The sequence below is a fragment of the Delphinapterus leucas genome, chromosome 11 (genome assembly GCF_059928025.1).
Source record: "Delphinapterus leucas isolate spDelLeu-1000000601 "Yukka" chromosome 11, BTC_Dleu_Yukka2, whole genome shotgun sequence".
Taxonomy (NCBI): Eukaryota; Metazoa; Chordata; class Mammalia; order Artiodactyla; family Monodontidae; genus Delphinapterus; species Delphinapterus leucas.
The window spans coordinates 3,465,113-3,535,765 of NC_143139.1; the positions used below are offsets into that span (position 1 = coordinate 3,465,113).

At 55.9% G+C, this 70,653-nt stretch overlaps 1 protein-coding gene across 1 annotated transcript; it reads right to left on the reverse strand.

Annotated features, from left to right (window-relative positions):
• Positions 1–1,984: 1,984 nt before the first annotated feature.
• Positions 1,985–34,431, reverse strand: IQSEC3 (IQ motif and Sec7 domain ArfGEF 3). Its single transcript, XM_022577257.3, is given in 11 exon segments — positions 1,985–2,467; positions 2,469–2,557; positions 4,975–5,067; positions 8,464–8,625; positions 8,757–8,856; positions 10,676–10,801; positions 11,906–12,045; positions 16,062–16,228; positions 16,664–16,786; positions 30,994–31,155; positions 33,291–34,431. Coding segments are annotated over 11 exon segments (2,364 nt in total). The 5' UTR covers positions 34,376–34,431; the 3' UTR covers positions 1,985–2,350.
• Positions 34,432–70,653: the final 36,222 nt, after the last annotated feature.

Here is a 70,653-nt window from a genome sequence, read left to right on the forward strand (position 1 = left end):
GATTCTGGAAGGAGAGGGGTTTAATTCCTCATCCCTCCAGCTCACCAGCCTGTAGATACGACACACGATCCCCTTCCGACACCTGGGCCCTTCAGGGAGTGGCTGAGACCCTTCTCTCTGAGGATGCCCTTGGGTACCACGACCCAGGCCCGCTGCTCAGTGCACAGGGGGCGGAAACCGAGGCTGCAGGGGAGGGGATCCTATGGCCAGGTCTAGACCAGGAGGGCCCTGCCCTAAACCATCTCAGAGCCCTAAGCCTGACCCTATTTACTGGCAAAAGGTGCAGTTTCAGGGACGCCCCCTCCTGGGTCCGGGCACTGCCCTGGTGGGCTGCTCGGCTCTCCAGCCCCGTTCCTCTGCCCTTGGGTTTTCACAAGCCCCCACGGCCAAGCTCCGCAGGCTGCAGGCTCTACGCTCCATTCTCAACCTCCAGCCTCAGCAGTGTGTCAAGCCTGAGCTTCCCCCGCCTCCCAATCAATCAGAGGAGCCCCGGAGCCCCTTGGTGCCCTGCCAAGCCCTGGGGTGGGCCGAGAGCAGGGCTGCGTCCACCTCCCTCTCGGGGAGCCCTCTGTGGTCCTCACTGGGACAGAAGCCTTCTGTCCACTGCTGCTGGGGAGGGGTGGGTGCGGCTCCTTTCCCCACCTGCTTGTCTTCTGAGTTATTCCCTGGGAGAAAGTGGCCTGAGACAGCGGGGCAGGCCTTCTGCTCTCCGCCCCCAGACCTTACAGCTGCCCTTCCCCAGGCAAAGGCCTGGCCGCCCCAGTCCAGACCCTCCGAGCCCCGCTGTGGCCACAGCCCTGGCCTCACCCTGCACCTCCTCTTTGCCTCCCCTTCCCCCCTCCCCCTCCACCGTCTGCACCTCCCTCCGGTCAGTAAGTGAAAAGCAGGAAGTGACAGCAAAACATTCCCTCATTCTGACCCCCTTCCCACCTCCCTGCTGATGAAAGAAAGAAGAGAGAGAGGGAGAGAGAGGGAGAGAAGATGGAACATGGGTAGCAGGCCTGACAGCTCAGACAGGCTGGAGAAGCGCCTGCCGGCGGGGTGGCCAGGCAAGGACAGAGCGGGTGGAGGACGCGGGAGCTCAGGGTCCAGCCGAGAGGCCGGCAGTGAGGCCACCTCTGTGCAGGGGAGCAGAGGCTGTCAGAGCCCTGGGACTAGCCGGGGTGGCAGCCTTGCAGATAGCCACGTGGCCCTCTGGGCCCGGGAGGAGGGGATAATGGTCCCCAGATCGCGGCCCTCCCTGGGCAGGCGGTGCTAAGCCACAGGCAGGGCTGGTAGAACAAACCGAAGGGAAGGGCTGGTAACTTCGTGTGTTTATCTGCAAGGCTGGAGAACGGCAGCTGCAGCATGATGGGCAGAGGAGGGGCAGGGGATGGAATACCCACCCTGGGGGCTTGTCAGCTGCTGGGGCAGGAAGCTCCTCCGTGTGAAGGTGCCTCCTCCAGACACAGGTGGGGGGGGGGCGGGGGAGGGAGAGGAGAAGCTGCGGTTTTCTGGGGTGTCCTGGGGCTTCCCCAAGCTTAGGCTGGGGGCAGGGCTCCTCCCTCAGAGCCCGAAGTTGGGGCTCCTCCAGCTTGGAGTGAGGGTCTGTGTGAGCAGTGAGGGTCCCTGGAGGCCTGGCAGAAAGGAGTGAGGGGCTCACCAGGGTCCGAGGGGAGCCAGTGGGGAGGGCTGGGGCCCAGCAGGCCTGCGGGGCAACTGCATGCCCCGTCCCAGGTGGCCGCCGGGGGACGAGGCCCAGCAGGCCTGCGGGGCAACTGCATGCCCGTCCCAGGTGGCCGCCGGGGGCCTGGTGGGCACCCGCTGCCGCTGCTACTTCTCCAGTCCCCTCCCTCCAACGTGGACAGTCTTCAGATGCAGCAGCCGCCCGCCCCGCTCCAGGAGAAGCCCTAAGACAACCCCACCCCCACCCCGCCTCACCTCCTCCTGCACATCCCACCCCGTGGCCAGCTTTCCAGATGGACCAGCTGTCCTGGGCGGAAACTGTACCCTCCCAGCCGCCTCCACTTTGCCCAGAGGCATCCAGGAGGGCAGGGTCTGCCCCGCCGTGCTCACTCAGGCAACAGACCTAAGGGGTGATTCTCGAAGGGGCCAGGCTCCCTGCTACAGAGGCTGGCAAGATGTGGAGGAGGGAACCTTGGTCTCTGATACGGGAGCATCAGGACCACGGCAGTGTGCGGGGCGGTGGATTCGGGGGACTGCGGGAGGGATGCGATGGGGGCATTGGGGGCTTTATCTGCACGCATTAGTGTGGGAGCTCGGCCTGGGGGGCTCGGCGGGGAGGGCGGGCTGGGGAATGGGAGGGGGCACTGTGGCTTGATTAGGTGCTGGAAGAGTGGTATTACCCATGCTAGCAGTAACTTTTAATTGTATCTCTTGAAATTGGTAAAATGGTGAGTCGGGCTGGGGAGGCATTGATTAAAACCTGAGAAGAGAAACAACAGAGACAGTGAGAGGAGGGCAGGGGGCACAGACTCACTCACCTGGGCAACCAGGCCTCCACTCACCTCCGCTGTGCTCTCCACCGCCTTCTCTGCCGGTGCCGCTCCCCTTTTGGCTTTGAATGCAAAGAGCACAGGGCTCACTCTCCACCTGGCCCTGTCCCCCACAAAGCCCTGTCTCCGCCGCCCCGCAGCCCCCAACCAAGCCTCCCTGCAATTCAGTGCGGCGGCCGGAGACTCCAGGACCCCCGCCACTCCGGGGGCAGTGGACTGGGCATCTGAGCCCAGCTCTGCCACGTACTAGCTGTGTGACCTTGGGCAAGATGCTACACCTCTCTGGGCCCTCATGGACTAGAAGGTCTCTGACGTTTTTCCTTGCTGGGTATTGTGGAGTCTCCTTTACCCACAGTCAGAGCGCCCCATACAGACTGTGCAGGTTGGTTGTGAGGAGGCCTTGGTTCTTGGTTCCCAGAGCAAAAGGGGGCTCCTCTGTGTCTGTGGCACAGGCTCCGAGAGGGAGGGGCCACGTTCCTTTCCTGTTCCTGCTCCTTAGCTGAGCGGTGAGGATTCAGCTGCACGAGCCACAGGGCAGGGCCTGGCACAAATAGCTGATAATGGCTCTGACTGCTACCAGGGCTTCCTGATGGGCCTGGCACAGCACCAGGGACCCTGCAGACACCCGGGGACAGCTTGATGATTTTTTCTGGCTCAGTCACCCCTGACTCCCACCCCTACCCCCAGCAGGCACCCCAGAGCCCTCGGCCGGGGCCCCTCTGATTTCTCACACACCCGGGGAGGGTGCTAGTTCCCTTGCTGTGCACATCCCTCTGCTTTCTGTAGCACAAGAGGAAGCTGGGGAGGGAACTGATGGACAAGGCCCCGGAGATACACATCAGGGCCTGGCCAGGGGCTGCAGCTTCCCAAAGAGGCGGGCTGGGCTGCAGAGAGTGGAGTGGGGCAGGGTGTCCGGGAATCAATCACAGCTGAGGTTTGACTCTATTACACAGCTGTGAAAACAAGCGTGTACTGTGACCTTGTAGAAATAAAGGGCCAGGACTTCCTTGGTGGCGCAGTGGTTAAGAATCCGCCTGCCAATGCAGGGGCCACGGGTTCAAGCCCTGGTCCAGGAAGATCCCACATGCCACGGAGCAACTAAGCCCATGTGCCACAACTACTGAAGCCTGCGCACCTAGAGCCCGTGCTCTGCAACAAGAGAAGCCACCGCAATGAGAAGCCCGCGCACCGCAGCAAAGAGTAGCCCCCGCTTGCTGCAGCTAGAGAAAGCCCGCGCACAGCAACAAAGACCCAACACAGCCAAAAATCAATACATAATATAAATTTATAAAGAAAGGAAGGAAGAAGGAAAGAAGGAAGGAAAGAAAGAAGGAAGGAAGGAGGAAAGGAAGAAAAAAGAAAGGAAGGAAGAAAGAAAGAAAAGAAAGAAAGGAAAGAAAGAAATGAAGGGCCAGCTGAAAACCAGGGCAGGTGGAGAATTATGAACACATGGTGGCAGGTCAGACCCATACACCGAGGAGACACCACAGTGAGGGTCTCCATGAGCTAAAAGAGCCCCGAGTCTTGCTTGGAAAACAAATCTCCTCTCCCAGCTGGTGTGACCAGTCCTGTGATGCTGATACAGCATCTCGGTGCCACGGCCGTAACCGGGGGTTTGGAACCAGCATGGAGCCCACTGGAGTGTCTCAGCACAAGCTGACGTCTTGCTGGGACCCTGGCTTTCCAGGGCTTAGCACAAGGCACACAGCAGGCACTCAGTAAGTGTTCATTAAATGTAGGAATAAACGACTGAATTAATTAGTGAACAGTTCTGGATGGTTCGCTGGGGTTTGCTGGGATGGGATTTAATTCTCATGTCACCTCTCCTAATTCTTTTCTGTTTGGGGCAGATGGAGCAGGGGTGGGGGGGTGAGGGGTGGAGACAACTCTTCCTGTCTCCCTGCAGGTTGAGGGGAAGGGGGAAGGTAGGAGGGGGCAGTGGGAGCGGGTCTAGAGAACGTGGCCAAAGGTGATACAAAATCTGAAGCTGGCTTGACTTCTCTGGAGTGAAAATTCAACTTGAAGAAATCATTTGAGAAATTGGGTTTGAGGGTTCATCTGGGTTTCGGGGTGCTGACTCGGGCCTGGGATTAGAGAGTGATGTTGGCTCATTAGGGGAAGGTCTTGATGGGGCAGATCAAGATTTCCAGACCCTTCTGGCCACCTGCCTTCTCACCTGCTCCCAGCCACAGACACGGCACTTTTCCCTCACGTGGCTTCCCTTTCCCACAGCCCTAACCCCCGGTGTGCGGAGGGAACAGGCGGGCACTGGGACCCTGAGCCTGATGCCTCCAGGGGGAACAGTGACCTTTCTAAGTGGACACGTTTCTCTCTCACCTTCCCCCTCAGTCTCGCTGCTAAAGACCCAGCAGATGAGGCCACGGAAACGAGCCTTTCCCTCACCCGAATCCCCAGGACCCCAAGGCCAGGGTCGCTGAGTGGCCTCCACGTGGGCCAGGGCCGCAGGTCTGGAACTCACCTGTGGGCGATCCCTGCTTCGACTGTGGCTCCACCTGGGCTCCCCCGGCCTTGAAGGAGAGAGTCTTCGTTCCTTGCTGCTTCTCCAGCTCCCCTGGGGAATGGAGAGGCTCGTGAATGGAGAGAAACCCCGACCTCTAGCACACAGAGGGGAGAGGAGAAATGAGACAAGGGCAGGAGGAGGACGAGGGGCTCCCAAACATACGGCACCCACTCCACGTCAGCCTCAATGCCGGGGCTGGCAGCACCTGTTCTGGCAGCCAGAGAGGAGGTGCAAGAGGTTGATAAGAGGGAGGCAACAGCCTGGGTCTGCATCCTGGCTCTGATGCTGCCTGGCTGTGTGGCTTCAGGCAGGTTACTTATCCTCTCTGTGCCTCCCTTAAGGGGACTGCAGTGTCCACTTCAGAGTGTCATTAAAAGCATCACAGGAGGGGACTTCCCTGGTGGCACAGTGGTTAAGAATCCGCCTGCCGATGCAGGTGACACGGGTTCGAGCCCTGGTCCAGGAAGATCCCACATGCCGCGGAGCAACTGAGCCCATATGCTGCAACTACTGAAGCCTGCGCTCTAGAGCCCTTGCGCCACAGCTACTGAGCCCGTATGCTGCAACTACTGAAGCCTGCATGCTGAGAGCCTGTACTCCACAATGAGAAGCTCGTGTGCTGCAACGAAGAGTAGCCCCTGCTTGCCTCAACTAGAGAAAGCCCATGCGCAGCAACAAAGACCCAACACAGCCAAAAATAAAAGATAAATAAATAAATTTATTTAAAAAAAAAAAGAGGATCACAGGAGGAAAGACATTAAGGCACTTAGAACAAGGCCTGGATGTTGCAAGGGCTCAGTAAACATCAGCTCCTGTGATGACATCAAAGGCTCACGTGGTGTAGCAGCCTCAGCACCGCTGGTGCCTTCCAGCCAGCTGGCTGAGCTCCCCCGACGAGGAGGTCCCAGTCGCCCGGGGCTCCGGCAGAGGTCTGTCTGGCTACTCGGCTTTAATTCCTCTCTCTAGACTGTAAACCTGTTCCTTCTGTCTTTTCTCGGTGGTGCTGGAGAACGGCCAGTTACCCTCCTTGGAGATTTGACAGCCGTTATTAAATCTCTCCTCCGTTCCTCTTTTCCAGGAGACATCACTCGAGTTCCTTGTATTAAAGCTACTCTCTTGGGTCCCATTTTCTGCCTGTCTAGTCGTCTGTAATCTGGGGGCACCGGCCTGCAAACCCCAAACCAGAACCATTTGTGCCGATTGCCCGAGTCACACCATCAAGCAATACTCAATATTTTTACTGAAGTGAGAGTGGCTCTCTCTCCCCAGAGGGGCCGTCTTGGCTTTGGAGAAGTTAACGCTGTAATTACAAGCAAGGCATCCGAGGAACCTGGGTGCCAGTCTTGTCCTGTCAATGACTGCATGAATTTGGACAACTTCCTTAAGTTCTGTTAGACTCAGTTTCCTTATTTGCAACATGAAGATAATAATTCTCACCTCCTGGAAAGATGTAGCAACAGTTCATACAATAGGCTCGGCATTCAGCCCAGTGTGGGCATGTAGTAGGTGCTCGAGAAACGGGAGCTGTGGCTACTTTTTCCTGTTTTCTACTTCCTTTTTCCCTGCCTCTCTGAGCAGCCCTTCCTCTTTCCTCAGCTTTCTTCCCTTTCTCTCCAGACATGAGCCTGGTCCCTGCTCTCCTGCCCTCAGCACACGGATCTTGGCGACATCTTCTCCTTAGTACTTGGAGGGGCAGGACGTGCTGCTCCCAGGCTGATGGGGAAAGGGACTTCTGGCAGCCATGCTGGTGCCCACCCGTGGGCTCTGTGCTCCGCGGCTGTGCGGACCCATCTAGGACATACTGACAAGAGGGTGTGTCTCTGAGAATGTTCTAGATCAACAGCAAAGGTGGCATTGAAAAGAGTCTGTCTGTTACACCCCTGAACTCACGTCGCCAATGGAGAGCAGAAGGGGAATTTACACCCTCCCTGTACCAGGTGATACTGAGTTAGTTTCACAGTCTGGTCTGGTGAGGTGGGGTTTTTTAAATTTAATTTATTTATTTTTGGCTGCACTGGGTCTTCGTTGCTGCGCGCAGGCTTCCTCTAGTTGCGGCGAACGGGGGCTACTCTTCGTTGCAGTGCACGGGCTTCTCATTGCGGTGGCTTCTCTTGTTGCAGAGCACGGGCTCTAGGCGCGCGGGCTTCAGTAGTTGTGGCTCGCGGGCTTAGTTGCTCCACGGCACGTGGGATCTTCACAGACCAGGGCTCGAACCCGTGTCCCCTGCATTGACAGGCGGATTCTCAACCACTGCGCCACCAGGGAAGTCCCTGGTGAGTTTTTGTTTTAACCTGATTTCGTTGTTTCCTTAGGAAATTATAAACAGAAGCTGCCCTCTCATTTTCAGGGTGGAAAGTACATGAACCTTAGAATCAGACTTCACTGCAACGGCCAGATCCTCCGCTTCTAATATGCACCTTAGACGCATCCCTTAACTGCTCTGAGTCCCATCCGTGAAGTGGGGGCCAACACCTGCCTTGCAGCCTCACCGTGAACACCTCAACAAACCACCTGGCACACAGTAGGTGCTCCAAAGATGCTGATGAAATAGCACCGCCCTGGCGCATCGGCCCGTGCTCAGAAACTCCCACCGCCTTTCCTCCTGCCCAAGGGCTTTATGCCAATTTAGAAATACTTTTCAACTAAGTGGCCATGTAAGGCAGACCTGGAGTCTGTTTTTATTTTGTTTTAGTTTCTGAATCCATGCTTACTTAATTTTCCTTTAAAGCCTCTTTGAAGCCACTGCAGTACTTCACCAGGAAAGCTTGCAGGTGGGCAGAGACCACAGGGCGTCACTGCTCTTTTCTTGGTAAACCACCGGGACAGATGAAGAGGCGCAGAGATTGTCTACAATACCTGAACGGGAGCAATCGGGAACAGAGGCACTCCTTGGAGGCCAGAAAGACAACTCCAAGACGAGGGACAGTCAGAAAGCCAGACTGGACTCTTCAAGGGGATGACGTTATGAAAAAATTAAGTGGGGGGCTATTCTAGGTTAGAAGAGATGAAAACCATGAAACAACCGGGTGTGACGTGTGAATCTGGACTGGGTCAGGGGAGGAGGCTGCCAGGGAGGTTGGGTGGGAAGAAGTGCTCCAGGCCCGGACCTCCTCGGTTTGCAAGCCTGCCTTTAAGGCCGGCTCGCTCGCTGGTCCTGGTCAAACCCAGCAGAGTTCTCCGTTCCGGGGGGCCCACATGCCGCCCCACGGCCTGGCTACATGTGCACACGCATGTGTACACCCTCAGGTACCTCGCCTTAACTGTGAGGCATCCATCAGCCATGATGGTGCCGTGGGGCTGAGGCAGGGAGGGCTCTGGAGGGCAGGAGGGTCCTGGCGCGCCCACACACCCTCCGCAGGGGTGCAGGGAGTGTCTGTCTGCAAGCGACCTTGCTCCCGCTGACCAGAGCCCGGCCGCACGGAGGCTCTGGGGTCACCGCGTCCTTACACTCTATCCGGATCTGCTCCAGCTCCGTCACTTCCGCGATGGACTCCTTCAGGTCCTCCACAAACTTCCGCATCTCGTCCAAGCCCAGGGCGCAGAAGTGCAATACCTGCTTCTTCTCGGAGCCCGAGAGCGGGGTCACCAGTGTGATGCCGTGAGAGTAATCTGGAAACCAGACCCCAGGCCCCACAGGCCGTGAGCAGCCGCAGGTGAGGAGGGGGCCTCTGGAGCACCTGCCCCTCCCCCTCCCCTGCACCCCCCGCCCTCTGCCACATCCATGGGTGACCGAGACTCACACTCGTTCTCAAAGAGGTGGAACTGCATGCCCAGGAGGCCCACGGACTTGCAGAAGGTGTACGTGGAGGAGCTCTTCTTCTTGGGGCAGAGTTTGAGAATCTGTCCAAGACAGGGGAACAGCCGTGCACTGACAGGTGTGCATGTGTATAAACGTGCCTTACACACCTGGATGAGTGAACACCCAGGGCTCTTGTGAACACAAGTAAACACCCAAAAAGAGACATGCACACACATGCCCACTTACGCACTTAGGATACATTCACACACATATACACACGTGTACACACACATACATATGTACAGACACAGTATCAAAATACAGTCTTCACTGCACAAAATGCTCCAGTGGCCATTCCCACAGCACTTAGAGGCCAGTCCACACTTCATGCCCTGGTTTGTAAGCCCCACCTAGTCTGGTCCCTGCCTTACTCTGGCTTTATGTTCAGTCCGTGCTGCGCTTCCTGTAGCTTGAACGGGGCAGGCCCAGTCCTACCACAGGGCCTTTGCACCTGCTATTTCCTTCCACAACTCGCCCTGCAGCTTCTTGCGTGGTTGGGTTACTCTCATTACTTAGATCTTAACTCAAATGCCGCCTCCTTAGAGATTCCTTCCCTGACCAGCCTTTACAACAAACAAAAACAAAATAAGAGGAAAAAAAATCCACCTTAACACCAGCTACTCCAACCTATCGCCCTGCTTTGTTGTCTTCATGGCACCTTCCCCCGGTTTGATATCATCTTGTTTGTCTTCTTAATTATTTTCTACCTCCCTTGTCTCCTGAAACGCAAGCTGAGGTAGCAGTTGCTTGGTGTACAAATGTTTCTTCGGCACCTTCTGAGCTGGGCTCTGGGACACAGGAGAGGACGGGGGAGCCCGGCCTCAGGGTGCCTCCCTCCGGGGAGGAGGACCCTCAGGGTCCATAAATCAATCAATGGATCAGTCCATCATCGCATAGTAAGCCAAAAAGCAACGGGAAGAAACGGATACATAGGGTAACTGCAGAAACTGGTAGGTGTTTTGAAGAAGAAGTAGGGTCAGGACAAGACGGTGGCTGGGCAGGCCACCTGTGAGATGGGGGGAGAGCATCTGCATTGAATGAGGAGAGGCAGGGGGTTGTGCAAGGTCTGGGGAGCTTTTCAAGCAGACGATGGAGCCACAAGATTAAGGCCTGAGACGGACGGAGCCTGGAGTTGGCCTGGGGAGGCAGCTGGTGGGGCAGGGGGCGGGCGGCAGAGGAGAGGCGTGGAGGGAGGTGAGGTCTGGGAGCTGGCGATGCTTACTCCGCGGAGGTGGACCTCAGGCAGGGAGCGTTGGATTTGGGACAATTTTCGAGGTAGTGCCAGTATGACTTGTGGATGGAGAAGGTATGGGGTTTGAGGAAAAGACAGAAGCCAGACCCTGTTCACTCTGCTTCCCAGCACTTAGAACACTGCCTGGGACATAGTTGGTACTCATTAAATATTTGTTGTATGGATACCTGTGTTCAAAGAGCAAAGGCCGAGCACCCCACAAACGTGCGTGTGCGCGCACACACACACACACACACACACACACATGCCCACACATACACCAGCATCCCCCCTGGGCCCAGGGATAGTGTGGGCCCCCCTCAGGCCTCCTGCGCTTCCCAGGCTGTGGGACGGACGTGCAGCCCTGTACCCTCCAGCCCCAGGTTCCCCACAATGAGGGGGATGCAGAGGCTCTGGGATCTAATCCATTCGCACCAGGACCCGGGAACCATGAACCTCTCTGTGCCTCAGCTTCATAACTAACAAAGTAGGAAGGATCATATCTGCCTGGGCTACCTCACACCCACACTGGAAAATCAGCCACTGGGTATGCAGCATCATGGCATCCTGGGGGGCAGGGTGCCCTCGGAGCCCTCGGGGCCTCCGGCCCTCTGGGGGTCCCCACTCACCACCAGCAGGTCGTTGAAGAGGAACACCTCCCTCTGGTGTGCGGCCTGCTTCTGCAGCTTGTTCACATCCGTCACCTCGAAGAGCCGGCTGCAGCAGACCAGGCGGCGATGGGGCTCTGACAGCACCTGGGCCGGGACACAGCGCTCACAGCTGGGGGAGCCGCCGAGGTCGCAGCCCTCCTGCCCCCAGCGCCCACTTTGCAGAAGAGCAGATGCAGGCCCAGGTTGGCCCTGACCCTCCCTCTTTCCTCCCCCGTGCTCTCTCCCCTTCCTCAGCCTCCTTAGGGAGCAGGGCTGGGCCAGAGTGCTTCACAGTGCTGGACGCAGTGAGCAGATAAAAGGCAGGGAAAAGAAATCGAAAAGAGCCTTCGGGCTGTGCGCTCCGTCCCTCCGAGGCCTTCGGGCTATGCCTCTCCTCTGCTGCACACCCAAGCACCAGTGTGCAAGAGGGAGGGGTCCCGGGGACACCGCGAATCTGCTCCAGTGTGTGAAACAGCCCCCTCAGGGGGCATCCGCAAACCTGACAGAGGCTCTGACCTCAGCACAGCAGGCTCCAGCCAGAAAAGGCCGGCCCCGCACGACTGGGCGGAAGCATCCAGCACAGAGCCTCAGACGAGGTCCCCAAACTGCTCCCTGAGCCAAGAATTTGGAGAGGTTAGGGTTAGGGCGATGGAGGCCAGGACCTTTATGTCTACGGTATACAGAGCCCCTGCTGACGTCTACAGAGGATGCTTCCTTAAAAATCATTGCAAACTTGGAAAACGCTGCAAACTGCCACACAGGCTACAACTCAGGGGCCACCCCAAGGATTTGAGAACCCACGTCTAGAGCCTGCTCTAGCCCATTTCCTGCCTCCTATTCAGTAGGACCATCCAGGATGTCCAGCACCCATACCACCCCAAACCTCCCTATCTGGCCATCCAGATGCTTCGACCCTAGAGCACCCAGCAGTCTTTCTCAGTATTTCACTTCAATCTCTCCTGCCGCAGAAGCCGGTCGCAGGGAGCGATGAGGAAATCGGGCAGGTGGAAGGAAGAGGGTGCCCCGCACAGCACACGGAGGCACTGGATACAGTAACTACAAGTGAGTGAAGAAGGGGAACACATTTCTGAAAGATGTGGAGGGGATGCCAGGAAGAAGGAAAGGGAAGGAGATGGAGACAGGGCCTCTGCGGCCCCGGGAGGGGAGATGATGCCCCGCAGTGAGTGCTGCTCTGTGGTGGGCACTTACTGTCTTCATGCCCACGATGGACTTCTCCACCTTGGTGACATACGTGACGTGGTCCTCGTTCGACTTGAGCTCCTTCTGCTGAATCCTTTCGTAGATGCCGACCACCAGCTCCCTGGGGATGTCAGCCCCGTCATCCACACCTAGGGCCATGGAACGGGGAAGGGGAGGGGTGTCAGGGGCCTGGAGCCAGAGAGGGGGCGCCCCCTACCTGACTGCCGCTCCCGAAGAATGGCCTTGATTTTGTCCTGTCCCCGCTCCGAAGCCTTCAGTGGCTGGCTCCCCATACCCGCTAAAGTAGGGATGAACTCCTTCGCCAGGCACCGGAGCTACTACACTAGGGGCCCAGCACATGCCCCCAGCGCCCCCTCCTGCTGTTCCATAGCCAGAGCCTCTGCTCCCCCCTCCCAGGCCTCCTTCCCCATCTCTGAACGCGGCCTCCGCGGTCCTGCCTTTGCTCCCCCGGTTCTCCCGTCTTAACAACCTCCCCCCCAGCCCCGCCAGGAGCATCGCTGAGCATCGCTGTGTCGGTCTTCAGGCCCTCCCCTCCCCTCCGGTAGGGAGCGTGGAGCTCAGCGATTAGTTGTTGAGTGGTGACAAGATTCTCCCCTCGCTGGGAGCACGGGGTGGCGGTGGTGGGTGGGTAGTGAGACATTAAGTGAAGGAGAGGAGGGAAGCCCCCGTGGTGGTGCTGTGAGGAGACCGCCACCCATCTCCCACTTCACAGTGACCTTCAGACTCTGGTAGCAAGAAATACCAGCAGGAAATATACCAACACGAAAACCACTTTCCCCAGAAGGTAGAAACAGAGGCAATAAAAAAAAAAGTCTTCTTTGTACTTTTTCTAAATCTTTCTTTAATGATTATACACTCCTTTTTCTTAAAAGGGAAAAATTAAAAATAAAACATCTTGGGCTTCCCTGGTGGCGCAGTGGTTGAGAGTCCGCCTGCCGATGCAGGGGACGCAGGTTCGTGCCCCGGTCCGGGAAGATCCCACATGCCGCCGAGCGGCTGGGCCCATGAGCCACGGCCGCTGAGCCTGCGCGTCCGGAGCCTGTGCTCCGCAACGGGAGAGGCCACAACAGTGAGGGGCCTGCGTACCGCAAAAAATAAATAAATAAAAATAAAATAAAATAAAACATCTTGGGCAAGTGCTCTCCAAGGAGTTTTCCTAAGTGCCAAGAGGACATTACACCTTCTGTGAGCGGCCCTCTGTATTGACTCTGTTTCTCCCACATCTGAGTTTGGTTCTGAAAGTCGGGCACCCAGGGGCCTGGAAGAAGCCAGGCTGGGGGCAAGAAAGAGCAGGCCAGGGACTGAGCACACGGGGCTCCCAGGTAAAGACGGCAGGTTGCACCCCCTCTGCTCCTTCTGAATGCCCTAGGAAAGGGAATTTTTTTTTTTTTTAAAGGCAGAGACGGGGGAAGAGGCAGTGGCACCAGGGGACCTGGAAGTGGGTGAATGAGTACATGGATCAGCAAACCTGGGAAAGAAGACACAGAAGCCAGCAGAGAGGTTAGGAGGCTCAGAAGCACCAAGCGCTCTGGAGTTGGTGCAGCCCCTGCAGGTGGAGGTGAAGTTGGGCTCGAAACAGGAAAGTCGGTTGAAAATCAGTTTAAAAGGCAATTAGACATCCCCGCCCCTTCCTCCACCCCAGTCTTCTGATGGAGGCTTCATCCTCTGGAAGGGATGAACCAGGAACTCTGGGCTGGGGGATCCCAAGCCCAGCCAAGGGTGGGAGTCTGTGCTGAAAACTGGGGGATGGAGATGATATCTACGTACTAGGAGACCCTCTCAACCCATTTTCCACAAAGATCTCGGAATACTGGCAGACAGACTCATACCCTCTGGGCAACAGACTGGACATTTCTCTTTTGAAGAAGCAACCAGCACAAGAGAAAATATCTAAAGATTCTGCAGTCAGGTCTCCCAGTGAAACAGCTCAACTAAATCTTGCTGTGAGAACGTCCATCAGTCAGCAACCCCATACGTGCTCAGAGTTTTAATCAGCCTTTTAGTGGCTCACTGTTAAATCTGGATGGACAACCAAGTTTCATCAGAAAGAACATCATACCTTCAGAGATGAATAAGAAGACACTGCATCTACAAAACAGGAACAGAATGCTGTAGAAGAGGAACACTTAGCAAAAGAGAGTTACTGAAAATGAAAAATAAGATAGCAGAAACGAAAACTTAGTAGGAGACTTGAAAGATAAAGCCGAGCGCCATCTTCAAGAAAGTCAAACGAGAAGCCAAAGATGGCAGATAGAGAGCTCTAACGATCAGAGGCTCAAACTGGGAGTTCTAACACCTGAATAATAGGAGTTCCAGAGGAGAGTATGGAAAATGGAGAGGGAAAATGATCAGATACAATATTTAAGAGGAGTTCCCACCTGAAGATAAATTCTAATTAGAGATATTGTATATTGGAGTATATGTATGCAGTTTTCCAAAATAATATAAGCGTATGCGAAGATGTCTAGGCACTTGCCAGATGGGGCAGAACTTTTACACTTTACAGAATTTTTAACACTTTACCAGTAGGGACGCAAAGGAGTCTGTACAAATAATTTGATCTGCAATTACTATTTGAGGTTAAATATTTTGTGAATATTAAATTATCAGGTCTATCTGTGAGTTAACCAACAACTGGATACAGCTGAAAGTACCAACTGATTTTCTTTTTGTTTCTTCCAGTTTTACTGCTATACAGTTGATACGCAGTACTGTGTAAGTTTAAGGTATACAGCTCAATGATTTGACTTACGTAGATGATGAAACCGTAAGCAGCTCCTTTGCCCCTCTTCTGTTTGTTCATCCCTGTATTCCTCAGACCTTCCTCATAAAGATGAGATCACTAAGCCACTTTCAACCTAGTCCCTGATTTCTGCTTTACCAAATGTACAAAATGCCTTGCTCTTAACCTGTTGATCCCTTTCCTGGATTAGAAGGAGTAAGAATGAAGGATTAAGCAGTTAAAGAATGACTAACTCTCTACCCCTAGGTCCCCCTTAGTAAATTTGCAGGTGGACCCCGAGGGCACAGGCAGACCACGTGGGTCAAAGAATCCAATTGCAGACAGACCGCCTGAGCAACACAGCATCCCAAGGAAAATCAGGAGAAGTCAGCAGGTCTGCATGCAATGGAAAAATGACAAAGAATCTGACCTCCTGCTTTAATGATTAACTGAGATCGTTTCCCCTTTTTCCCTTTAAAAATTGTCATGGTTGAGCAGAATCTTCAGAGTTGGTCTCTGGACAGAAGTCCACCTTCTCCCCAGATTGCCGGCTTTTCTGAATAAAGCATCTTTCCTTTCTATGAAAAAATAAAGAAGAGTTCCCACAATCAGAGGCATGTGTTTCTAGACTAAAAGGAAGAACGTAGTACCCAGCACAATGGATGAAAGAAGGACCATAACAGGGCACATCATGGTGAAAATTCAGAACACAAAAGACAAACAGAAGAACCTAAAAATGTTCAGGGAGAGTGAAAAAAACGTAAGCAAGAGGTCAGGGATTGTAACAGTGGCAGCACTGACACCTAAAAATCAACGGAGCAATGCCTCCCAAATTCTGAGTTCAGTGTTTCCAGCCGGGAAATCTGCTCCCAGCCAAAGTTTCAATCAAGACTGAGGATAGAAAAAGACATATCCAGACATGCAAACTCTTAAAAAGTTTGTCTCCAGTGTACCTTTTCCCTGGAAGTAAACTAAAAACGAGGAAGCGATGAAACCCAGGAAACCTGAATCCAACACACATCAGTTAGGAGACAACTTGTCTGGTAAACGCCATAAAGCTTATCTCAAGGCCCTGCTCGTGGCTCTTCTCTCCTAAGTCGTGGAGCAGGAAAGGGCCAGTACCACCCAGACAGCAGCCGTGGTGCCTGGGGCCCGGAGGTCACCCAACAGACGACGTTCCACAGAGGGCAAGGGGCATCGCCCAGGGGCCCTTGCCGCTTGCCGCAGGACAGTGGCAGCAGCTCCCGGAAACTCCCCCGATGCCTGGCATGCTAGCAACTTCCCCAGGGCCGCTCGGCGAGACCGGGCCCGGAGAGCGGCATGCAGTGCCCTTGGCCACCGGGGTGACGACCTACCATCGGGGCTGAGGCTCCCGGAACGACCCGAGCAGCGTCCCCGCTCCTCCCGCCGCCGCCCCTCTACCTCGCAGGTTTCGGATGAAGTCCTCCAGCATCATCTTCCGGTCGGGCTTAATGTTGGGGCTGTACATGTCGGTGTTGAGGAGGATGACGGCGAAGGCCAGGATGAAGACGGTGTCCGGGTTGTGGAACTGCCGCACCACCTCGGGGTTGCACATGCAGTAACGCTGGCTGTGCGGGGAGACACGTGAGGGTGCTGAGGGCCCACACCCTCCCTGAGCTCCAGCGACGGGGGGACCTGGGAACGTGTCCAGTCCTCCGAGGGCTTAAGCCCAGGGAGGCTCCCCCTCCTGCCTCCGACTGCCGTCTGCCCCGTACCCCGGTCCCCATCCCCTCCGAGGGGACGGGGCAGCTGTCACACACCCAGAGACCCCCGGAACCCCACTCCCGGCCCCGTTCCAGCCTCACACAGACGCTCAGGAAAGATGTGCTGGTCGATGGGGACGGTGAGGTGCCTGCAGGGAGAGCCCGAGGGGTCTGTCCTGCATCTTTGCTTCCCTCCCGGCCCTCCAGGGACTCCTGGCCCCCAGGCTTACAGCCACTCTGCTTCCCCGCCCCCAAGTCCCGGGTGTGTGCGAGGGGAGTGGGGCTGGGGAAGGGTCCCACCTGAAGGTCTCTATGAGCCGTTCCACCTTCTGGGCCTCGCCCTGCACGCGGATGTGCGCCTGGAACTTGCGCAGGGCCTCGTCCAGCTCCATGGCAGAGAAGTCCATCTCGTCCACCACGCAGCTGAGGCCGGGAGGGGAGGGGGTCGTGAGGGGCGTGGGCCCCGAACCTCGCTCCACCCACCAGAGCTGGGAGGAGGGCGTGGCCCACCCGCCGGCTGGAAGCCCCACCCTGGTGGGGAGGGGGGACTTGGTGTCTGTGACCAACAAGGGGTGACTTACCCTACCCACCCCCAGAGTCTCCTTCCACCGCCCGTGAGGACCCTCGTCACACCTCCTCCCACCCGACGGCCCTGCGAGGCACCGCCTGAGGGCCTCCCTCCCACCTCCGGACCCTGGGGTCCAGGGCTGCGGCTAGCTGTCCGAGGCCCCAGGGCCAGGAGGCTGAGCCTGCTGCCTCCGAAAGCAGGTCCTTTCCTCTCAGCCCCAGGGTGTCCAGAGTCAGGGGTTCAAACGGTGAACAGTGCTTTCTCTTCTGTCCTCTCCAAGGCCTCTCGGGGCCTTTCTCCCTGGTTCCGCCCCGTTTGGGAACCTCCTCTTACACCAGCACCCTCCCAGGTCGGAGCGTCTGCAGACTCCTGGCCCTCCTGGGCCTCCCTCCCGAGGCCCTCCCAGCCGCCGGCGTATCCACGCTTCCCCTCCCCGGGGTGCACCGCTTCCAGCGCCGTGAGCAGCGGGCCCCGTGCCCCTGAGGGCCGCAGGCCCCCCCGTGCAGCGGACATGTCGCCTTCTGCACCCACGTGCTGCACTGCGCCCCTCTGTCCTGGTCATTGTACACCTGCCCCACCCTGCCCTTTCTCTGTTCCCACAGCCCGTGGTGGGCACCACCAGCGTCACAGCCCTGGACACCACTGCCCACCTGTCCCACCCTGAGCAGGCCCCAACTCCTCCGTGATCAGCTCTGGGGCTGCCTGCGGCCTGGTAGACTTGGGGGGCCCCGCTTGACCCTGGCTCTGCTGTCGGTTTTTAGGAGAAAGCAAGGAGCTCCCGTGGCGGCAGTCAGGGCCCTGGTGGTCGGCGGCCCCGCCTCCCCCCACTCCTCTTGGGGGGAACAAGGAGGAAGGGGCGTCCCGAGGCCACCCAGAGAGGGCAGGGCCAGGGGCTCTTTCCCCCAGGACAGGGCAGACGGCCATCTGCAGGCTGGAAGCCACACTCAGCTTGGTGAAGCCCGGGCTTCTCTCAGGCTTGGCGGCCTCAGTAGAGGGTGGGGCAGGGACTGGAAGATGGGAGGCAAGGACTTGGCCCAAGGGTGGGAATGGGCTGCGTCTCGGCACCTGAGACAGACAGCAGGTCCAGCAGGCGAGAGGGCAGCTCCTGTCACCTCTTCCCCGGGCCGTCCCCCGGTGAGGGAAGGTGAACTCAGGGCAGCCTCACAGGGCCCACAGCTGCGTGTCCCCCAGCCCAGCCCAGCCAGGCCAGGAGGGACGCATCGAGCACGACTGAGCCAGACAGGATGCCGGTCGGAGGGGGCGAACCGGTGCAGCAGGAGGGCCACGAGCGGGAGCCGGGGAGGGAGCCAGAGACACAGAGACAGCGAAAGATACGGGGGTAGAGAGTCAAGTGAGAGAGACACGGAGGGAGAGACAGAGACAGAGAGCAAGAGAAAAACAGAGACAAGAGGAGAAAGAGGGAAAGACAGACAGAAGGGAGAAGGCAGAGCAGACGAGGGGGACGAGGCTCGGCCGGCTGGGCTGGGCAGGCCTGGGTGTGCAGCAGCGGGCAGCCGCACTGCAGCCTCTCGTCCTTGGGCCCCGCCGACTCCTGCAAGGCCCAGGCACAGGCAACGGGCCCCAGCCTGGCCAACCCTGACACACAGGCCGGCTGCCCGGAGGACCCCAGAACGGCCCTGGTCCCCCCGGTCTGGGGTCCAGGACTTGCCCCTGTCAGTCCATCCATCCCACCCCCGACCTGGCCCCCCTGCACGACTCTGAACCCCACGGTCCCGGCACCCTGTGTCCCTCAGTGGTGTCCCTCCCAGAACCTCTGTCCATGGACTGTCCCCCATGCTCTGGACCGGGGCTGACCCCACGATGGGCACCGAGGGAAGCGGCGGGAGGTGGCCGCAGAGCAGCCGGGAGCTGGTGGCCGGCTTTCCAGCCCTTCACTCAGGTGACTGCTGCTGGCCGCTCGGGGCGGCAGCTGAAAGCTCCAGTAACAAGCTGGAGAGTCAAGGACCAGGGCAGGAGACTCAGCCGGGTGGAAACGCCAGCCCGCAGAGCAGGCAGCAGGCTACACCACCCACGGCGCGGGGTGTGCAGGCCTCTGCGGGCGGACACCTGTGCGGGGGCTGGGGAGGCTCTACAGCCCACCTCTTGCAGGACCCCATGGCAGAGCCTTCAGGCAGCCGGTTGAAATGCAGGGCCCCGGCCCTACCCCGGATTTACCAACTAGACGATTGAGAGCAGTGCCTGGGAATCAGCATCCCTCAAACTCGCCAGTCGATCCTTAGAAACTGAAAACGAATGGCTGAGCCGAGCGCAAGGTCGGGGGGATGCTTTTAAAATGAGAGCCCGGGAGCTCACGGGAGCACGCGTGTCCTCTCGGCTCTCAGGGGCTGCTTTTGTGGTTGGGTGGTGAGGGAGGGAGCGCGGGAGGGAGAGACAGACAGCCCCACCCCTTCTCCACGGCACGTGCGCATACACACACGTATGCGCGCGCAGGCGCACACGCGCACGCGCGCGCACGCACGCACACACTGATTTCCTGCCTTGCTCCCTGCAGTTGCCACCACAGGCATCGCTGTTTGATGGGCAGGTGGTCTGGGGTTGTCAGATCTTTGAGAAAAAATCTAGACGTTTTCTGCAAAACCCCCAGAAGCTGTCTTGAGAGGCGGAAAGACACTACTGCCTGCAAATCGTTTCCTGTCTGTAGAGCTGGGGGTTGGGCCAGGTGACCTCTTGCCCCGCCGTGACATGGTCTGATGAGGACCCAGACCCAGAGCCGGCCCACAGGCAGCCTCTGGAGGCTCCGCGGATGCTTGCAGGCAGCAGGGGAGGGCAGCGTCGTTTCTGGCTGGCTTTGGAATACAGCTCACACGACTGGCTGCTTCTCCCCGCCTCCCAGGGAACCAGTGCCCTCCTGGGGCAGGTGGCCGGGCCGAGGCCATGCCCTGGTGGACCCTCACCTTGTAACGGGAGCTCCGTCATCCAGGAATCACTCCCCACGGTCCTCGCCCCTCCCCACAGCGTGGCTCTCCTTTCCCTCCCTAAGGTGCCAGCCTGCACCTGACCTTGGCTCTCTCTCCTCTCCTCTCCCCGTCTCCCATTCTTCCCGTGTTCTGCAGATCACTTGCACCTAAAACCTCCCCTCCTGTCCGTCTTCTTCTTCATCACCCTGAAATCCTGCTGGGAGCAGACTGCTGGCAGTTCTCCAGATCCTTCTGCCACCTCCACCAGCACAGCCAACAGCCCTCTCCTCTCTGATCACCTTTAAGGTGAAAAAAATCACACGTTTCTGGGTGGTCGTTTTCTGGTGTATAATCTCCCTATTTTACAGAAGGTAAAACTGAGACTGCAAAGGGGCTTGCTTGGTGTTCCCTCTGCTAGGGAGACCCTCCCCAATCTACGCCAGTGGGCAGCTCCCTCTGCACCTCCTTCACTGAGTATTTTTTTCAGTGCTTCACTAAGTGGGCAATGACTTCATCTCCTCAGTCCGGTGGGATGTTAAGCATCATCCTGTTATTTTTTATTATATGAGGAAACCAAAGCTCACAAGAGAGCTGACCTTGCAGGGGGCACCGCACACATCGCATTCCTGGCATGTTCCCTCTCGGGGGCTGTTGCTAATGCATCTCTCGCTGGGGGCTGCTCTCTCACCCAGATGCCTGGTGGGACCTGTGAGGGCCCAAGGAGGGGCAGTTGGACACATCACAGAGTCACGGGTGAAGGCCGTTTCACTGTCAGCAGTCATATGAGGCCATGTGGCCACCCTGCAGTTTCTGAGCTGGCCTGGTACACGGAGCCCACAGCAGCGGACCAAACCCCTGACCCCCTACCTTCTGCCTCCTGGGGCTTTCTCTTGCCCTCCCCCTCCCTCCCCCACCCCCCACCCCCCGGCATGCATTGAGCACCTCTGCATACACAGCACTGTGCTAGGGACCTGGAATAAGTGGCAAACAACACAAACACAGATCCTGTCCCAGTGAGAGAGACAGGCATTAAGCGCAGAGTCAAAAATAATTATTTCATTATAATCATGACAAGTTCTGTGTGGGGAAAGGACAGGGTTTTGTGAGGGGACAAAGGAGATGTACTTTTTATTGGTGTGTCCAGAAATGCCTCTTTGGGGATGTGACATTTGAGCAGAGACCTAAAAGATGAGTAGGATCTGATTAAGGGAGGGGGAGGGGTGGGGGAGACACGATAAGATCCAGTTTGTTTTAAGATGATTTCTCTGGTGTTGGGCAAGAATGAATGAAAAAGGAAGGGCAGGAGCAAGAGAGAAGCAGGGGGCCATCAGGATGCACCTACAGAAGTTCAGGCTAGAGACGACGAGCCTTGGCTAAGGTGGAACAAATTGAATGGACCTGAACAGACCTGAACAGACCAGGCCAGCTCAGAATCTGAGAGACATCCTGGAGGGAGAACTGATGGGACAAGGTGATGGAAGGAATGTGGGCGGTAGGGAAAAGGAGTCGGCGGTGAGTCTCAGAGCTCGGGCTTGAACGCCTGGGGGCCTGGTGGTACTAGTTTTTGAGATGGGTGGACACACATGCTGGAGAGATCGAGACTTCAGTTTTGGACACATGAAGTTGGAGATGTTCTTCCATATCAGTTTAGTATCTACTCAATCAACGTCATTAGCACCCAAAGTCTTGCCTTTTCTATTTTACAAATTAAAACCCAGCCTCAACCCTTCTTTGCTCTGTAGTCACTAATCCTTTTCTCTACGCCTCTTTTTTTAAAATTTATTTATTTATTTATTTATTTTTCCCTGCGTTGGGTCTTCGTTGCTGTGCACGGGCTTTCTCTAGTTGAGGCTAGTGGGGGCTACTCTTTGTTGCGCTGCACGGGCTTCTCATTGCAGTGTCTTCTCTTGTTACAGAGCACAGGCTCTAGGTGCGGGACTTCAGTAGTTGCGGCATGCAGCCTCAGTAGTTGTGGCGCACGGGATTAGTTGCTCCGCGGCATGTGGGATCTTCCTGGACCAGGGCTTGAACCTGTGTCCCCTGCATTGGCAGGTGGATTCTCAGCCACTGCGCCACCGGGGAAGTCCCTCTACTCCTCTTTGGAGCCAAACTTCTAGAAGTCATCCCTACTCATGCTATTTCCACTTGCTCAATCCCATTCACTTTTCAACCCACTCCAGCCAAGCATCTACCCCAGCATTCCATTAAAACTCTTGTCAAGGCCACCAATGGCCGCCATGTTGCCAAGTCCAGTGGCGCCAACGTCTGTCCTCATCACACTGGCCTCCTGGCAGCGTCAACGCAGTTAAAGACTCCCTCCTTGGAACACTCCTCTCTCTTGTTTCCATCCCATTGCCCTCCCCTAGGTTGACTCTCTCCTCTCCGGAGGCACCCCTCCTCCATCGCAGGCCCTCCTCCCCCTGGCCTCTAACTCAGGGCTGCCCACCAGGTCCCTTCCCCCACTTGACAACCTCTTCCTAGGGGCCTCACCCATTCCTATGGCTCTGAATGCCACCGCACACTACAACTCTTAAGTGTAGCCGTGAGTTCACCCTTATTATTTACATTAGTCACGAACTAGTTATTTTTTGTTGTTGTTGTTAATCTACAGCGTTCATAAGAGACCCCCTTAAGTAATGGTGCTACTAAGCGTGGATGAGGGCTGCTGAGTACAAAGGTCAGTCCTTGGGCAATCTTCACAAGGCCACAGGCTGTGCTGGCATCTCTCGCAGGAAAGTCAGGGTGGACATATTTTAGGCTTTACCAAGTATTTAATATTTTAACTTGCTCTGAGTAAATATTTGATAATGTCTAGTTTGAGGAATTCTTCAGAAGAAATGTCACCACACCCAGCATCGCTCTCTCCTCAAAGCTAAAAATATATACGTGTTTATTTGGTATAATCTGCACCGATTACTCCAGTGGGCCTGCAGCAAAGACATATTCACACACAAAGACCTGGTGTTCCGAATTCTCAGCAGCCCAGGAGGCTGTTCGCTGTGATCGGCCACCTCTGTTCCCCGCCCACCCCAGTCACCAGACCCTGCTGCCTCTCCCTGCCTCAGGGCTCCAGCCGCCTCTACCCTCCCTGCAGCCTCTGCTGACATCATCTGGCCACAACTGGTCCTTCAATAGCCTCCGGACCAGCCTCCCTGCCTCCAGACCATCTTCCGGAACAACACTTCTAGGACGGCCATTTGGCCCTGTCACTCACTCCTCTGCTTATACTTTTTCGAGGTTTCCCACACCCCTCATATGAAGCCTGAGCTCCCCAGCAAAGCACGGCCCTGGTTGCTCCCGGACTCTCCTGCCCCTTCCGCATCCTGACTCCAGCCCTGCAGCCTGGCTCTCCCACGGCCCCAGGTTTGCACACGCTGCTCTTCCTTCCTGCCGCCCACCCCCAACCTCCAGGTCTGCCTTCCATCTCTCCGGAATCTTCCTCGACCTCCGCGGTGCCTCTGCTGTGTCTCCCGTGTCACCCAAGCATCTGCCTGTCGTCCCACCGGGCCACGCGCTCCCCGACGCCCGGAGTCGGTCTCTGCATCCCTGTCGTATGTATGAACTCAGTAAACGTTCCTGGGGTGGATGAATGAGTGAGTGACAGACCAAACTCAAGAATGAACGGGGCTGTGAGCACACGGTCAGCTGGGGAAGGAGCCCTGCGGCCAGCGCCTTTGGAAGCTCTGCCTGGTGGCCCCGATCAGCTGGACCTGACCCCTGGACACGGATGCCGAGGGAAGGGCTCCGTGGATTCCAGACCACAGGCAGAGAGGCGGCCTGGGGTGCACGCGCTTCCCACTTCCTTCAACCAACCACGCAGGCCCGTGAGTGCTGAGAACCCGGCGACCTGGCCCTGAGAGGCAGCTCCTGAGGTGCTGTCTGGACCTGCCTCGGAGGGGCCGCTGACTGCGGGTGATTGCGGAGGTGCTCTTGCCGGGGTGGGCGGCCTCTCCTTTCTGTGGGTTTCTGTGGCAAGTCCCTCCCAAGGGCTGGGGAAGCGTAAGCACAGCTGTTCCCCGCATCTGTACAAACAGGTACAACCTTGCAGGAAGTTGCTCGTTAACACATCCGTGTGTGGCGTCAGTCTGTGTTGCAGGGAGATGAAGCGGCGCACACAACTGTGATCAAAATGAATTTCGTCATCTCCACTATTTTTTTTTTAACAATAGCAAGACAGTGTCTGGCAGACAAAGGAATTGGTTGGGAGCTGAAAATAGGTAGTGATAGCAGCAGGGATTTTTAATAGTCTGGAAGAGACAGCGAAGACCTGGAAGGTGAGGTACAGGCCAAGGCCGGGAAGAGGTGTGTGCGGTGCCCATGTGGGTCTCTGCTCCAGGCGGAGCCGGGGCCAGCTTTCAGGATTAGGATGGAAAACGAAGCTGCCCACCACCATGAGCTGGAGGAACCCGGGTGTTACTTCTGCCGTTCTTGTCTCATCCGATTCAATTAAAAATGTCCCCATCCGCTGGGGAGTTATTTTTGTTAGTCGGAACTCATAACGTGCCAGACGAAGGTCGAGGCTTTCAGGAAAAGTGCAACGTGGCCAAGAAACTAGAGCAGGAGGACCTGCCAGAGTCCCTGGTGACAACACGGGGACAAAGAAAATCTTGTTTGAAGTCCTCAGAAGGGATGGCGGCTGGTGCACCTCGAAGCCGCTCCCACAAATCGGGAGTCCGTGTGGATACGGAGGCTACTACCCTTTTGCTGGGCCCGGCAGCCCCCTGTTCGCCCGTGGTTCTCAAACCTGAGGGCGCACCACAATCACCCAGCTGGCTGATCAACTGCACGGAGCTAGGCACCACCCCAGGGTTTCTGAATCCAGGCGTCTGGGCTGGAGTCCGAGGATCGACGTGGCTAACGAGCTCCTGGGTGCTGCTTCTGTTCGGGGGACCACGCTTTGAGACCCACGCTCTGTGCCAGTGACAGGGGTAGGACAGGAAGAAGTCAGGCCTTTGGTGTCAGGCACCCTTGGGTTTGAATCCTGTCTCCACCATATAGGTCTTCAGTTCAAGTCACTTAGCCTCTCTGGGCCTCATTTTCCCCATCTCTAGAAGGGAGCTAACACCTAAAACGTCCAGTGGGCGGGTGGGGCGGGGCGGGGTGGGTTATAGAAGAGACAATGTATGTAAAGCTCCCAGTTTATTAAAGAGCTTAAGAAATGTGGTTCTCCAGACTTGTGGTTGCCAAGGCGGGGGAGGTGGGGGAGGGAGAGGGATGGTTTGGGAGTTTGGGGTTGGTAGATGCAAACTATTACATTTAGAATGGATAAACAAGGTCCTCATGCACCTTGCACAGGGAACTATATTCAATATCCTGCAACAAACCATAATGGAAAAGAATATGGAAAAGAAGAATGTCTACATGTGTATAGCCGAGTCACTGTGCTGTACCACAGAGATTGGCACAATGCCGTAAATCAACCATACTTCAATTAAAAACATATATTGAGAAAAAAAGAAACGAGTGTTCCCATTAGGGACCGAATCGGAGCTGACGTGCCCCGTGAGTAAGCAGATCTGTAGTTCCCTCTAGCGCAGGTAGGAAGACTCTTTCCTTCATCGCCAATGAACTCGCCTGAAATTTCATCATTAGAGCCATCAACTGTTTAAAACATACATCCATCAGAGAGAGGAAACTGAGTTAGCTCAGAGCAATGCAGATTTGTGGATCAGTTTCTCAGCTCTGTTTTCTTCCCAGATGAGAGGGTTGGGGCCCAGCAAATAAAGGTGAGTCAGGGATGGGATAGCATCTGATTCAGTTCAATTACCCTGCCCCTGGCCTGGGCACTAGCCATTTCTTCTCTCTGGGCCTCAGTCCCTGGCCGGGTAGAATGAGAGAGCTGGACTAGCTGACCGTCTAAAGCATTTCTCAGCACCACGATTCACAGCTGGGCTCTGACAAGCACTGTAAAGGCATTCAGACCACACATCTGTTGGGATGACGCACAAGGTAGGATGGTGTGGAGTTTAGGGCTCAGGTTATGGACCTCTCTGCCAGGCTTCAGGTCTCAGCCGCTGGTCAGCCCTGGGACTGTGGCAAGCGCCCCACCCTCTCTGTTCCTCGGTTTCCTTCATTTGGTGCAGACTCCCAGCACTGGCCTCACAGCACTGCTGGCAAGATGGTATGAGGCTTCGCACGTAAGGTTCTTAGAACCGTTCCTGCTGGCACACGATACACGCTGGACATGTGTGAGCTGCCTGCTCGCTCACAGATGGCCCTCCTGAGAAACCCGCGGGGAGTGACTCCCAGGAAGTCCCACTGCAAAGAGCGGCCAGTTTCAGCCACACCTGAACATCACACAGGATCCAGAGACACCTCTCCAGAGCTGGGCCCTGGGTACTCAGGAGGGGAATGGGTGGTGGGTATGTTCATTTTTGTGTAAAAGCCCAATTTCTATGCATCTGTGACAAAGCCAAAGAGAGTCTCAACTCTGGACTTTTTCACCCCACTCTGGGGTTCCAAGATCTCCACGTACAGGAGCAAATGATTCTTTTAAATGCCAATGACTCTTTCCTGTTAAGTAGAATCTCTCATCTCTGTGTGTGTGAGCGCGCACGCGCGCGCGTGCGTGTGTGTGTGTGTCTGTGTGTGTGTGTGCGGTGGTGGGGATAGGGGAAAGGGCACTGGAGAGGTGAGGGGTCAAGGTCATAAAACCCAAAGACAGCACAGTTAGAAGAGACCCCCTCCTTCCATTCCTCTGAGTGGGAGGCAGCATCAAGTTTTCAGAACAGTGGAAATAGCCCCCAAAGTCTTCTATCCCTGCCTGCCCCAGCCTCTCTCCACCCTCCGCCAGACCCGTCAGAGTGGGCCTGGGCCCCAGCCCGCTCTCCCCTGCCCCGTGGATCTCCTCAGGAGCAAGGCAACCGTTCCGAGGCTACACACAGACGACACGCAGGACCTGCTCAAACCATTCCTTCCTAGTGAGGAGAGGCCAGAGCCTTCCAGCCTACGGAGTTTGACAGACAATCTGTCTTCATTTCTGAATGTCCCCTAAGAAGAGCAAATCTGTTGCACTCTGGCCAAAACATTTCCATGGAAATGAAATGATGAAATCCGACTAAAACGTCAGACTCTAATATCTAACAAAGAACGGAGCGGACACAGTGAGAGAAGGAACGCCCGGGAAACTTTCTTCTGGCTACTCAACCCCAAAGCTGCCCTTCCTGCGTTTCCTTGGAAACGACAGATGCCCTCCGCGGGTGTGAAGATCACCCGGGCCGGAAAGAGACTGCTCACAGCCAGCACACAACGTTTCCCCATCCGCTGGCCTTCAAACCTGCTGAAGCGCACATTTCAGAAAGGAAATAGAGCAGAGGCAAATTTCCCAGCCACGTGAAAACTGAGAGCGAGACGCTTGCAGCCCCAGAGAATCCTGATCTCCCTGCCCTTTGTCTCCCACTGCCCTTCCCCCTCAGCACCAGGGGAGGACTTCCTCGAAGCTCGCGGTGGTCCCCTCCCTTCCCCAGCACGGAACTCTGTCTCAGACCAGCCCTGAGGAGTGGGAGGTTTCCCTGTGTTGGGGGAGGGAGCCGCGGGGAAGGGGAGGCGGGAGGGGTCTAATGCCCACTAAGCCTCAGGCACTGAGTTAAGCACTTCATATGCGCTTTAAAAAGTTAATTCATATGACCGGTTCTATTATCCCCATTTGACAAATGAGGAAACTGAGGCTGGTTTCTCCTAAAAAAACAAACGCCAACGACCAAAACACAACACCTTCCCAGGTCAGCACTGGAATGGACATGGCCCTTTGAGCTCAGAATGCCTCATATTATCATTTGATAAAGGCTGGTTGGATACATTCTTTCTTGGAATGGGGCATCCATGGAACCAGGACACAAAGGGATAGAGAGGTCAGCTTCCCAGAGCACCGAGGGCCTGACCCCGGAGGCAAATGGCATCACCGCATCTGTGATGCTCAGAGGTGAATCAGTGGCTGGGACAGATTCTGCTTGGCCCAGCTCCTCCTCTCTTCCTGTCCCCCCAGGCCCAGGAGTGGGGGGAGGGCCCCATCCCTTCCCCTCCCAGAGACTTTCAGCTTCTCCCCTTCCCATCTGGCTGCATCTTGGAGAGAGCGGTGGATTGGGCTGTCTCAGTCTCCAAGGGGATGGGTGATTTATGTCTTTTATTCAGCAAACAGCTTTGTACAGAATGGATACGACAGGCTGAATGTCACCGGCGGGGGCATGTGCAGAATCCCAGTGAAGCCTTCCCGGCCTGGACACACGGCACTGGGTGACTGTCACTGTGTGCTTTCTCTGGTGGGAGTTAGGAAGAGGCAGTGGATCCTGAAAGGTTCCGAGAGAGCTGGCTTGAGTGGCAGGGAGATACCAAAAACCCCAGCGTCTTGCTGCCCTGCCAGTGCCTGTCTCTTCCTGCTTCTTCATCCTCTCCAGGCACCTCACAGCAGACAGACCAGGCCGTCGGCGCGCTGCAGACCTGGGGGAGGAGGGCTCCTTTCCATGGAGCTGCCACGCGCAGGCCGTCTGCTGGGGCCTCAGAGCCCGGGGCCTGCATGGCTGCAGAACACAGCACGAGGGACTGAGGCGTTCACTGTGGCAGAATTGGGGCTCAGCTCTGTACTCAACGCCCCCTAAGCCCCAGTGCCCACTGGAGGCTCGAGGGCCCCTCACGTCTCTTTCCACGTTCCTCCTCGCATCTCTCCCCTTTGAGACCTGGGTCTATAACTTCCCTGAGGCCACGAGCCAGGCCTGTTCCTCTCCCCGCGCACCCCGCCCCGACACGTACACACGTGGGATGCCCAGTGCAGCCCTATTCCCAGCATACAGTAGGCACTCAATATTTGCTGAATGAGTGGTGAATGGCCATCTCGTTCCCCCGTGAACGCTGGCACCCCAGCCCCGTCCTGGAGCCTGAGGGCTGCTCTGGCAGGATGACAAAGCTTGTTCAGGGCAAATGATTTTGCATGACGCCAGGGTGCTACAAACGCACTAAGGATTAGGAAAGACGATACATTCACCGGCGCTGGAGGGACCTCTGAGATCACACAGCTCAACCCTCTCTCTCTGCAGACGAGGAAGCCTGGAGAAGTGACTTGCAAACGTTCCAGAGCGTGTCAGGAGCAGAGCAGGGACCAGAGCCGGACTCCCGGGTCCAGCCACCTCTCCTGCCCCCACACTGCCTTCTCATCCAAGCCTGAGCCCGCTGAGCCGCGAGCCCTAGACCCCAGCCCACCCCACCTCTCGGCACAGGCGGCAGCGGCTGGCCTGCACCTCCCGCCCCCACGGTCGCCCGGGGGGGTTGGGAACTAGTCTCCGTTGCGATGCTCAGCACACCCCGGGCTGCAGAAACACCGTGTTCCCAGAGCTACAGATCGACTGGGGCCTAGCAGGTCCGGATTCCGGGGCCAGGCCGCATGGGGTCCGGAAAGGCAGAAGAGAACAGGCGAGGCAGTCAGGGCCTGGGGGTGAAGCAGTCACCCCTGCCCCAGAGCAGACGGACAAAGCCGGCTCACCCAGGGGGTGTGGGGCAGCGGAAAGGAATGAAGCCATCGGGCGCGGCAACTCTACTCCTTCGTCAGTGGAAAGGGGACAAAGGCCAATGAAAAGTTCATGCCGGACAGATGAACCAGACAGAGGAAAACAGGAAAGGAAGGAGACGGGGCACTCGATCCTTCTCCTCTTCTGCCATTTCCTCAAGGCCTCCCCTCAGGGCACCCACACCGCAGGGGTGGTGGGATGGGGAAGGGGAGCCAGAGGGAGAGGAGGAAGGTAGAGAAATGCTGTCCATTTAGGGGTTTAGGCACTCAGAACACCAGCTCTGGGAGGAACAGCTGATTGCCCAACGCCCCCAAGAGTCAGAGGCAGGAGCTGGCTTCCGTCAACTAAGGGCCATCAGGGATTTCACGGTCCCTTGAATGGGTCCAAGCCCCCTCTCTTCTGACTGCACTCAGGTAACAGCTATCCCATCATGAATTTAGGAATGTGACAGGGATTCCCGAGCACAGCAGATCTCCCCTCCTAACCCAACCCCTCCCACCTCCATGCACGGAAATGCAGGCCCAGAGAGCAGTGACTGTCCGGAGACACAGCAGCGGGGCTGCTCCATAAAGAGAAGCCAGGTGTCTGAGTCCCACCCAGGGGACACTGACAGGGACTCCGTGCTTCTAAGCCCTGAAGCAGGAGCCCCCAGCCCTCTGTATCAGGCCCTTGCTGCTTCAAGAGCAAGTACAATAGGACGAGGTTCTCCCAGGACTCCTGGGGAAACACTTCGGCAGACTGTACCCAAGGAGAAGGGGGTGGGGAGAGAAGTGGGGAGGGATCCTTACAGAATGGTGACCTTCGAGAAGGAAGTGAGCTTAGGGGTGCCCAGCAGAAGAGAGGAGGGGCATCAGGAGAGGCGTGGGGAGAGACGGGTCCGGAGCAGACTTCATGGAGCCTCGCCCCCTCTCTGCCAGAGAAGAGGGGGCTCCAAGGCCCTGCCCCTCCACCCCAGGGAATGCTCCCCCTGCCCTGGGGCTCGCCTACCTATCCATGGCACCACACCCACGAAGCAGAGCGCTATAGCAAAAGCAGCCCCCTCACCGCCAAATCCCCCACCTCCTGGACTTCAACCTTGGTGGTCAGTCTACCTTTATGGAATCATAGTACTTTCTGGCTCTAAAACCCCTCAGTCTAACCCCTGCTTTTTCTGCCTCATGTTTCCCCCACGATATAAAGCGGACACTCAGGGTCTGGGGGCTGGACGGGTGCCAGGGGAGGGTGCTGAAGGGCCGGTCCCCCAGGCGGAGATGGCCCCAGAGCTGACGGCCTTCTATTTTCAGGCTCACTCTCATGCCTTTTGGTCTCCCTTGACCATTTCTGTGCCAGGCCCAGCCACGTGCGTCCCCAGCGCCAGCCGCGTCCCCATCCACAGTGCCTACAATGCCTACGTGGAGGAGAACCTTGGCTCAGTAAGCGGCAGAATGACAGGAGGGGAGGCAGGTGATTGGCTAAGGACCATGGGGATTCTGGCTCCTGGACCAATCAGGAAGCCACCAGGACTGGAGCCAGAACTTCTGGGAATCCACCCAGACTTTAGAGGTCCTGTCCTCCCCGTGGCCTTCCCCAGCTGAGGTCCCAGGCCGCCCAGGAGATCCGGGAGGGTGGGCCAGGAGGGCGGGGAGGAGCCCGAGGCGGGGCACTCACTCGAGCACGTCGCGGTTGAACTGCTTCTTGCTGTTGCCCAGGAACTCTCCGATCATCTGGCGACTCAGGCCCTTACGCTGGAGCAGGAAGTGGGCCACTCCAATGGGGGTGTCGGGGATGAAGCCTCGAGAGATCAGGAACTGGATGCCCTTGTCCGGGTTTCTGGGGGTGGGGTGGGGAGGGGAGGAGGGGTAGAGAGTGAGGCAAGTCTCCCCATGACGCCTTTCCTCCCTTTCTTCCTGCCTAGGGAACCCACAAAAGTGCCTGGAGGTCCTTGGGCAGAATTCCCAGGAAATGTCAGCATTCCTTCCACTGCAGAGGGGCTCCCCTTAAAAAGCCCCTCTCGCCACGTTCTCCTGAACCTCCCTGCACAGGAGTGAAGATGGTGCGGGACTGGGGAGGTCTGGACAAGTAGATTCCAGAGCAGGTGGAGAGGTGTCCCTTCCGTCTTCCTGCCTCAGTCCCACTGGATCTGACCCTGAGGTCCCCAAGCCCTTCCTCCCACCTGTATCCTGCTGTCTATGCTCAGGACCCACGCTCGAACCGGGAGGACAGGGGAGACTGGGAAATGGAGGTGGGATCTCCTACCACACCCCTCTTCCCTGTGTGTGGCAGACACAAGAAAGACCCTGCTCTTCAGGGTTGACTTTCCCAGGCTTGAGTCTGTGTGTGGGTGTGGGTGTGAGTGCTGTGTCTTAAGGCACATGTGCTCCCAGCTTGGTCTGCAAATCCATGCTGCTCCCTGAGCTGAAGCTTACCGGTCCAGGAGAAGATAAGTACAGAAATAGAGGCTAAGCCTTTAGACCCTTTTATAACATGTTGACATTTTCAGGACAACCAAGCATGTGACTGTTTTTCTAGCAACTCATTTTAATTGTATTTTACAGAAGTGTCAGCCCACAACATATTGGGTAAAAACCCAAACTGGTCCTTCACTATAGATAATTTGAGAACCACTGTCTTGTGGGATCCAGGTACGTGTGTGTGTGCAGAAGCGAGGGGAGGGCTGTGCTCACCAGGGTGGCAGCCTGAGGTACACGGAGCAGCGATGGGAGTCACACAGGTCTGACTTCACCCAGCTCTGCCGCTTACTAGCTGTTTCACAGGGCTCAGCTCACCTGTGTGAGCCTGTTTCCTGGTCTGTAAAATGGCGTAATGATGCTCTCTCTAGAACTTGTTAGGAAATCTGCAAATGTTTTATGTCAGGTGAGCTATGAACGGTAGCTATTCCCCCTAGAATAGAAGCTGCTTGAGACCGGGGGATGTGTCTTCCTCGTCTTTGTGGTTTCCGTGCCAAGCACTCCAAACATAACTTCTGAATGAGTAAATGAACACACAGGTGAATGGTTTCTGCTCAGTCCTCATTGATTAGGCAGGAGGGATGCCGTGTTTCCCGGCTCAGGGCTATGAAGGAAGGGGTGAGTGGAGGGTGGAGACGAGTGCCTCATGTACTTGAAATCTCCACAGGACGGGCAGGTGTGTTTCCTCTGCTTGCCACCAGCTGTATACTTCTTGGTTGCAAGTAAGCTCTGGCTGGGGGCTCTGAGCTATGGTGGTTGTTCATTTCTCCGCTCCCATGCCCCTGTTTTCTTCTGCTTCACCTCTGCTTGCTTGACACTCCCCTCCTATCCGCCCCGCGCACCCCCATTCCTTGCGCCAGGTCTCTGCTCCCCCCACCCTTTCCTCTTTTGGTCACTGCCTCTTCTCTCCGTGTCATCAACCCCATGAAATTGATATTCCCGGTTTTCTTAACTTCATGTCCTACCCGAATGCTTTCTGCCCAAGCCTTATACTACTTGTACTATTATTTACTTAACAGTGCATTTTCTCTGAAATTTTCTCACTTTTCAAAGCCTAGCTTCATCTAGCAGTACTAGTGGTTAAAGCATGTTTTAACCCTAATCTTTAACATAAATTCTTATCAATTAAAAATAAAATGAGGGGCTTCCCCGGTGGCGCAGTGGTTGAGAGTCCGCCTGCCGATGCAGGGGACACGGGTTCGTGCCCCGGTCCGGGAAGATCCCACAGGCCGCGGAGCGGCTGGGCCCGTGAGCCATGGCCGCTGAGCCTGCGCGTCCGGAGCCTGTGCTCCGCAACGGGAGAGGCCACAACAGTGAGAGGCCCGCGTACCGCAAAAAAAATAAATAAATAAAAATAAAATGAGTATTCCCACACTACCTCAAGGATCAGGCGTGGCCCAGAGGCCACCTGGGAGGACCCTGGGACGATTCGGTCCATTCCCGGGCCCGCTGCTCACCCGTAAGTGCAGCCTCTGCCCCGCACCTCCTGGAACTTACATGTTGAAGAGGTTGAGGCCGATGCGGTAGAGCCGCTTGCGCAGGGTGTCGGTGGAGAGCGTGGGAGACTTGCAGCTGGCCGGGTTCTCGCAGTGGTAGCGCGGCAGGCTCAGGATCATGGCCTGCAGGGCCTCCTTGGAGGCCGAGGCCGACGCTGCCGATTTGGCGGACGCGCTGCTGCTGCTCAGCTGCTCCGAGCTGTCGCCGGCCTCGGCCTCCGCCCCTTTCCCCGCCTCCTCGGCCTCCTCCTCTCCGTCTTCCTCCTCCTCCGCCGCCGGCACCGCGGCCCCCGGCGGGCTGGCGCGCAGGGCCCCGTCGGGTCCCGCCTCTGCGCTCGCGTCCTCGGCGGGCACGTCCTCCTGGCCGGCGCTGGGGGCCTCCGGGGCCTCCTGCCCGCCGGCCTCGTCCTGCTCGGCCTTGCCCGCCGCGGACTCTGCAGGGGCTGAGGCCGTCGGCGCGCCCAGGCAGTTGGCCACGGACAGAGCCGTGGAGGAGGAGACGGAGATGTTCCGGCTGGCGATCTGCACGGTGACGTCCCGGAAGGCCATCATGAGGGTGCTGCCGTGGCCCTGGGGCGGGCCGGCGGGCTCGGTGGGCTCGGCCCAGTCCCCCGAGTGGGCGCCCTCGGGCTCCCGTGCCTCGGTCTCCAGGCCCGGCGGCCCCGTGCCCGCGCGCAGGGCCCTGTGGACCTGGTAAGCGCCGCTCTCCTGCAGGGAGCACACGGTCTTGAGGCTCCAGGTGCTGAGGGCGTCGTCGATGGACTTGGCCAGGGACTGCACCTGCTCGGTGAAGGAGTCCTCCAGTTCGGTGAGTGTGCCCGCGATGGTGGGCGGCAGGGAGGGCGAGCGCGCCAGCGGCAGCCCCGAGAGGCCGCAGCCCTCCAGGAGCGCCCTCTCGGCCGCCAGGCTCTCGGCCGTGGGCGCGCGTGCCTTGCGCAGGGAGATGCGCCGCGGCAGGCGGCTCTCCAGGAGCGAGTTGCGGATCTTCTCGAAGTTCTTGCTGAGCTGGTACTGGCGGAAGGCGGTTTGGATGGTGCAAGCGGCGCGCCGGGACACCAGGTGGCCCCCGTACTTGTGTTCTAGCATTTCAATCTGCAGCGAAGACAAAGAGGCGCGAGCGCGGTCAGGGAAGGGGAGCGACAGTCCTGAGAAAGGCGGCGGCGGCGGCGGCGGCTGGCGCAGGGGGTGAGCTACTAAACTTCGGTGGGGGCGCGGGAAGGCACAGCTTCGGGGCACTGAGGGGCTCATGTCTGAAAACCCTAGCACGCCATGGCCTGAGATGCCAAGGCTCCCAGAGGTGTGGGATGTAGGACTGGATTCCGGGATTGGTGACGCCAGGGGCAGGGGACGGACGAGGTGCGAATGGTAGGGGGCGGTTATTTCCAAATGTTCATATCAGAGATGCATACGGTGGAGTTCATGGCTGAAATGCATGACATCCTGAATTTGTATTAAAATACTCCATCAAAAGAAGTGGGAGGGCTAGATGAAACAATATTAATAAAACTTGTTAGGGCTGGGTGGTGGTTAAATGGCAGTTTATTACACTATTCTTTCTACTTTCGTGTGTTTTTTTTTTTTTTTTTTTTTTTTGCTGCACGCGGGCCTCTCACTGCCGTGGCCTCTCCTGCCGCGGAGCACAGGCTCCGGATGCGCAGGCCCAGCAGCCATGGCCCACGGGCCCAGCCGCTCCGTGGCATGTGGGATCCTCCCAGACCGGGGCACGAACCCATGTCCCCTGCATCGGCAGGCGGACCCTCAACCACTGCGCCACCAGGGAAGCCCTTGTGTGTATTTTTAAATAATAGCAAATTGAAAATTAAATAGGAAGGCTAAAAAACATCACTACTACTCCTGTACGCCTGCTTTCTTTCTCAGCATTCATGTCATGCATTGGGGTAGTTTCCTGTTCCTGGGAGCCTCATAAGGGTTGGGATTGGGGTTGGATCATCTCTGTGTTCCCAGCATCCAGCCCAAGGGCTGGCACAGGATAGAGCTCAATAAATGTGAATTTCATAAAAAGACAGATGGATGATGGATGGATGTTTCAATAAGGGGAGTCCCTCCAGGCTACCCTGCTCCACAATTCCAGTCACCTCTGTTTCCAACAATGGGAGCTGTTACAACCAGGGCAGGGCTTGGTGGGGCTGGTTGGCAGGGCCCGGGGTGGGGACGGCACTGCCTCATCTGGGCAGATGTGAACCCAGGAAAACTTCTGGCACTGGCCAGTCTGCCTTCAAGGCCCTTCCTCCCCTCCTCTCAGCTCTGTCCCCCATCTGTGGTCTTTTCTCCTCCTTGGGCTGCTAAGCTCTCACTTTTTCTCTCTTATCAAAAACCTCTCAGGAAAGGACTAGAAAGACATTCCCCCGAGGTGTGAATGACCAGTAACAGTTAGCAGTGCTCCTTCCTAGAGATTTTTGCACTTAAATAACAGACAAAGCCTGTGTGAAGGGGATGGACAAAATGGTAGCACTGTGGTGGGTTCCATCAATCCTTAGGGAAGCCTGGGAAGTGAGAAAGTATTCCTGGGCCCTGAAACTATGTATTCCCAGCCGTACACTCCACTTACACAGAGTAGCCTTCCTGAACTAAGAATCGGGACAGGTGGCTGAAATTAATAACTCAAGGCAAGAACAACGTCACTCCTCCATCCTCTCCCAGGATCATGGGGGGAGGGGTACAGATACAAAGGCCAAATTTCATCCCCCAATACAAGGAACACTTCACCGCGCTTCCCGCTCCCCCAGGGACTGCAGCTGGAGTGACTACTTCCCAACTACCCTGGCAGCCCCTTCTGTCCCTTCCCTGTGGGTGCCCCACAGCTGGACCAGCAGAGACACCCTCCTAGCCCAGGAGACCTCATAGATACAATCCCAATGCCCAGGGACAAGCCCAGGTAAACGGGACCTCCTCAGTGTGTGCCCTGGGCTCTTCCTGTCTCACCATCCAATGCCCTTTCCCATCCCCAAGCCTAGTGGCGTTATGCTACCTCTCTCCCCATATCCAATGCGTCTCTCTGAAGAGACTTGGAGAACGTATTCATATTAAGGTTTAGAAGGCCACTGAGTCTTCCTATAGGACTCCTCCCAGAAGCACTTGCAGTTCACAAGGTGCAAGGCCTTAAGCAGGAGGCAGGAAGCTCTCCTGGGACTCACGGCCCTGGTGTTGCAGGGACATCCAAGGCGCTCTTCTAAAGCATGCCAAGTGCGTTAGTTACCTCCTGCTGCAGAACAAATTACCACAAATGTAGCCACTTAAAACAACACCGTTTGTTTCCTCGCAGCTCTGGAGGCCAGCAGTCTGGGCACAGCTCAGCGGGGTTCTCTGCTCGGGATCTCACCAGGCTGAAATCAAGGTGTCAGCTAGGGCTGCAGTTTCATCTACGGGTCGGGGTCCCCTTTCAAGCTCACTCCTGTTGGCAGATTTCAGCTCCTGGAGACTCAAGACTGAGGCCTCAATTTCCAGAAGCTGCCTGCTGTTCTGTGTCACCTGGTCCCCTTCACAACGCGGTCGTTTGCTCCTTCAAGGCCAACAAGAGAGCCTCTGTGTGAGGCCTCGCTGCCTTTAAAGGGTCCACCTGATTCATTCAGGCCAGCCGGGATGAGCTCCCTTTTGACTAACTCAGTGTCAACTGATTGGTAACTTAATCGTAGCAGTGACACCCATCATATTCACTAGTCTCGCCCACGCTCCAGGGGAGGGGTTATATAGAACGCTGCCTGCCATGCCAACTGGACAGCTGCCTGTGGGCTTTTCTCTAGGTATGACCTCATGTACCCAGGAGCCCCAGAGAAACACAGGTATCTGCCTCTGATGCATTCTCCTCCTGCTTCTGCAGAAATCACAGCAGAAGGAAGAGAGCATTGTAGCTCCTGAGGCCCAGAATCGGCCTTGGCTTAGGCAGGAAAGTCCTCCAAGGGGAAGAGTAGAGAGGGAGGGGAACTGACTGCTCACCTGCCTCCTTTTTGCCAGTTCCACCTCCCATTTACCCCTCCCCAAGCACCATGAGCAGCTGACCCCAGACAGGAATTCACATCTCCTTCCTCCCTGGCCTGCTCATAGGTCTAGGGAAACCCCTGGCCCAAGAGCTTCTCTTCCGATTATGAGATGCTACTGGCAATAGAGGGAAGGTATGAAATCTCATTGCCTGAAGTGTTTCCAAAATGGTGAAAGGTCCACCCCCTGGCATGGTGTCATCCCACCTAGAGGCACAGGCTGGCTGAGATAACTGAGGAGCCGTTATCCTACACCGAACTACCAGCCGGTGTCCATGCTTCACCCAAGGAGAGAAGAAAACCAGATTTTAAATTCTTGAATCTGTTCCATCAAGTCCTCCACTGGACTGTAAGCCGTATGAAGGTAGACTTTGCCTGCCATGCTCACTGCTCTATCCCCAGTGCTTAGAGTACATAGTAGATCTTCAATGAGTATTTGTTGAATAACTTAAAACCTTCCTAATCCGACCGTAACTTTTCTCTCCCAGGCTGATGATTTCACCCTCTCTGGCCTCCTTTGCAAGTTTACTTCATCCCCTAGTCTCTCCTACTTGCATTTCCAGCCTCTACCCTGGTTTTGACTCCTTTCCACCAGCCTACAGACCCTCCTTAATGTCCCAGGCTGAAACATGACCCTGCTTGACTCCCCTGCTCTGGGGCACTAGCCCAATCTCTGTATTTTTCCACCAAACCTAGAGGAGGACCAGTCTGCCCGCCCTGCCTCAGTCCGTGAGCACGTGCCGAACCACTGGCCCGCCCCGTATGCCCTGACGGCTTGCAGCTGCCTCCTGCTACCACCAGACTAATGAAATGACTCTCAGAAAGGTACTGATGACCTTCAATCACTAAATCCCATCCTCAGCCTTCCTCCCCATCCTTTCTGAAACTTTGTCCTCTCCTCTCATGACCCAGTCTATCTTGGTTTTCCTGTCTCCATACAGCTCCTTGATCCTATATTCTGACCACAAGGTCCCTAACCGTGCTAGTTAAGAGTCATATGTGTGCTCTCTTCCATTCTCCAGACGCATTTTAATGGTTTTCCTGTGCACTTCTGGACGTCTTCCTTGACTTCTATGTTGGGAGTCTTTAGAGCAGCCCCCTGGGAGCTGATAAGTAACAGTTGGTGAAATGAGAACTAGCTCATGCAGAGCCTTCGTGGCAACTCTAAAGGTGTCCCGCGGGCTAATATCTTCTCACCTCTTGTCTGAGAACCTCGTCTTCCATTGTAACTTCACTCTGATAGGTGGATGAGCAAGCCCATAGGGGAAATACCCAGTCCCAGATCTGCCTCTTCCCTGATGGTTGACCTTGGGCAAGTTTCTTAACGTCTCTGAACCTCAGTTTTCTTATCTGTTAAATGAAGCTAATCCTGCTGACTCTGTAGCTTGTTGTGAGAATTAAATTATTTCCCGTAGCACGTGGCACACAGTAGGTGCTCAATAAGTGGTAGCAGTTTGATGTTGACAGTGATGATTCTGTGACTCTCAACTCTCCATCCCTAGACTCCATCCTAGACCTACATTTCCAAGAGCCCATCGTCTCCCCCGGCCCACCCAAACCAGCTCTGGATGACGTCCTTATTCACCTAACAGCACCCCGGCTACAAGGTCATCCAGTTTGGGGACCTCACTTTTGTCCCTGGGCCTGCCTTTGCCTTATCCTCTGCATTTGTCAGGCTGAAAGTCCTATAGCGCCCCCCATGCCTTTTGCAATCATCCTGAACTTTCCACCAGACTGTCACCACATGGGGCTCTCCTGGATACCCCATTTGGACCACTCTGACAACCCCCCATCCGCCTTGTACTATATTCCCCTGAGCAGTATCCTCAGAGAGCGGGTGTAAACACAGGACTTCCGGCGCTTGAGACCATTGCCCTAAACAAGTGTAAACACCATCTCCTGGGGGTCTGGCGCTGAGCAGCCTGGCCCCGCCTACCCCCCCAGCCCCTCCTACTACACGGAGTCCACACTCACGCGCCAGCCCCGCCTCCTGCTCCCCCGTCCCCCAACTAGGCTTTCCTGCTTGGATCTCTCGCTCAGCCTCCCCGCAGCCGGCTTTGTCCTCCCCAGCCTCACCTCCCACGCTCATGCCCTCTCTTCCAGGCAAAACGTTTCGCCTTTCTTCAAATGTGCCTCCTCCACGAAGCCTCCCAGTTCCCCCAACCAGAACGGGGTCTCCCTGCCCTGAACCACGCCCCACCCCCGAGAAGGTTGTTTCGTGCTTCTCTTTGACACTCAGTTTCCCCTGCTAATCTTGGTGGTATTCATCTAACTTAGGCTTCCCTCCCCTCTCCCCTCCCCAAGACTCCATTAAGCATAAGTTATTGGAGGCCCCGGATGTGGCCTTCTCATCGTCTGGTGCACGGACGGCCTCAGCCCAGAGCCTGGCCCGAAGCCACAGCTCAGGACGGTCTCTGAATTCAGCTGAGGGATCGTCACCGTTTGTCCCCATCGTCTAACACAGCCGGCTGCCACTCATCCTGGCCTCGTGCCTGCGGCCCCCAGTGTCCCCACCGCTTCCTTCGCATCCTCAGCACCCCAGACGGTGCGTCACAGGCGGCACAGCGCAATCCGCCTCTGCATCCCCCGTGCCCAGCGCTGAGCCAGACCCGTGTTCGGGGCTTAATCAAGGTTTGCGGTCGTGAACTAAACTGAACTCTCTCCTCTGCACCAGGGGAAATGCAGTCCAGGCTGTCTTCTGGGTCTGGGCTTGGAGCCAAAGGCTGTACCACCGGCCCCGCCCCCCATGTGCATTCCCCTCCCCCCATTGTCACAGGCCTTGGGGAATCGGTGGTTCCCCGGGTCAGCTCCATCCGCCCCAGCCAGGCCCCTCTCACCTCCCTGACCCTGTTCTTAGCAGGGCCAGGCCAGAGAGCTGAGGGACCAGCTCGTGGGAGGGAGGGGTTCCTGGGCCCACCGGCCAAGGAGCAGCTCCGCCCACTTCTCTCGAATACCCTTGAGTCCTGGGTAATTGTGGCCTCCCTCCTCCCAGGAGAGCCATCCCTCGGCTCCTGCTGGGGAGGCAGTGGGCGGGGCTGGCGGCTGTCTCGCTAAGGAGCCTTCATCAGAACAGTGTTCCTAACGAGTGTTCATCAGAACAGTCTCCCTCTTCCAAGCTGCTGCCTGGCTGAGCCCGACAGGGCCTCTGAGGGACGTTGGGGCACCAGGCCCGGGTGAGGGGGCGAGGACGGGTCCCACGTGCGCCAGGATTTCTCAGTTGAGAAGATTAAAGCAGTACGTGGTGTGAGTCTGCAGACCTTGGCGAGGCGAACCTCACACCTCACCTGAGGCTCCCGGGCAGAGTCTGGGGAGGGGAGAGGAGCTTTGGAGGAACGCAGGGCGGCCCGCAGGACGGGTGGCCTGCACTGAGCAGGGTTGTTCTTCTCTGTGTGCCCACCTCCCTGGCCACCGTCCAAAACACAGAAAGTGTTCAGCATGGCAAGGGGCACAGAGGCCTGCTGGGGAGCAGGGCTGCCCTGGGACCCTCTCCCGATGCAGCCAGGTAGGGGCGCTGGGGAAGAGCCACGGCTCAGCTGCTCCCTGAGCCAGATACTCCCTCGGGTGGGGCTGCTCCAGGAAGCCTGCTCTGAACCCTGGTCGGGCTACGTGCCCTGTGCCAAGAGCCCGCAGTGCCCTGCACATCGCTTCCGCAGAACCTACCCCTTCACCGCGGTGGCAGCAGATGGGGAGGGCTCTGGGTTAAAATCGTGGACACCGGGGTGCATACCTAGGAATGTGTCCTTAGGCAAGTCACTTAACATCACTAAGCCATCATTCCTAAGATGGGGACAGTGACAGTCTCTAGCCCGCAGGGACATTGTGCAGATGGGGGAGATGACACACAGAAAGTTCTGCAGTGCTGTTAGTGTCGCCTGTACCATTCTGTGTCAGCGCCCACCACTGGCACCGGAGCTCCCTGAGACCCAGGACTGCGTCTTCCGCATCGCGGTGCCCCCAGGCCTCGCATGGGGCCCAGCACAGCAGCTGTGCACTGCCGTTCCCCGAACTGAGGCCACGGAGCAGAGCAACACCCTGGCACATCTTGCCTTCACCGCCACCCTCGGCAGGCTGGTCCACTGGGCCCCTCATGCCCGCGGTAGCGCTCTCACCTTCAGAGTGGGACAGAGCCTCAGATACAAGTGAGCAAACTGAGGCCCAGAGCGGGACAGTGACCTGGAAACATGGCCACCACTTCTCCCCTTGAGAGACGCCCCATGGTGAGGCTGGACCCTGAGGCTTGGGGTCCAGGAGATCTGCTCTCCAGACAGAGAGCGGCTGCCACCCAGGACCCTGACTCAGGAGCAGGGCCTGGATGCTGTGACCACAGCTCCACGGCCGCTGGACTTGGACAACACAGAGACCTATGCAGTTTGGACATCCCAGATGGGCTCCAGTGGGTGCTCCCCCACAGGCGCAGAGAACAGGACACAAACTCCCTAGAGAACTTGAATTTGGAAATCACATGCGTACCCTCTGTATCTTTGCCATGGCCACTTCCTAAAGGAGCCTCCCCGCAAGGGGTCCGCATGCCCCCTCCCTCTAGGGTGGAGCCCCAAGGATCACCTTGAGGTGAAATGGGAGAGTTGAGGGCAGAGCAAGCAAAGGAAGACAGTCTCCTCCCTGTGGGGCCTCGGGGAGGGGGCCAGTCGGCACACAGGACGGAGAACAGGGAAGCCTGGGGGCCTCATTCATTCATTGGCTCGTCCATCCCTGTGCTCCTCCAATACCCAGCAGTTCCTAGGCGCCAGGCTGTGCTGGGCGCAGGAACAACGGCGGGCATGGCCGGCAGCGCCCGGGGCTCACCCCCAGGCAGTGCTCACTGCTCCCCCGACAGCGGAGGGAACGGCACCCCAGAGGCGTTCGGAGCACAATCTGCTCACTCTGCAACAGCCTGGGCATGACAGAGCCCTGCCCTCACGAGGGGGGTGCGGCCACACGGCAGAGCCCGCCGTGGGCACTCAGGAACAGCACACTCCCCGGCTCGGGGGCTCTGAGCCCTGACTGACCTGTGAGTAGGCATCACCCAGGTGAGTGTGACCGGGGATGGGTGGGGAGTGTTCCCAGCAGAGGAAGCGAAGTACATGAGGGCTCAAAGGACAGCCAAGAGGCACAGCTGGAGCCCCGAGCGGGAGCAAGGCAGGGTGTGGGGGCGGATCTGGGGGCGGCAGAGCCTGAAGTCCTTGTCCCCTAGAAAACGAGGGGCCGTGGGCGCCTCCATGTGGGGTACCGTGACCGCTGTGATGCAGCTGCGGTGTGGGGACTAGGTCAAAGCAGAGGGTCTATAGGAGGCTTCCCCAGGGGCACACAGGCCTAGGGCCGGGGCGGGGGGGATGGCAGGAGAGGATGGGACTTGGGAAGTGGTTAAGAGTAGCATGGGGGGTGGGGGGCTGGATCAGATGCGGGGCAGAGAGAGGAGCCACGGAAAACACCTGGGAGTTTGGACTGGCCGATGGAGCGGGCCTGGCAGGTTGGTGAACTGGGGAGATAGTGATAGTGTCCCAGATCCCTTCCAGCCCAAGGACCACAGGATGTGGGTGACTCATGAGGGTCACAGGAGCAGAATACTAAATCCTAGATCTCTAAGAAACCTGAGATAGAGTCAGCACCTGGCCCAGGCTTCATGCCCATCCCCATCCCCTTCAGGTCACTGAACTGTTACTTTCCCCCTCTTCATCCTTTGAGCATCTTCTCATGTCAGGCACTGTGTCGGGCACCAGGGGTGTCATGATGGATGTCTTTGCCCTGCCTTAAAGGAGACGTCAAGTAAACAGGAATGGTGATCCTGGGCTGAAAGGCTATGTCAGGGAACACCTGGGTGCTGTGGGACCACTGAGAAGGGGCATCCAACACAGCCTTGGGAGGGCGGGGAGAGCTGCCAGCGAGGAGGAAGGTGCGGGAGAGCAAGTCCTAAAGCAAGAGAAGGAGTGAATGAGGCCAGTGCAGGAGTAGGAGGGGGGGTAGGAATGTTAGCAGTAGAGGCAAAGGGCTGTATGAGGCAACTGAGGCCCAGAGAAGTTAAGCAACTTGCCTAAGGTCACACAGTTCATCTGCAGAAGAGAGCGTTGTGCAGCTCCATCTTTTGTAAACGTGTGCTGTGTTTTTAGCCACTCTGCTCCCCTCAGTCCCTTTCTCCCCTCCCCTTCCCACCCCTAGCCTGTCTTGGCCTGGAGAGCTACAGGGGCCAGGGGAGGCGGGCTATTCCCCAGGGCACGAGGGCTCCACCACACCCGTACCAGCCCTCATCTTTCCTGCCCCACTGCTGCTGGCCTGACGTGCAAACCCATCTACTAGAATTATGCCCACCATGAAAAAGGTCCACAGTGCCCGTCAGAACCCTGCACAACCCTCCCTACCCCACTAATGAGTTAGAATTAAAACTAATTCCCTGCCCAAGCAGAAGCACCAGTTCCCTTTGGTGTTACTAACAGGATACTCCTTAAATTGAACTGAAATCTCTTTGGGGAGCAGGTAGGGACCATGTTTTTTTTCTTTTTGGTACCCCACTCCCTCATTGTTTTACACATCGCAGTTATTCAAAAAATATTCACTCGCTAAGCTCTTACTCTGCCCGAGGCACTCTGCTGGACGCCAGGGGATGGGATGAATAGGACATGGTCTCTGTCCTCAAGGGGCGGAGCCGAGTGGAACTGAGAGGACGTTCTCATCTGTGCCAGCTGACCGCCCACATCACAGCATGCGGTTCCAGATGGACTGCCTCCCAGCTCCGGCATGGGCCTTCTCTACCTCAGAAGCGGGACAGTCTACATTTTTAACAGCTCTAATTGTTAACGGAGCTAAAAACAAACCCCTTCCTCTCCTACAAGTCTCATGCATTAGTATCACTATTTTTACCTGGAATGATAGAAAATAATCTAATCCCGCCAATTCACATCCAGCTCTTCCATGTCTAAAACTGGTTTTCATGTCTACAGTTTCCCTGTATGACCCCAGCCAGTTGTTTTCTTTCTTAGAAGAACCTTAGAACCTCAAGATTCTCTTTTTCCCTCTTAAATGAAACCCCTAGAACCAGACAGCCTGACCAGTAACTAGTGTGGGGCTCCAGGCAGCTGCGCCCTTACACGGGGGGTTTTATCCACCCATCTGTGAAGGCTGCTGGACCATATCATTGGCAACTGCTTCATGGGCTACTGACGCACCTTGAGCTTATAGTCAACTGAATCCCGAAGGCCTCTCGCCCACGACCAAGCCTGCTCATCTAATAGTAGTGCTGTGGGATTTTCAAAGCTAAGAACAGAACTTTAGATTTTTCCCTCTTTCATCTGATTTTTTTCCACTCAAACAATACTACCTAATGAGTTTTTTTCTTTTATTCAAATCTGGGATTCTGTCATCAAGGTATTAGCGTTCCCCTTTCAGCTTTGCATCAGTCCTTTTTAGAAATGTTTGACCTGGGCAGGACCAAGGACAGTGCCCCACTCAATGACCCTGGCATTGGCACTGATAGAAAAATCAGTGTTTTTTGACAATTCCGTTTGAGAACGGCCCACCCGACTGTACTGTCAACTAACCCACTTCCTATCCTGTCCACGTAGATATCACGGGAGATTTTGTCAAATACTTTACTGAAGCCTGGTGCACCGCCTGCAGCCCCTGACCTTGGATAATAGCTCGACATCTATGCTGAAAGGAAGAAAAGACTTTGGTTGGGCTTGACTCAGTCTTAGTGACTTTGCTATTAGCTTCGCTTCGAAAACTCACAGTCCGTTGGGTTAAAGAATGGTTCTTTAGAACCTACGCCTTTTAGAGCTAGAAGGGACCTCAGAGATGATTCAAGATCTAATTCCCAACTTTGCTGATAAGGAAACCAAAGCCCAGAATGCTTAACTGGCATTTGCCCAAGTCACAGAGGAACTAGAATAAGAACAAGGATCGGATCCCACATCTGTGCTCCATGCTCTTTCTTAGCAATATTAAGTCATAAATTCTTTCTCTAAATGTGTTCGCACATACACACACACACACAGATCTTCCTTCAGGTCTCTTAATTTCCCACCCAAACAAGCCATGCCGTTATCATTTTGGAGGGTTCAGCTGGGACCCAGTGACTGACTACTTTCTCCTCCTGCTTCACAGGATGGAAGCTGGAGGCTCAGAACTCCTCAGTGAAATTTGTTCTCCAATAAGGGGGTCTTTGGACTCCCCCAGTCTGGGCTAATCTTGGGACTCCTCAGTCTACCTGGAGGAGACCACTGTCTTCAAACCTCATGTGAGCCTGTGTGTGCTGAGCATGGGGCTGGCCCCTTGGGTGGGCAGGTAAGCTGGGCCATCTCTTCTGGGGGTGGGAAGTGTCAGCAGCTGGTCTTCCTGCAGTGGTAAGAGGGGCAGAGCCCTGAACACGCTGCCTGTGGGCCTGGCATTACAAGGGTGACCCCTGCCACGCAAGGCTGGTTGCCTGAGGAACTGGGCTGCAGGGAAGGGCAGTCACTTGGTCCAGTTTGGGAGAACTAGAGGCAAAGAGGTCTGCCTGCAGCAGAGGCGGCCTAGACAGGGGCATCCCTGGTACCCTGGACAGCGCCCGAGACAGGGCCCTCCACCACCCTTCCCACCCCCCTCGGAGGCCCTGGGTACCTGTTTATTCTTTAGGTCAAGGGAGAGTTCGTAATCGGAGGCGGCAGGGGCGCGGGCGCAGAGCGCAGCTGCCGGGACAGGCTGCTGCCTGCTGGGGGAGGCCGCGCAGTGGAGGCCGGCCCGCGGGGAGGCGCCCCCCGCCCCCGGCCGCTTCTCCTCCTCCTGCAGCTCCTGGGCTTGAGCCTTCGGGGCGTGGGCACTGGGTCTGCCGGCCGCCGCCGCCGCCGCCGCCGCCACGGAGTCCTCCGTGCCCGCACCGGCCTGGGCGCAGGAGCCGTCACTGTGAACGAAAGGCAACGGTGCTCGGTTGGGGAGAGGGGCGGGGTGCATGTGAGTGCGGGGGAGGGGGGCTGGGGCCCTCTGGCAGCGACGGGCCTCACCAGCGGAGGGGCTGGTGGGGGCCTCCTGCGGTCCCCATTAGGGAAGGGCCCCAGCCCTGGAGGAGAGCCTGAACTTGCGGAGGGTCCCCGGGGGGCAGAGGGAGGGAGTGGCTGGCACTGGCCGCAGCTCAGGAACCTGCTTAGAAGCGGTAGAGCAGGTGCTTAAGGGTAGACTGCCTGAGTTCCAGGCTGGGCCCTGCCTCTTATTGGCTCTGGGGCCCTGAGCAGGTTACGTAACCTCACGTTTCCTCTGTTTCCCCATCTATAAAGCAGGAATAATACTAGTGCCTACGTCATAAGGATGCTGGAAGGCTTACGCTAGTTAAACTTCTTAAAGCCGTGCCTGGCCCACGGTCCCTGCTCTATGTGTGTTAACTACCATAATTACCAATGGCCTGGCCCCTGGTCCCTGCTCTATGTGTGTTAACTACCGTAATTGCCAATGGCCTGGCCCCTGGTCCCTGCTCTATGTGTGTTAACTACCGTAATTACCAATGGCCTGGCCCCTGGTCCCTGCTCTATGTGTGTTAACTACCGTAATTACCAATGGCCTGGCTTTCTGGCCTGTGGCTTAAGTAGCTGGGAGGAAGCCGATCCTCGATCCTCGCTGAGCCAGCTCCCTCTGTAGACTGCCCAGAGCGGCTGGGGGAGGAGTGATGCTTATAATCCTGGCTTGGGTTATGAAGTATCTGTTCTTCCCCAGCCCCTACTCTCTTCCTGTGGAGCCCAGCAGGCTGGCCATAGCTGCTGCCCACCCGCCTCCTCTAAGACGACACTGGCTGCCCGGGGGGCTGCTACACTCAGGTTGCTCCCCTCCCCGGCCAGCCTCTGAATTCTGCCCGTCCCCAAGGCCCAGTGCTGAGCCATCTCCTGCATGAAGCCTTTCCGATGTTTCCAGCTTTCAGGCTCCATCTGCTAGAACACCAGAGAGTCACCGCCTCCTTCACAGAGGAGAAGCATCTCGGCTCACGGTGTGGGCTCCGGTGCAGCCCCACTACTGTGTGGCTTTGGTCAAGAGGCTTTTTCCCTGACCCCTGGTTTCTTCATCAGTATAGAGGAGGCACTAGTACCTGCCCTACGGGGTCATGCAAGGCGTAAGGGAGTCAGCGTATGTGAGGTGTTTTAGCACAGTGCCCGGCACAGACTAAATGCTCCGTAAACCTTAACTCTTATTTCCCCCATCTCCCTTCCCCGCCCCCACCAGAGCCCGGCGCTTGTATTCTATGTGAATCCCTTCTCCCCAGTTAGTGCTGAGCAAACAACGAAGGCTCAGTAAACACTTGTTGAAGGATGAATTGAAGAGAACCCAAGGCTACTGGCATGGCCTCAGCAGTGGACAGAGTCTCTAAGGTTATCTAGTTCATCCTTCCCATCTCCCTTTTTCGCATATGAGGAGTGGGGGCCCAGGGAGGTGGGCTGGCTCTGGTTGAGGGCCAGTCAACCTTAGGGCTTATTTCTTCCACGGCTTTGTCCCATGTAAGATGCCCCAAATCGTGCCAGAGAAGGGACCTTTTCAAGCTCTTGTTTCCACCCAAACTTTGGAGCCTCCTGGTGCTAGAATAAGCAAGGGTGGAGTGAAGAATCCTCTCTTCATTCAACTTCATCTGTCCCCCCAGCACTGCCCTGCACCCCCGCAAACACAGATAAAGAAGAGCTCATTGGCCAGCCCTAGTGACAAGGAGCCTCAAACTCCTTGCCACTGCATGCTTCTTTGCTTGGTCATTTTTTCTGTGGCCATCAATCAAGCTGTATAGTTGGATGGGCTCTAAGTACGTGGCTTTTTCACTAGTATCACCAGGAAGTTCTTTTTAAGATCTAACTTCAGCTCCTCTTGTGATAGGACATGGCCATTCTTCCCGCAGGGCCCATGGAAGTAGCCCTGTCCCACCCCCAGCACAGCTTGCCTCCTGGGGACAGCATTGGGTCTCACCCATCTCTTCTCTGCACTGTCCTCGGTACTGATGCCCAAGGCTTCTTAACCCTAAAAGGTTTTCAAGAGTCTTTAGAGACCAGACACCTTTTAAAATAGCCCTTTGCTCTCTTTATGCTGCTGGAGGATGCTTGGCAAGAGGTTCTAAGGAGTTGATGCCCCCCAGTAGCAGTACTCAACCAATGATAGTGGAGGCTGGTAGACAAATACCCCAGCTTCCTTGTCTCTTGGGCAGGACAGCCCTGAGACACATTTCACACCATCTCCCAGAAGTGCCCCATGGGATTGAACCCCAGTTGCCCAAAGCAGTGACCTGATCATTAATGAACCTACATTGGCTTCCTTCTCTTTTGTGTCTCATCCGCCACTCTCCTGTTGACACTTCTTGGGGTCACCTGGTCCCAAAGACACTACTTACGTTAAAACAAAACACATTTTTAAAATAACCTTTTTCGTGGGCCACCACTCTGGATATGGACGAAGGCTCCAAGGCCTTCTCACCTGAACTCATCCGTAGGGTCTGGGAGATAGGAGGCCCCCACTGTCATCTCCAGGATGTGCATGTGCACGCACACTCACACACACACACACACACACACACACACTCACACACACAGCGTTCTAACTAGCTCTGTGGCTTCGGGTAGCTCGTGTCCTCCCGAGTCAGTGTCTTTACCTGCCACCTCACAGGAGCTTACTCATCTCCAGGGACCCTCCAGCTTGGACGTTCTGGGAGCTTGGATTCCAGTGCCAAGGCCAGACCACCAAGGCCCACCAGCCCCAAGGTTCTAGGCTCTCTGGCTGGTGGAACCAACTCTGTCTTTGCCCACCTATGTGCACAAGGACCTGAGAGACTATGCCCCCCCCCAGGTATATGATGAAAAGTTTTGGAAAGGGGACCCCATCCTTGTCGTCCTTCCTTCTAATACTGCACAGACTTGTGTGGTAGGAGGTGGTGATGGAAACCCAAGACTACTGTCATCAATATGGCAAGGTTTAGGCTTGTCAGTGGAGGACAAAGATTACGGAAGGCAGACCTGGGTGAGAATCCTGCTTCTGCGACCTATGATGTGACCTTGGGCAAATTCCATAATCTCCTTGTGGCTCTATTTCTTCATCTGCAGAACAGGCATCCTTGTAATGCCTTTACAAAGTTGCTGTGAGGAATAAACACAGCTGGCACAGCCCCGGTACACTGCCTGGCACACGGTAGTTCATAGCAATGGTGGCTGTGTTCTGAGCTGAAACCCCATAGCACGGAGTCCCACAAGAATGCCCAGAAAAATAGCACGGAGCATTCCTAAGTGGAAGAGGTTCTCAATATTTAGCCTTCCTGTCAACCTTCACAAAATTGAAATAATAGGGTTTTTCCTCATTCCTCGTGGCCTTTCCCAGACCCCCGACTAACTCCCAGGGTCTTTAGGGAGAGGAGTGAAGATGGACTGGCTCCCACCACTGTTCTCCACCCACTGGAGAAAGAACACAGTGAAGGGCCTTGGTCTTGGGAGTTACCAAGTCATGGGATCCATGGCCTCTGAGGAACCTGTGTGTATTCACCCCCTGGTGGGACCCACCACGGTGTGGGGCACGCCCTAGGTGGACGTTTGTCCAGTGCTGGCTGTGTGGATTTGTGCTTTGGGCACAGGGACAGAAGCTCAAATCTTCAGCCCAGGCTGTCATAGCTGGAAGGACCATCTCTCAATCCACAGTCTCTTACGGAACTGGAAGTCCATTGTTCCAGCGCCCAGAGCATCACTCCTCCCAAGACACAGGCTGTGTCCCTTAAGTTTCCAGAATTTGCCAGGCTGACCTCACATCATAGAGCCGGCATCCCTGGTGGGTCCAATTTCAGGCAGCCTGGCGCGTGGACGGGAATCATGTGAATGGGTTCACTCTGTGACAAGCAGAGCTTCTTTTAAGCCCCTTGCTTGAGCTTCTGGAGAGGAATCCTGATGAACTTAGCTGTCCTGGGCTTCATATCCAGCTGCAGAAACAGACTCCTTGAATGGTAGTCCACTAGCCTGGGGCAACTTAAGGTCACTGCTGACATATGGGAGATGCTAGTCACAAGAGTCTTGCCTGGGTTGGGGCACCCATTTGAGAAGGGAAAAGTAGAATGTGGGTGGCATCAGAATGAGAGGTTCTTAGAAGGCTTTGGTTGCACCCACATGACATTAGGCTGATACACGTACAGGGGCCTAGGCCATCCACGGAGGTTATGCCACGCACGAGAACACAGGGCGTGAGTACGGGAAATGAAAGTCTTTGAGAACTTGGGGGAACAAGCAGTTTCTCGAGGATACTACATGCACACAGGGCCAGAATGATCTGTGTTGAGACTCAGCATCATTAGGGGAGGGCCACTCATGTGGGACACTGGCTTGTGCGTAGTGGGATTCCAGGTACCCACTGAGCAAGCCTGGTCCTGGCACATATAGGACGCCCCTGAGGTTCCAGTGACCACCCAGCCTGTCTATCATCTCTGCTATCAGAGTTGACTTCCTAAAATGCGATGTATTAACGTCAATCCTTTGCTCAAAACCCAGCAGTGACTTTCCAGTAATGCCGGATACACTTCGTTGTTCCACTCATGTCCGTGTGGTACTCCAGAGCCTTCATGATCTCACCCCAATCTCCTCTTCCAGCCTCATCTCCAGGAGTGACCTAGCCACTCTGTCCACGCTGAAACTCTCCCCAAATCTGCCACACACCCTCAGACCACCATGCCTCTCCCGTGATTTCCTCCCGCCTGAAAGGCCTCATGCCCTTAACCCTTCCATCCATTCTTTCTCTGCCTTGTCAACTCTTTCAGGACTCACTCATTGCCCCAGGAAGAGTCCACCCCACAATATGCTCCAGTAATTCTTGGCACTTGCCTCTGTTTTAGCAATGACCACTTTGTGCCCTAATTATTCATTGATATGTGTCTGTCTTCCGCCAGACGGTGCTATGTACACCTTTTTGTCACAGGTGCTTATCACAGTGGGCTGGCTTTTAAGTCATGTTTAATAAATGTTAAATGGATGGAGGGATGGGTGGGTGGATGGGTGGATGGATGGAGGGAGGGAGGGGGGAATGGATGGGTGGATGGGTGGATGGATGGGTGGATGGATGGAGGGAGGCAGGGAGGAATGGATGGGTGATGGGTGGATGGATGGGTGGATGGGTGGAGGGAGGCAGGGAGGAATGGATGGGTGGATGGGTGGATGGATGGAGGGAGGGAGGGAGGAATGGATGGGTGGATGGGTGGAGGGAGGCAGGGAGGAATGGATGGGTGGATGGATGAATGGATGGGTGGATGGATGGAGGGAGGGAGGGGGGAATGGATGGGTGAATGGGTGGATGGATGGGTGGATGGGTGGAGGGAGGCAGGGAGGAATGGATGGATGGATGGAGTTTGATCTTTTATACTTTCCCAAGGGCAGAGATACTGCGGTGAGCTTGGTGATGTACCACCCAGACCCTGCTTCAAGGACTGCTTGCCTAGCTCTGGAGGTGCTGTTGAAGATGGCCTTCATCTGTCAGCTGCCCCCCGCCCCAGTTCCTTCAGGAACTGCAGTGAGCTACTGGGCCAAAGTCAAATCCTCCCCAGGGCTATCTGCATCCAACAGCTGACAAAGAGGGGACATAAAGGCTCAGCCATATGACCCAACATGGGTTGGATAGGTCACTCTCCCTCCAGAGCCCCCGTGGGATTAGCCGAGGCTTCTGGTGGACCTGCAACACGGGTTGACTTCTCTCTCTGCCCCATGCCATGTTCCTGCCCTCCCTTCCATGGGTGTTGATCCCAAGCACCCTCCAGCAAGCATCCAGCACCCTGAACTCAGAATCTCCTTCCCAGAGGCACCAGTCAGCGATGGAAACCCAGCTTTTCTTTTTCCTTCCTTTTCCTTGTCAGCCAGGATTACCCTGGTCTCCCTGCCCCCAGACCTGCAAAGCCTTTCTGGGCTCCGGATGTCTTTGATAAAGACTCTGGACTCTCTTCCCAGAAAATGCACGTGATTTCATACACGCCAAGCTTCACCTCCACTTTCAGAGGCTTTACAGGCTCCGCGGATCGGGCTGAAAACGCTCTCCTGGAGGGATGGTCATGGATTTTGTCCACATGCTGAGGGCTGCACCAAGCACTGCAGGCAGCTCTGGTCACACAGAGGAAACATGAGGGCTCCACACACCACAGGGCTTTCAGACACCGGTCACTGTCCCCTCAAAGCCGACGGATCCTCGCTCACGGGTAAGAGAGCTTGAGTGGAGGGGGCCCCTGGCCCAACGACTCACTAGTCAGGTGATTTCGAGCGAAACACTTCACTTTCCTGCACCTCAGTTTTCTCATTTGCAAAATGGGGGTGTGAATATCTCCTTTCCAAGAGAGTGAGGAAGACGAAGTGACCTCCTAGGCTGGTGTGCTGGCCACCGTGGAACATACGTCCCTAGGAAGGATGAGGGAGAAGGAAGGGCAGCTGTGCAGCCCCTGCCAGGGAGCTGGTCCCAGCAGTGGTGTCCTCCCCGGGCTCCCAGGCAGACCCTGCCCAGTGCCAGGAGCTGAGGGGACAGGAGCTACTGCAGAGCCTGTGAGGGCCAGGGAGGGGGGTGCTATGCCTGGGGAGGGGAAGACTTCAGGGGAGGGGGCCCCCAGGTCCTGGCACGAAGGCAGAGAAAGGCACGAGGAGGAGCCTGGAGGCCCAGCACCTGCGGCTGGTTGGTGGGGGTGATGGGCGGGGAGGCAGGGCCGCTTTCCCCTCCCTGCAAAGGCCAGAGCAGCAATTACCGGAGACCCAGCCAGGAGTGTTTTGAAGGCTGGAGGACTCCTTGGGCTAGAAGATTCCCCCAGAGGGTCTGACCAATTGCACTAGATTATCTCGGTCTCTGCCAGCCTTTCTTAAAGCTCTTCTGGGACAAAGAAACTAGGCATTTTCCAGACAAAATCTAACAAAAAGCCTCACATCTCAAGATTTTTCAGCCTTTACTAAAACACTCCTGTCTCTCCCTCTCCTGAGTCGATAAAGTGATCTCAGGTGGTCAGAATAAAGGCCAAGCAAGGGGAGTCAAGTGTCCTTGGGTGTCCCAGATGGTACTGGGGAGAGGCTGCAGTGAACAGAGGGCCAGCGTAAGGAACAAATTCACTCGCTGCCGATCCCAAGCCCAGGCTAGGAAATGCCGGCCGCCCCGCACCTTCCTGTTCACACCACACGCGGGGCCACAGCAGAATCCTCGCCGCCTCCCTGACCCCGCGTCATCCAAGCTGGACGCCACAGTTCACAGTAGAACGCCCCGGAGGAGGGCGGCCGTGTCTTCCCTGCTGTCCACTTGCGGAGGCCGCCCTGCCTTCATTGGCTGTGACACATCCCAAGGCCCCGAGAGAGTGAGTTATTGTCTGTCCCGGCGGCTCCTTGGAGACTCCAGGCTTTGACTGCGCAGCTGCTCCAGAAGGTGCTGGCTGGGTTGCTTTGTCTGCGGGGGGGGTTTCTTGTTGAAGGCGTCACACTCCTTCTCCGGGCCTGTGCCCTCCTCAGACCCAGGCCCAGTCACGGTGGGGCCCCAGAGTCCAACGTGGAAACGGCCCCTGCGGAGCCCACTCCTCGGCGGGACGCCAGCACCAGGGAGGCCTCACCTAGAAGCTTCCTCAGGACGCCTCCCTCACAGACTCACAAGCTGGGCCACACGGACTAACGCCATCTTATTGCCCCTGGAAGCCTAATATTTTTGAGTGTTTGTTTTCCTCCCAGTAGACGTGGATCTGGAAGCAAAATCAGGCTCTAAGGACGCCCGCCCCGCTCGCTGCCTGACACACCGCACACAGCTCCCAAGCGCATGCCCCTCTGAGCCCCTGAATACACCTCGGGCTTTCTTACCTCCCGTGTCTGCCCACATTCCCATCTCACCCACCCTGAGACTGAAGCTGCAGAAGTATGGCCTGTAATCTGTCCCTGACCCACCCCACGGTCACCTCACAGCTGCACTGAATGGTTACAGCCTAGTGAGCTCTGGCTTCTAGCCCATGTTTTCCTTTTATTATGAACCAACTGATACATGCAAATACGAATAACGTGCATGCGAGGTTCAGAGAAAAACCTTCGCTTGCACCCAGCGCAAGGAACAGCCCGTCCATACCCGTGGGTTCCTCCTTCTCTCCTCGGAGGAATGCCTGCCCTGGATTTGTGTTTATCATCCCCAGCTTCTCCTTAGTGGCGAATCTCCTCCTCGTCATGTTGCATAAGCAGCGTTGGCTGCTGGGCAGGGGCACTGCCAAGTGCGCCTCGTGCTGGCGTGGGCGGCTCGGGAGCTCTCAGGGTCTAGCAGAGCCCAGGAAGGGGCAGGAGGCCCTCCCAGGGGACGGCCCCCAGCCCCCAGCTCCAGGCTGGACTGGAAAGATGGCAGGGCTCTGACGCAGCCAGGCTGTGCCCGTTCCTGCAGCAAGGAGGGCTTTCGAGTGAGAAAATGGACTTGCTCCCTAAGGAGCCCTGCTTCTGGCCCCGTGTGGCCAGATGGGTAACGATTTCCAAAGGCACCATGGGGACCATCCGGAGCCATGCAGAAATAGCCCATGGAAATGCCAGGTGAGGCTGGCAGAGGTGGACTTGGGAGAAGCATCAGCCTGTGAGCCGCTGGCAGCCAGGTCAAGGGTGTGAATGCCTTTGGGGTCCCTGAGAGGAGGGAGCACATGAGGCGGTGTCAGCCAACTCATAGCTCAGCACAGCACGGTAGAAGTTACAAACGCAGACCTGGCGCCAGGCGGCCAGGCTCTGCCATGCACCTGCGTGTGGCCTTGGGCAAGTCTCCTAACCTCCTTGGGCCTTACTTTCCTCTCTAGGAAGGGATCGCAGTAGTAATGTATATGAGATGCTCTAAGCCCTATATAAGTAGCAACCATCGTTTTCCTTTTCAGGATTTACAACATGTTATTTTGTCAAATAAGATAAAAAGCAAAAGCACCGGCTTCCCTGGTGGTGCAGTGGTTACAAATCCGCCTGCCACTGCGGGGGACACGGGTTCGAGCCCTGGCCTGGGAAGATCCCACATGCCACGGAGCAACCAATCCCGTGCGCCACAACTACTGAGCCTGTGAGCCACAACTACTGATCCCACGTGCTGCAACTATTGAAGCCCGCACGCCTACAGCCCGTGCTCCACAACAAGAGAAGCCACCACAATGAGAAGCCCGCACGCCGCAATTAAGAGTAGCCCCAGCTCGATGCAACTAGAGAAAGCCCGTGCACAGCAACGAAGACCCAACGCAGCCAAAAATAAATAAATAAATTTGTGATAATAATTTAATTTTTAATAATTAATTTATATTAAAAAATTAAAGAACCAGACAGACGGCTGTGGTTAAAATCCCACCTCTCACTAGCTGTGTGGAGCTGGGCTAGTTCCTTAACTCCGCTGAGCTCGTTTCGTCCTGTGTAAGGTGGGGATACCTATGTTGCTGGGAGAGTTAATAAAACAATGACCATAAAGCCTCTGGTACCTATTTGATGCTCGGTAAATGCAGGTTTCCTCCCCTAATCTGGGCCTGTTGTGCTTCCCTGGCTTCTGGGCTGCTGTGCTCTCCCTGGAGAGCAAAGACCTCATCTGGTCCTTCTTGGATCCCTCCAACAGCCCTGTGATGGTGGCCCACACAAACCATGTGCGGACAGCCCATCCCAGAGGCGGGGCATGAGACCACGTCTCTCCATTTCCCTCCTCCAGGTCCACCCAAACCAGCCCTACCTCACCCAGCAGAGATGTTTCCTACGTTTCCTTGGTCCTGAGCCATTTTCAGGGAAGGCTATCCTCCCACCTCCTCCCATTCCACCCCACATCGGGGAAAAGGCCTCTGATGGCCTACAGGTGCCTGTGGCAGTCAGGTGTGTGCTTGCCGAAAACCAGGAGTCTTGTGACACAAGAGATGGAAATGGCAGAATCACCAGCAGGGTAGGACATTGCTGTAGACATCTGTCAGGTTACTATGGAGCAAGATTCCTTGCCTCTTTCTTTATGGTCACCTTCCTTATCTTCACCTTTCCTCCTGGAAGTCCTTCCTAATGTCTAGCTTCAATCTTTCTTGCTTCAGTAGAAACCACTCCAAGCTCACAGTATCAGAATGGCCAGGCAATTTCGCACATGCCTGTGGGTTTCACGGGTCATCTCCAAAAGTGTTTGGGAGGAAGGGCCAGCAATGCGGGACACAATGGCTTTGGGGAGAAGCCCCAGAGCTCCCAGCATGGGGAGCCACCCCCTCCCAGGCAGGGCAGTGGTCAGTGCCAGGCCATAAACCTTTCCCTGCAGGGGCTAAACTGTCTCCTCCTGTTAAGAGGAAGCCAAACTGTCGGCTGGCTAGAAGATGTTCCTGATAAAATGTCTCTGCCCTTAATCGCATCCTCGCTGCACTGTGACAGCCCAGTGCTGGGTTAAATGATTTCCGCCCCTGCCCTGACGTCTAGAAAATCTCCTCTCCAGGCCTGTTGGCCCTGCTTGATTGTCATTCATCGGGGCTCTTAGCTTCTTTGATCTCTTCCCCAAATTTGTCCCTCAGTTCTTGAGTCACCCCCCCACACCCCACCCTGCTTCTCTCTCTCTCGTTCTCTCTCCAGCCAACTCTGTGTGTCACGGGCTAGGCTTGAGTAGAAACGTCTGAAAGCAGCCCCCTCCCCCATGCCCATCACCTGCTGTCCAAAGGAGGGACTGGACCCTCTCCCTGAAGGGCACAGCTCAACGACCCTGAGCAAGATGCAGGGTAGTTGGTCCTCTCCTGCTTGCCATACTAGGGGCTCCTGCTGGGACCCCATCCCCTGAAGGAGTCGGCCCACTCTTTCTAAGTATTTCTCAGTCACACCTAAGTTTCTAGACCCCTTCTCCTGGGACTCCTGGATCTTAACTAATGTCTCCCTCTGTGCTCTTGAAAAATCCAGCTTTAAAACAGCTAGCATTTATTGAGTGCCTACTATATACCAGACACCTTTGCACACGTCATGTTGTTGAATCCTCCCAACCACCCTAAGAGCTAAGTGCTACTGTTGTCCCCATTGGACAGATAAGAAAATCGCGGATTCGAAATCTTCAGTAATTGCACCAAGGTCACAGAGTTTGTAAGTGGCCAAGCCAGGACTTGAACCTGGATCTGAGTTACTCTGTCCATGCTCTCAGCTGCGCTGCATCCTCGTGCTTCCTTGAAGGCTTCCTGAGCTCACCTTCCAGCCCAGGCACTCCTATCCCACCTCGTCACCTTCCTCCTTTCCGACCTAGAAGGGAATCCACAGAATCTGGTGCTCATCTCTCCGCCCTCAGAGAAGAAAGGGAATTCTCTGTATTCCCTTGTATTGTAGAGTTCTTCGTTGGTCAGTAATTAAGAGTCTCCTGTTTACCAGAATCGTTTCTGGTTACGAATTAGTAAATTCATACTAATGTGATACATCAGTCTCTCATGAATTTGTTTCTGGTGAGTCAGTCCCCCTGGAATCCAAGAACCACAGGGACGCCTAATTGATTCTCCAAACCTGCAAGACTACAGCCTAGACTTAGGGCCCGGTGCCCACACCAGTTCCCGCCAGCCTGTGTGGGGCGGGGGGGAGGAGGGGGCCCGAGGCCCGTCAAACAGTGACAAGAAAGAGGCGCCCCTCCGCTCCTCTGTCTGTACGGGCTCTGTCTTCACCTCCAGAACCTGAGCAAGTTGCTGCCCTTCCCTGAGCATTTCCTCGGCTGAAAACTGGACGCAGGGATTCTCGTCCTCATGACTTTGAAGGTTTATGGGGAGGATCGGTGGAGTGGAGGGTGGGAAGGAGCCTGTCACCTGGCAGACGCTGCATATAGCGAGCTGAGGCTGAGGCTGGCTTGCCACCCAACGCTTCCTCGTTGCCGCGGGCCCAGTCCAGCTCCCAGGCCGTGCCCTGGGGAGGCGACGGGGATGGAAACGAGACAGGTGGTCATGCGAGGGCAGTGGGATCATGCTTGTGAGGTGAGGCTGTTCTCCTTTAAAACTGCCTTTTGTGTTTTCACAGTAAGTGAAATGGAGAAAGAAACCCCGTGGCCAGCCACCCTCCCAGCCCTCCTCTGACTCAGGTTCCATTGCTTCCTCCCACGAGCCTCCGCCCAGGCGCCCCTGTTCAGGTCACAGCACTTTGCTTTATCCTGCTTTGCAAACGCTCCTGGTCCCTTGGCCGGATGTGGATGCCTCATCCGGCCAAGGCAGCTCCTTGCCGTCCTATAGAATCAGTCTGGGGAGATTAGACCGGCCACCACCCATGTGATAGCTGAGGCCACTGAGGCCTAGAGCAGTGGGGGGGGGGGGGCACCAGCGCTGTCGGGTGGCCTGAGCCCTCCCTGTTCCGCGTGACCCCAGCATCACCAGCGGGAGACCTGGGGTGAGGCACTTCCTCTCCTGGGTCTCCTGTCTGGACAGTAAAGGGCCAAGGCTTCCTGGTTCTCTGCCGCCTTGACGGCCTGTGGTTCCAAGTCCGTGGACCCCTTCTCTGTGCTCTGCCACACTTCTCCTGGCTCCAGACAGAAAAACACGTCTTCCTTCACCAACAGCTGTCTTTCCTGTTTTGTTTTGTTTTTTAATCGTCACAAAAGTAATCTCTAAAAATCTCCTTTCTTAAACCATTCCAATGCCTCTCAAAGGCAGTAAATTCTTGAAGAATGCCTGATCTCATGCAATCCCTCCTGCTATAGACTATTTCCTCATTGGGGGTCTGAGGAAACGCATTTAAAACTCTTTCTGTCATCCATCAGAAATGCTTATTGGAATTATGTCATTTTCATAGTTGTGCTATCGGTTACAAGATAAATGAACAGGTAAATGTGACCTTTCAGAGGAGAAAACAAGACAGCACAGGAAACAGTGAGGTTAGAAGAATCTCTAGGCCTGCGAAGAGAGGCCACGCTTTCTGGGAATGAAACGAGAGTATCCAAAAGATTCAAGCAAGAAGCTTTCAGCAAATGGAACGAGAATTTGTTTCCGCCCAAACTGGACAACACTCTGCGTTAATGAACGCCAATCCTTGTGATAGCTTTCATTTTGTTATTCTGGAAGTATTATCTTAGTTATGTTTATTTCTCTCTCTCTCTCTCTTTTTTTTTTTTTTGTGGGATCTCAGTTCCCCGACCAGGGACTGAACCCGGGCCACGGCAGTGAGAGCCCAGAATCCTAACCACTAAACCACCAGGGAACTCCCATGTTTACTTCTTTAAATAATAAAGCCTAGAGCTTTTCTCCTCTAAAAATATTCTCTTGGTCATTTCTCTGTTCAGTCCAGTTGTACTGATGTGTTTACTTACCTAAGGCTGCCTGAGTCTCCTGCTGGGAGTGGGGTGGCAGGGAAAGGCCCCGACTTCTCGGTCCCTGGACCAAGAGCCAGGTTCTCCGGGAGGGGCTGTGCAGGGTGGTGGCCACACTTCACTTCCTGCACCAGCGAACCCCTCCCTTCTTTTGTCTCCAGTGAGAAGCCGTAACAGACACGGTTCAAGTCCCAGCTGTGGCATTTTCCGGGTTTGCGGCCCGTGGACAAGTCATTCATCACCTCTGAGCCTCAGCTTGCGTGTGTGTAACATGGAATATGAGTTTTCAGTGAGAATTGAATAATACCCATATCTATGGCACACAGCAAGCGCTCAGCACATGACAGCTAGCATTCTCCTTCCCTTTTGTGGGTGCAGGGACACATAATAGAAACACCGAGGGAGGAGGGATTCTCTAACCTGCTCCAAACACGCTGCTGACTGACGGGAAGCGGGCCGTCTGGAGGCGGGCCCAGCCTGGCCTGGCTCACATGGCGGCCCAGGCACCGCCCCCTGGGCAGGTGCATTTCCTGAGTACCTCTGGTGACCACCTGAGTCCTGGGAGAGACCATCTCGGAGGATGGCCAGGCCTGGGAGGAAAGGCACACAGGAGATCGTTCCAGACATGAGTCCCACGTCCCACAGAGCAGAACGGCAGACAGCAGCTCAGGACAGAGCTTTCCCGCTGCCCGTTGGGTTAGGGGGACGTCCCCACTCAGACAGCATCTGTTTTGTCTTCTGTGTCTCCAGGGTCTGGCAGGGAAGACACAGGTGAGGCAAAGAGCACGGAGGGGTAAAGTGACAGGGGACAGACTTCCCTGGCTCCAGGACCAAATTCCTCTGCCACCTCCGTTGAGGTCACCCTCTGGTATGGAGCCCGCCGGGCTGGACTCTGCTGTGACGACACGGGGACCCTCAGAGGACAGGGGGCGCATCTGCTCACAAAGCGCAAAGATGGAGGAGCAGCCCCTCCCCACGCCCGCTGCTCTGCACTGAAGGCGGTTTGCCGCGCCCACCATGGACGGAGGTCCTCAACCCCCAGGGCTCCCTCCTGGGCTCCACTCCAGGGCAGCGCACTCTGGGGGTCTTCACAGCCCTGGCTCAGGGTGCAGGACCCCAACCCCTGCAAAGACCTCTGGAAACGAATCTCTGGTCTCCTCGGAGACGGGACAGCTCCCCCCTGGCCTTTCTGCTGCCCGTGGCCCTCCTGACGTGAAGATGCAAGGACCCCAGAGATTGGTGTCCGGGCAGGCCGTGTGGGCCTGCTTCCACCCCTGCGCTGCCTCCACCCAGGGCCACGAGGGAAGCTGAGGCCTTTCTGTGCTTCTCTGGGGAAGAGCATGCAGTTCTGCAGCCCCAGAATGACCCTCCCCACTTCCTCGGGGGGTGGGGCAGGTTTCCCAGCAGCCTTGGAGCCTGGATGCGACTAATGCAGCCGGCAAAGGACTCAGTGGCCCCCGAGCCCAGCTGTTTGAAGCCTAAACTGTATCGATTTGAGAATTTAATTGCTCTGTGATCCCTGAGTAAACTCTGGCTGGTCCATTGATCAGGCCTCCGGCCGCTGTGGGGAGACAAGATGCGGTGGTTGCTGACGCAGGGCTCTCCCTGCAGCACCGCTCCTGGCTGGGTGTCCCCTCCTCAGGGGTCCCAAGCCGGGCCCCCAGCCTGGCTGTTTGGCAGGTGATGGGGGCAGGGGCACCAGGAGGGACTGGTCAGGGCGGCAGGCTCTCCTTGGCTGCGGTGCCCTGCGTGGGAAGGGCAGGCAACAAAATCGTTTTTTCTTTCCTGGGGGGAAAATGTAAAACGCAGACTAGAAAAATAAACCCTGGCGGGTTGCACACTAATATATTAACAGTGGTTCATTCTATATGACTGCCTTCCATTTTTATTTTCTTCTTTATACTTCTGCATTTACCACATTTCCAACAACTAGCAGTATAACTTATAATCAGAGAAAATAGATGTTATTTAGGATCAAATGGAATGGCTGGAAGGATTCCTCCTATGCTCCTAAAGAAAATCCTAGCGGCAGCTCCGTGGAAAGCGGCTGCCTGTCGGAGTTCAGCCTGGGCTGACCTTCCGGCTCCAAAACTAGCTGGCAGGGGTCCCTCTGTCAAGACCCCAAGCTTCTCTCCACCCTCCAGTCCTTATCTGCAAATGGCCATAGCGCTGTCACACGGAATGAAGCGAGATAAAGTACTGAGTGCTTAGTGCCACGGCCCTGGCATGTTCCGTAATATTAGTGCCTCTTCCATCCTAGCGGAAGGACCCAACACGCAGCGTGCCCCCCAGACCCTCCCCCTCCCCGGGGCTGGGGGTGGTTCTGTTTCCTGCCCAGTGGCCCCCTCCTGACCCCTCCTCCCCCACCACCTCCTGTCATTACTCTAACAGAAGCGAGCCTTCCTCCTCTCGGGCCCCACTGCCACCCACGGAGACAAATGGGCCACTATTTCTCTAGATGCAGGACGCAGCGGCCAGCTCCAGGGTCATTGTTCCTGACGTCACTGAGAGCCCCAGAGGGAGGAGAGCCCATGGATGGAAAGCAGGGCTGTGATTACTGGCCTATTCAGTGGCCCGGAATAAAGCCCTGTCATCAGTGGCAGCGGGGGTGGGGGGGGTGGGGGGGGAAGAAGGACCCAAGCATGGGTTGTGTGCCCGGGGCGATGCACGGGTGGTCCAGCCTCAGAGACCTCGCCAACCCCATAACCACGCCACTGCACCCCGTCCCCTGGCCCACTGTGCCCATCCCTTGCTCCCCTCAGGCTCCCTGTCCCAAGACAGAGTTTCTCCTGACCCCATCCCCCAGGGCTGCCCTCTGGGTAGCTGGGGAAGGCCGTCCTAGCCCCTCCCACACACACACCCCGAGGACCGGGGCTTTGGGAGGGGCAAGGGTCTCTCCTGGACCCCCAGGTCTCCCCTGGGCTGAGGGTTTTCCTCAGGCTGCAGCAGCTCGTCTCTGTGCGTCTGACCAGAGGCGCTAGGGGTGATGGGCCGCCACTCGCCGGGGATGAGGCCAGCGGCTCAGGAAGGGGACTCTCGCTCAGCCCCACAGCTTGGGTGGGGACAGGGAGGGCGTGGCACCTCAGGCTCTGCTGACCTGGGTCACTGTCGGCCAGGTACAGAGGAGGGAGGTGGCCAGCCCTGCACTCACACACCAAAGACCCTGACCCCGAGCTCTGACTGATGGCGTGGAGTCCTTACTGGGCCCCCTGTAGAGACCACCTGGCTTATCCCTGGAAACCCCAGAGGAGGCCATCTCGGCCGGGGCCCTGCTGAGCTGGTGGGAACCCAGGCTGAGCAGTGGGAGGGGCTGGCTTGTCTCAGAGCCCAGCCCAGGGTCTCCCCAGCGTGGCCCTGAGGGCCTGGCGATCCAGCCACTGTGTGCTCTCACAGCACACAAGGCCTCTGACCTGGGCACCTCCTTCGAGTGACTCGGGGGCAGGGTAGGGGGAGGGATTGGGTATGCTCTCTGGGGGCGGGGACGCCTGGTCAAAGGGAAGGGAGGGGCTGGGAAGGTCACAGATAAGGTTGGGAACAGGGATGTTGGGAGTCTGAAAGGAGAAAACTTATCTGGGGGTGGAATCCCCCCAGGAAGCCAAGAACAGACAGACTGACTGACACGCAGACTACTGGACATCCGAAGGCACCCAGGGGGCTCCTCCCAGAGAAGCTGAGACGCTGACATCAGACAGACGGACAGACAAACAGACAAAAACACACTCCAGGAAACTACAGGCCAGACAGATGGGACGACTTGGGATAACTGGGAACAGAAGCAGACAGCGACCGAGGATCTGGACCGTGTAGACGGAGGGCGGCAGTGGGCAGTGTCACAGGCCCTCGGGGACAAAGAGAATCTCCCACCTCCCACCTTCCCTCCCAGCATCACTGCCCCACCATGGGAAACTGATAATAGATGTATAAGAAGCCTGCTCCCCTGGCGCCCGGCCCCCATGAAGGGGCAGCACCCCGCCCCGCCCCAGTACACTGCCTCTGTCTCTGGTACCAGGTCCTCCCACCGCCTCCGACCAGGACTCAGGGCTTCGGGGTAGGAGGCCAGGCAGTTGGAGAAAAAGAGGGAGGGGTGAGCGGGAGAGAGAGGAAGGGGCATGGGAGACCCAAGGGAAGATTTCCGTCCCCAGCGCCTGCCACGCGCGAGCATCTTGGGGGCGCCCTGTTATCCACCCTCACCTGATGCCGGTGCTTGGGTGGCAGCAATGGAGGTGGACGGGACTGAGGTGGCCTGCTGGGCAGGAGACAGAGCAGACAGCTCCTCTCTTCTCCTCCCTGCCGAGGAGTACGTTTCTAGGAAGAAGCCTCTCCTGTGTCTGAGAGTGACCGCCCAGGAGATGGGGCTAGGCCCTCCCACTCCTTGCTGTCCATCTCCCTCCTTGCTGTCCATCATCCCCCCTCCTTGCTGTCCATCACCCTCCTTGCTGTCCATCACCCTCCCTGCTGTCCATCACCCTCCCTGCTGTCCATCACCCTCCTTGCTGTCCATCACCCTCCTTGCTGTCCATCACCCTCCCTGCTGTCCATCACCCTCCCTCCTTGCTGTCCATCACCCTCCTTGCTGTCCATCACCCTCCCTGCTGTCCATCACCCTCCCTCCTTGCTGTCCATCACCCTCCTTGCTGTCCATCACCCTCCCTGCTGTCCATCACCCTCCCTCCTTGCTGTCCATCACCCTCCTTGCTGTCCATCACTCTGGGCCACTCACTCTTGACCCCCTTTCCTTTCCTCTCCCACCATCTCTTTCTCCCGTTCCTCTTCTTCCTTCCAGTTTCCAGGAAGGCCATTTTCAACTTGGGGGCATCGCATGCCCCCTGGATGGGGAGCCCCTCGAGATCCAGGTAGCCTCACTCTCCTTAGGTCCTGGGCACAGAGCTCGGCCCCGAGACCTCTGGGCATCGGCACAGCTCTGGCCTCCCCTTGCCTCTGTCCCCCGGTGTGGTCGTGCCTCCTGCAGTCCTGGATCCCCAGGGTGGGCCCCTTATTATGGCTCAACTCCCACCATTGCCTCCCCAGGGTCCTGCCTCTCCCAACCCACTCGGACTCCCTTTGAGGGAAAACAAGCAGTAACACCTTTCGGGGGAGGTTTTCCATCCCCAAGCCCACCGGCTACCATCTCTGATGACTGCCCAGTTACTTCCCAAGGAATGAAGCGATCATGGAATCACTGAGGCTCCAACCTGGAGGCGGCCCTTACGGCAGCAGGTCTGGGCCAGGGTGCTTGCGGCTCTGAGCCTTCTGCTGCCCTCCCGTGAGACAGGTCCTAAAGCCTGTCCAGGCCCTAAGCAGCCCAGAAGCCTCGGTGAGATGAGAAGTCATGCTGTTCCCTACATAGACCAGCCCCTTCATCGTACAGACGGGGAAGGTGGGGTCCAGGGGAATCCAGGAACTTGCCCAAGTTCATTCCAACAAGAGGAGACTGCAGATGGGGTGCGTTTCAGGCTGGAATCCGAGTATCCTGACCCCCGGGGAAGTAAAAACAAGGAAAGAAAAGAGAAATGCACTGAACTGAGATGGAAAACTTGGGGGAAAGAGAAGAGGACAAAGTGTGACCAGTACAGAGGGGGCAGCTCCAGGTCGAGCCGGGGCGAGAGGACGCGACGCAGGGGAGGAGGAGAGGCGGAGGGTCAGAGGCGGTGGATGATGGAGGGAAGGGGAAGAACGAAAGCGATGGAGAGAGCCTGCGGGGAAAAGAGAGGGTGGGCGAATGATGCAGAGCAGGGCAGGGAAGAGAGCCTGGGACAGGACTCCAGACCTGACTTCTCAGTGGGCCCCCTCCCTTCCCAGGTGGTCGGCAAACCCAGCGCAGTATGACAAACCTTCAAATCAAAGTTACCTTGGCTCCTTTGTGGAAGGAGAAAGATTAGAGAGAAAAATGCAAATCTTGGATATGAGAGGCAGGATGGGTACTATTATTGGTGGGGCACCTTCGGGTGCCGGACAAGCCACCACGTGAGACGTATAGATATAATCAAGCTAATTTCCCCTGACGTTTAAAAAGGTGAACTTTTTACAGGCTGGTTAGTGGGAAGGAGCGTAGGTTTGGGATTTGCACAGCAGGGTATCATGACCTAAAAATTGGGAACTGCTCATCTGGGGTCCAGAGGAAGGACGGAGAGGTGGAAATATGAGGGAGGAGGTAAAAACAAACAAAAATCCCACAAGACTCGGGAGGAAGAGGCCGAGTAGGGCCCTGGTGTGTGCTCTGCTTGGAGGGGGAAGGACAGTGGGGGTGGGGAAGGGAGGATTGTCCAGCAATTATTCCCACCTTTGGGAGGCCAGGTCAGAGCAGGCGGGCTTCTGCTCGGCGTCGGCGGCTGGGCAGCAGAACTGGTGCAGCACGGTCTCATTCCTGAGGGCAGAGCAGAGGAAGAAGGTCAGCGCCCTCTGACCCCAAGGTGCTCCTGCCTCAACACCTTGCCCCTGGGTAACACCAAGGTCCCAAACACTACCCAGGGGAGAACGTGCAGCACTGAGTCAACGCAAACACTGCCTCCTGTTTGCAGCCCCCTGACCTCTTCTACTTCTGCGCCCCGATCCCTGCAGTAGGCTCCTCCATGTGACGTAACATTTATTTGACTGTATCTTTTGCCATGATCATGGTTAGCCCTCTATAACCCTTTCCCCCACTAAGGTCCGACCAGCGAGGCAGAACTAGGTCTATTCATCCAACATGCACAGAATTGCACGCAGTGAACATTTGTAAGCTAATCATATGGAAAGGTGCAAAGCACTCATAGAGGCCTTAGAGTTGCCGGCTCGATGAGAGATTTGTCCGATGTGGATGAAAAAGCCGACCGGAAGGTGGAGATCCGGGTTCTAGGGCCACCGCTACAGGTGGCTCGGGTTGCAATACCTGGTTCACCTTTCCTGGATTTCAGCTTATTTACTAATGAACCACAGGAGCGGTTCCCAGCCCCAGCTGCTTACTAATCTCTCCAGGAGATTTTTTAAATTACGGATTCACTTGGGCTGGCCTGGGTCAGGGGCAGCAGGACATTTTATAAGCTCCCAGGTGATTTTCTAAGGGCAGCCAGAACTGACAGCCATTCGACTACACAATTTCCAAGGTCCTTCCGTTGCTGCGAGGCTGGGATTCTAATACCTGTCTTGAGCCACCTTGAGACTTAACACTGAAATTATTTTTGTTGTTGTTGTTTTGTTTTTGTTTTTTTGGCTGTGCTGTGCGACTCGTGGAATCTTAGTCCCCCACTCAGGGATTGAACCCGGGCCATGGCAGCGAGAGCACCAAGTCCTAACCGCCGGACCGCCAGGGAACTCCCCTGAAATTACTTTTGGATAAAGTTATGCTGACCTCCTGCCTTCTCCCCTTTGGCAAGCAGTCACCATCATGAAGTCAGAGAAAGTCAGACCCGAAAGGGCTCTGTTCTGATCAACCTCCCAGGGCTGGGAGCCGCTCCCCTGAGCAGAATTGAGGCAGGTTCCACGTGGTCCTCCCAGGTCTCCAGACGCGGCTGCGTTGGCATATGCAATGGGAGACATAAGCCTCCAAGTCCTTCCACACCTCAGGCTCGGGCTGGCAGTGTATTGGGGGTCGCAGTCTCTTTTGGGGTTCCTGCTGATGGGGTCCCTAAGGACAGCCCAGCTGGGAGGAGGAGTTTGCCTTCAGCCCCTCCCCTGTTTCCTCTCTATCCACCTCCTGCCCATGGGCCTTCTCAGCCTGGGCCAGGGGCTTCCCAATAGACACCCCCTTCGGCACCTCCTTCTGGGATTAATTTCATGCTACCCACCTCTGACCACCCTGGCCCCCTGCCCTGCCCAAGGTCACAGTCCAAGTGCCTGATCTGGGCAGGTCTTAGCTTAAGTCAGCCTCAGACCTCCCTTCCCTCCACCTCAGAGGAGAACCCACACAGAGGAACCCCAAGAATTGATTCTCACTAGAGATAAAATTGGAAGGAAAAAGTGGAGAAATGATGGGAAGGCACGTCACCTCTGTGGTATCCTTCCCCCAAACCTATAACCCATTCCAAACATGGGAGAGCGTCAGACAAACCCAAATCGAGGACATTCTACAAAATATCTGATCAGTCCTCCTCAAAACTGTCACGGTCTTGAAATCCACAAAGAGACAGAAACTGTCACAGACCAGAGAAAACTGAGACGTGATAACTAACCGCCATGTGGTGCCCTTGGTGGGATCCTGGGACAAAAAGAGGATGTTAGTGGGAAAGCTAGTAAAGTACAAATAAGGGCTAGAGATAGATAGATAGATAGAGATGGATGGATGGCTAGCTAGATAGATAAATATAGATAGATGGATGGATGGATGGCTAGATAGATAGATAGTATAGATAGATGGATGGATGGATGGATAGATAAATATAGATAGATGGATGGATGGATGGCTAGATAGATAGATAATATAGATAGATGGATGGGTGGATGGATAGATAAATATAGATAGGTGGATGGATGGATGGCTAGATAGATAGATAATATAGATAGATGGATGGGTGGATGGATAGATAATATAGATAGATGGATGGGTGGATGGATAGATAAATATAGATAGATGGATGGATGGATGGCTAGATAGATAGATAATATAGATAGATGGATGGGTGGATGGATAGATAAATATAGATAGATGGATGGATGGATGGCTAGATAGGTAGATAGTATAGATAGATGGATGGGTGGATGGATAGATAAATATAGATAGATGGATGGATGGCTAGATAGATAGATAATATAGATAGATGGATGGGTGGATGGATAGATAATATAGATAGATGGATGGGTGGATGGATAGATAAATATAGATAGATGGATGGGTGGATGGATGGGTGGATGGATAGATAAATATAGATAGGTGGATGGATGGATGGCTAGATAGATAGATAATATAGATAGATGGATGGGTGGATGGATAGATAATATAGATAGATGGATGGGTGGATGGATAGATAATATAGATAGATGGATGGGTGGATGGATGGGTGGATGGATAGATAATATAGATAGATGGATGGGTGGATGGATAGATAATATAGATAGATGGATGGGTGGATGGATAGATAATATAGATGGATGGATGGGTGGATGGATAGATAATATAGATGGATGGGTGGATGGATAGATAATATAGATGGATGGATGGGTGGATGGATAGATAATATAGATAGGTGGATGGGTGGATGGATGGGTGGATGGATAGATAATATAGATAGGTGGATGGGTGGATGGATGGGTGGATGGATAGATAATATAGATAGGTGGATGGGTGGATGGATGGGTGGATGGATAGATAATATAGATAGGTGGATGGGTGGATGGATGGGTGGATGGATAGATAATATAGATAGGTGGATGGGTGGATGGATAGATAATATAGATGGATGGATGGGTGGATGGATAGATAATATAGATAGATGGATGGGTGGATGGATAGATAATATAGATAGGTGGATGGGTGGTAATAATTGTATTTCAGCACTTCATAGTGTTTACTATGTGGCATGTACTGTTCTAGGCACTTTCCATGTGTTACTTTGTTAAAACTCGCAAAACAGCATCCAACAAAACTTCCTCCTCAGCCTCCAAATGAGGAAGCGGAGGCCGGGGGAGTCTGTGAACCACAGATGAACTCTCAGGCATTCAACACATGCCTCGTTTCTTATGACAACTCGTTGTGGTCTGTGTTATCATCCTCTTTTACACAAATGAGAAAACCAACGCTCAGAGGATGTAAGTGACTTGCCCAAGGTCACACAGCTAGTTAGCAGGAGAGCCTAAAGCCCAGGCAGGCAGGTCTCAAGGATTGTGTCCATTATTCTACTTTGTAAGGTTTATGGCCAGTGGACACTCACGTCCAGGCCCCATGCCCTGTGCCGGGTACACACTGCTGGTGCCCAGTGCATGAGCGTGCAAAGGAGCATCCCACGCCTCAGGGAGTCCACCCGCCAAGAGAGCATCCACATCGACCAACGATGAAGTGCCTGTTTGATTGAAGCTGGAACTTTCTCCAGCCGTAATGAGAACACGGGCGGGGGATCGTCGCCTTGTTTGTCCATCGCTGCCCGAGTCCGAGGCTTGTCCTGCCACCGTGCTTGAGCTGATCCCTGAATCCCTGGCCTGCAGGTCACAGCCCCTCCTCTCTGCCTCCCTCTCTTCCCGCCTTCCCTGGGAGCACTGTCCCCATACCAGAGACACCAGACCACCGGGCACCAGAGGCTGAGAAGGGAAGTGGGGGACAGGAGGGACAAGACAGGGTCCCCGGGGCGGCACCACCCATCACAGCCTGTCCAGATGTGAGGCGGGGGGCCTGTCCACAGAACCCAGGACAGCTGGCCTGAGGCCTTGCCCCCAACCCAGCCCCAGTAAGGTGCTGGGATCTGTGCTGGGTTCACCAGCCCTCCACAAGCGGATCACAACCCCTGTGTAGGTTCGTCAAGTCCTTTATCTCCTGAAGCCTCAGTTTTCTCACCAGTAGGATAATAGTAAATCCTTCACTTGGCAGGGTTTTTAGGCGAGCAGATACAACAGTGAATGTACAAACACATCATAAAGGTAAGGGTCATACGAGCGAACGTTTTATTCATTCACTTTTCTGACCCAGGCTTTAATTTCATCAGCTCAAATGACAGAAAGGAAGAATTTTTCTTCCACGAAGGGTGCTCTCTGCGTGCCTGAAGTCAGCAGGTGCTACATTTTGTGAGCACCGAGAGGCAGAAAACGTCCCCTCCACGTAGCAAGAACCTGCTGCTCTCAGAACTTGCTTCTCAGACCTCTGCCCTTGGTACCTAATTCATCAAACAGGGCAGATGGCAACCTGCAACATCCCTGCATCCCCATTTCATTGTGGTGGAAACAGGCTCAGCAGGTGGAGCGAATCCCGAAGATGCTGGGCATTTAGGTGGAGGACCTAGAGGCAGGCCTGTTTCCCCTTGCTGCTGGGGAAGTAAAGAAAGGAGGAAAGCCTGTGCTCACAGGCCTGAGTGCAACCGCTGCACTTTGGGGTGAGGGGGACCCTTCAAGGTGCACCAGGAACGTGAGCCAGACCTTGGAATCCTACAGCCCACAACCCGGCCCAGAGCAGGAGCCCGGGAGGGGCTTTCCTGGAGCTGCCACACTGCATCATTCACCTCGCAGTCTGTGCAGTTCGCAGCCCAAGGCGGTGGCCCTCGGAGATCTGGAACTGAGCGGCCCCAGCACGTTGGCAATGGAAGGGGGCCCCTCTGA